The 60,948-nt window shown below is 41.0% G+C and overlaps 1 protein-coding gene across 2 annotated transcripts; it reads left to right on the forward strand.

Annotated features, from left to right (window-relative positions):
* Window positions 1-26,301: 26,301 nt before the first annotated feature.
* Window positions 26,302-59,073, forward strand: DPY19L4 (dpy-19 like 4). Of its 2 annotated transcripts, none has more exons than XM_054291026.1 (19): window positions 26,302-26,434; window positions 29,998-30,105; window positions 31,040-31,164; window positions 31,909-31,999; window positions 33,758-33,879; window positions 34,728-34,873; window positions 36,536-36,659; window positions 37,207-37,341; window positions 38,551-38,682; window positions 38,772-38,870; window positions 40,051-40,124; window positions 41,911-42,069; window positions 43,748-43,867; window positions 44,933-45,053; window positions 46,471-46,527; window positions 48,852-48,934; window positions 50,608-50,740; window positions 51,165-51,323; window positions 53,708-59,073. In XM_054291026.1, exons 1-19 carry the CDS (start codon window positions 26,302-26,304, stop codon window positions 53,870-53,872), a joined length of 2,286 nt encoding a protein of 761 aa, XP_054147001.1. In that variant the 3' UTR covers window positions 53,873-59,073. The 2 variants fall into 2 exon arrangements, with proteins under 2 accessions (XP_054147001.1, XP_054147774.1); XM_054291799.1 differs by lacking the exon at window positions 26,302-26,434 and adding an exon at window positions 27,014-27,075.
* The last annotated feature ends 1,875 nt before the right edge of the window (window positions 59,074-60,948 follow it).

Consider the following 60,948-nt stretch of genomic DNA (forward strand, 5'->3'; position numbering starts at 1 on the left):
GAGCAAAGGCAAGGGGCTTAATAAAGGACAAGGGAGATTCTGGTATACAGAGCTGAGTGCTCTTGGCATGCTGTGGAGAGTCCTGCAGTGTGTGTGACCAGCTTTCCTTTCCAGGAATCTTGGGAACATATTATATGGTGTGATGTGGCTCTGTAATCTGCTCACAGCATCAAAGGTGGATCCACGTCCATGAACAGTTTTTGCACTGGTTCTTTGAAAAGGGAGAGATCTGTCTTTCATTCCCTGGACTCTGCTGCTCCCAGAGCATCACACCCCTGTCCTGCACATTTCCACATTTCTCGGGGCTCAGATAAGGTCACCAAATGTTTCTTTCTTTGTTTTTCCCTTTCTTCACTCTCAGGTCCTCTCAGGATCCAGATCTTGAGATGTGTGATCTCAAGGAGTGTGAGCCTGTAAAGGAGCAAAGTCGAAACCCTGAATTTTGCAAGAGCGAATATCCAGATCTTTAAGGAGTTGGTGAATAAGATTCACTGGGAAACTGTCCCTAAGGACAGAGGTGATGACCAGTGCTGGCAGCTCTTCAAGGCCCCTTTTCTTAGAGTGCAGAAGCGCTCTTCCAGTGCGTAGGAAATCAAGCAAGGCAGGCCAGAAACTGACATGGATTTGCTCCTCAGACTGAGCAGCAAGAAAGAAATGCACTGCCAGTGGAAGCAGAGACAGGTGACCTGGGGAGAGTGCAGGGACACGGTTCATATGTCTAGGAATGGGGTCAGGACAGCCAAGGCAAAGCTGGAACAGCACTTGGCAAGAAATGTAAGGAATTACAAGAAGGGATTCCATAAGGACATAGGTCAGAAAAAAAAGGCCAAGGAGAGTGTAGCCCCTGTGATAAGCCAGAAGGGTGACACTGATATGGAGAAGGCTGAGGTAGTCTATGAGTTGTCTCAATCTTCACTGACGGTCAGGCTTCCCACTTCTCCCAAGTCCCTGACCCTCTGGGTGGGTGGGAGGGAGTGAAGCCCCTCCCTGTATAAGGGAAGAGCAGTTCAGGATCACTTGATGAAGCTGAATAGCCACAAGTCTATGGGACCTGAGAAGATGCATCCCAGGGTCCTGAAGGAACTGGTCAATGTTGTTGCTAAGCCACTCTCCATCATATTTGAAAAGTCATGGTGGTCAGGGGAAGTCCTTGGTGACCAGAAACTGGAGACATCACTCCCATTTTTAAAAATGGAAAAAAGAAGATCCAGGGGACTACAGAGCAGCTGATCCTGGGAACACCATGGTGCAGAATCTCCTAGACAATCTGCTAAAGCACATAAAAGAGAAGGAGGTGTCAGCCAGCACATCTCTACTGAGAGCAAATCATGCCTGATCAATCTGGTGGCCTGTGCTGGAGTGATGGCAAGAGAAGACCAAAAGACATCAGTTATGTAGTCTTCTGTTAGGCCTTTGGTGTGGTTCGACATGATTTCCTTATCTCCAAATTGAAGAGACATGGATTCCATGGGTGGAGCGTTCAGTGGATAAGGAATTGGCTGGATGAAAGCAGCCAGAGTTGTGATCAATGGCCTTGTGTCTAGGTGGAGGCCAGCAATCAGCTGTGCCCCTCAGGCCCTGTCTTGGGACCAATGCTCTTCAGCATCTTCATCAGTGACATGGACAGGGAGGTCAAAGGCACCTTCATCATGTTTGCAGATGACCTGAAGCTGAGTACTACAGATGACCCAAAAGAAGGACAGGGTCACTTCCGTGGGGACCTGACAGGCTCAAGAAGTGGCCCATGAGAACCTCCTGAAATTCAACGAGTCCAAATGCAAAGGGCTGCACCTGGTTCAGAGCAATCCCAGATATAAGCACAGATTGGAAGAAGTAATTGAGATCAGTCCTACAGCAAAGGACTTGGATATTCTCAGGGATGAGAATACCCCTCTACCTGCCCCACAAGGTCACCACCTGGAGTACAGCTGAGAAAAGATGTGGACCTGTCAGAGTGGGTCTAGAGAAGGGCCATGAATATGGTCAGAGGAATGGAGTACGTCTACAACAAAGACAGGCTGATGTTCTGCCTCAGAAAGTTGGAGATAGTAAAAAATTGGGGAACCTAGAGCAGGCAGAGTGCTTTGGGCACCTGAAATGCTGCCTGCCTCCCTTGCAGCCCTGCTCTGAGTCCAAATGGCCTTTAATGCTGCCTTTTGATGAACCTGAAGGCTCGTGGAAGTAACCTTATCAAAGCCTTACTAACAGGACCTTGCAGTGTATGTCCTACTTGGGCTCCCTACACTTCTTCTGAGAGAGAAATGTCACGTAAAAATTGTTAGCAGTAGGCAAATGGCATGACAGGACAATGAGATGGCTCAGGAGGGTGAATGCCAGAGTGCAGGATTCAGCTTTAACACACATGGAGGTATGGGAGGAGGCCCACAGGGAACCACCAGTTGCCACAGGGCGATTTATCCTGGAGGTTTATTCAGGGTTCTCTGAGTTGCAGTGCATTCTGTAGGTATAGATACCTTCCTGGCCCCAAAGTAAATGTGTATCTTTAAAAATACTGTGCATTTCATAGGTGACATTGCTGTAAGGAGCCATGCCTCTCAGTGTTGTGCAGTGTTTGGATAGCCCAGACATCTGAGAGATGCTGCACAGCCTGCTCTGTGAGGGCTTTGTGGCAAGATCTTTAAATGTCCTAGCCTCTCCATGCTGATATTTAAAGGGCAGTTGTATTCTGAAAAGTTACCTTGATAGGAACAGTGAAAATTTGTCTTTCTAATCATCAGATTTGCCTAGCTAACAACAGAATATGTTAATTTCCAGATGTGCCAGTTCAGGGTAAGTTCAGCAGAGAGAGCCAGAGCAGCTTTTTCTGCATCCTCAGTAGTAAGGTCTGTGTAAAAAAGGCTTCCAATTCTGCAAATGTGACTGGAGTAGAAATGTGCTATCTTGGGTGAAGAAGTTCTGCAGCCTTAGCTGGCATAAAATGTAGCAAATCCTTATTTTAGCGAGTGAATTCCCCAGATGTGCCTGGGAACAAGTCAACTGACTACAAAAGATCTATTTATCCACCATGACTATTTAGAGTAAAACTGCACTTTGAAGTTTGGTAGGCACTTCTGCAATAGAGGGGTTTGCCCTGATGTCCTTGGCCAAAAATAGTGGCTTATTTTTGTCCTGCTAACACATGCCAGCTGGCTGCCACCCTCCATTCCTGACGCAGCTGCATTTCAGTTCTGCTGTTTATGTAAAGTTTGTGCAGTGTGATTTAGGGTCCTTTGGGATGAAATGTACTGTGTAAATATAAACTCTTATTTCCAATGCCTTTCTGTAGCCATTGAGGGCCTAATTCATCCCACCATGCAGGGGTTTACACCAAGTCTTGGCCAAACAGCTGCAGATCCCAGCATTGTCTGGCACCCAGTGGGTTCAGTGTCTGGGGGAAGTTCCCCTGAGCAGCTTCTGGAGGCACCACAGGGCTGCTCAGTGTCCCAGCACCCAGCCCCAGCTTGGCCCAGGATTTGGAGCATCCCAGTGGAAAACTCTTTTGAAGACAAGGGTTTCGTTTGGCATTTTACTACATAAGCTTGTTGTTTGCTAACAGATTGGAATCTGGATTTGGAGTTTTGAATATTCCTTCACACTAGGCTGTAGGATAGTTTGGATCCATCTGGTTAATTTACCAATACAGCTGAGCAAGTGATAAGTAATAGGGTGTGCTGCAGCCATCTAAGTGCTTCTCTTGCAAGGTCAGATATCCCCATAATTGAGAATAGTGTGCAAATATATTGCTTTCACAAAAAAATAAGCCCTGCTGAGGAATTGGAAGAACTGTGAACTCGATCCACTTTGATTATATCTTGCCATCTCTTGACAAGTGTGGGCCTATCCCAGACTATATGCAACACATATCCATAATTCACACTACACAATACCAAATGCAACATTTGCAACATAGCAAAGCAGATGATCTGCAAGATATAGCTGCCTATTTAAATAGTGTCCTGAATATTTATGCATAAGAATTTCCATGTCACTTCAACTGTAGAGAGAGTGGAAAAATGTGGGGGAAAAAAAAAAGTAAAGGCAAAATTTGAAACTCCAGGATGGAAAACTCAGGGGTCTAGGATCACCTGCCTAACACAGCCTCCCAGCAGTTTATTTAGGGATGTTCAGCATCCCCTCACTGCAGCAGAAATTACTTTGAATAACAAGAGATTTCCCATAGATTTTAGAAGCTACAAAACATGGAGCAAACTTCATGTGCCTTAACAGCAGGTGAAGTTGAAATTTCACCTGTGCCCAGCCAGCACCAACTTCTGCCAGCCCAGACAGAGCCTGTGACATGAAATCACATCCCCATATTTGTGAGTTGATAAGCAGAATGGTTTTCAGACTTCCAGCTACACCTCCTGCAGATTATTCAATTCAGGTGAATGTCTCTGCCTCCAAGAGCAGCAGAGTGGGGCAAACCTGAAAGTGTGTCTCTTTCCCCATAACTCTCTCCTTTGCAATGAATTCAGTTTTCACATGTGCAATAGCAGCAGCACATACTCTCAGGCTGAGCCTTTCTTGTGCACTTTGAATTGGCACTGCAGCCACACAAGGGGCAGGAAAGGGGAGCTGCCTCCGACAGAAGCTGCTGAGGATCTCCTTGTCAAAACTCAGACATGAAAGGACACTTGTGGACTTCTGTCCCAGGCAAGAAAAATTACAGTCAGAAGGAGCTTGCTATGCCTGGTACAAAATGCTGATATTTGCTCATTAGAGCAGGGAGGTGAGGTCTCTTCCTTGCTTCTGGGAACACCTTGGTCATCCACAGAGCTCCTTGTAAGCAATAGGACACCATTTTGAAGATGACCAGACACCTTTTTCAGACAGGCTACTGGGACTTCACAAAGCAGGTGGGAATACTGCACCAAGAATTAAAACCTGGAGCTGCTGAATTTGCAACAACCAGCAAGACTACCCTTAACGTTGAAAATGCAAATTAAATATGATCCAGATCTCCAGGCCAGAGAAGCCATCCTGCTGCATTTATGGGATGATGCAAGCCCACTCCAGCAGAACCTGTCCCCCTCCTGGAGATGGACTCACTTGTCTGACAGCAGAGGAGACCATGCCCATCAAACCTGGATCAACCCCATCCCCAGCTCCACCTGCTATCAAGTCCCACCAAAGCCCATGTAATCACCTTTTGCAGTTTCCTTGGGCCTGACTGGATTCCCATTGGCTCCCACAGTATGTGCTGGAAGGTGAGATCTGCTCCCTGTGCTATTCTCCCCCAGCAGGACACACCATCTCTTGTTTTCCCCTTGCAAATTCAGAGAAAGAGGGAAGTTACTGGAATTCTTCAAAGGTGCCCATGACTGTTTGAGGTTACCTGATCCCAGGGAAGAAGATGGAAGTGTTCTGTACCCTTTCCCATTTTTCTCTGTATCTCCATGCCCATTATTGCTGCACCAATCTTAGAGCATATTAACTAAAAAGGAATTGCAGAGGAGCTTAGGAGACTATTTTGAGTCCAAATGAGCTCAGAACCAGAGAGGAGCAGAGACAGGCTGCAATGGTGGTGCTCACACAGACCTCCAGGACTGGGGTGACTATGACCCCCATGCTGGTCCTTTGGCTTTAATCTGGCACTGTGAAATGTCAACCTGACCTTCAGTATTGTCAGAACCCTGTCATATCCAGAGAGAGATGAAAGACTGTACTGCATATTACCTGTGTCTTGCTGCTACAGAGGTTCACAGTGAGCACATCACCATCACTGAAATATGAGACTGGTGCCAACACGACACATTTTTAGCAGAAGTGCACAAAAGGGAATTATCTCTTTTAAAAAAACCCTCTTCCTCTCCCAGGAGCAATCCTAGCTCATTTTTTGCCTCCAGGATTCCCTCTTCTCCTTACACTCACAATGGTTTTACCTTTTTTCCCCCTGTTTGGCAAAGAAGAGTTGTTAATCCTCATGGGAGTTACAGGGCAGCAGAGGGTGCAGCAGAGGCTGCCGAAGGGGCAGTGGTGTGTAGTTTGCCTGTCTCTGGTGTCAGCTGGGTTTGGGATGAGTCAGGAAGATAAGTTAGGTAACAAACAAGTGGGAGAGCTAATAGACCAGTTGGTAGCAGCAAGGGTGCGTCCGCTGCTGACTCAGAGACCTAATCAATGTCTTATCATTTCTCACGCCTTCCAGCTCCAGCATCAAGCCTCCAAGGGCTCTCATCAGGGGATTAATTCCTCCTTCTCATCTTCATCGGGAGCATGCACTCGAGCCCTCTGCGTGGGAAACAGACATATCTTTTCCACGTGGCAGAAACACCCAGCCATTGATTGCACCCATCAGCTAATGGATGGACAATATCCCAGCCAGTTGTACCTAGGTACAGAATGAAGATTTATTATCCCCAGTTGAAAGCACTATCAGGAGCCCAAGGAATTATTTGATATATTTTATAATGGAATAAAGAGATTGTAAGGGAAATGGAACCTCAAAGGAAGAAGTTCAGACATCCTGAAGACAACAAGCAGAGGTACCTAGGAGGATGAATATTATGCTTAAACACAAGTCCATCAGAGGCAGCTGAGTCCCATGTCACAGAATAAGATCACCTCTTGGTGTCATTCTATGACAGCTGTGAAGATTCACCTGAAGATCCATTGTGAAGGCTGGAAGTCATGTTGTCAAAGGACTTGTCCTGAGAAGAAAGACACAGGATGAATTCTAGGGCTGTGCACGTGAACCTTCTTGTCTGGAAGGGAGCGACGCTGCAAGACTGCCCAGCACCAGGCTCAAGTTGGGCCCTCTCTGGCTCCTTGGGGGCGCACATGGGCACCTCCTAAGGCTCTTGTCTTGCCCTTGTCTTCTTCCTCACCTGCTCTCTGTGGCCCTTCAGTCTGGGCAGGGTTATGGTGGTTGCTGATTGCTGCTGGTCATTTCAGACAAACTTTTAAGTTCCCTCAATGTTTCCAACCCTGCCCCATCCTGGACATGGCTATGAATTATGTTCCTTCTTCATATCTTGCCCCAGCTTTGGTTCTATTTTCTCTCCCTCAGTCTCCAAAGTGCTTGGCATATGTCTTTTGTCTACCTGGTGTGGGCTCCATAGGTATGCAATGGGGCACAGAAGCTAATTAGTGACTGAGGGGTTTTAAATTTAACCTCATGGTGCAGCCATGCCTTGAATGTAAATAAGGCACGTGCTTTTGGGTGAACATGTGGGGTCCTTTGAGAGCACTTCAGAGGAGACCAACCTGCTGCTTAGGACAGGTGAGACCTCTGCAAAAAACCTCAGATATACTCAGAAGACTTAACGTGTGCTACTCACACACTGCTCTGAAAACTTCCCTCTGTGCTCAGCTACCTGCAGCAGCAAAAGCACATGAAAATTTGTAAAGTGAAAAATTTACTATGAATTTTTAGAAAGGGATCTATGGGCAAATTTGGAGGAGTTGGTCAAGCTTTTAGATTATATCCATTTCTGACCCCCCTCTGGCCCTATTTACTCAAAGAAATTGAGTTTGAACAAAAGGAGTAAAATCAAGGAAAAGATGCTTCTAAAGTGACGCTATTAACAAGAAATAAAATGAGAAAACAAATGAGAATAAAGTAACTGCATCGAGATGATCTCAATAATCTCAACACAAAACCAGTTAATCCTTCTAAGCGTTAAGAGAGGCTCTTCAGGAAGCAGCTGTCCCTTTGCTTACAAACACACTAGAGTCAATTTAGCATGGAAACTGGAGCTGCTTAAATAGTTTACTTTTGAGACATTACTATCTAATGTTCACATCACAGAGCCAGTTATAAAGCTCCCGTCTTAGATTTCCGTTCTCACATGGAAGGTAACCCTTTCCTCCCCTCTGCCAGCAGATTCCAACAGATGACAGATTGCAACAGAACAACTCTGATAAACAGATTTTTGACAGGTCACATTAGCCAGAAACTATCTGGGGCAACAGCAAGGGCTCTTTTAGCACAAAATAATTTTTCTTTATGTGCCAACATTTAAATCTAAAATATTTTCTTCAGAGTACAGGTTTTAGGAACAGACACATGCATGCATGCACACAGCAATGCTTTCATGGCATAGAGTGAAGTCTAAGAAAGTCCAGAAATTTCGCAGACATCAAACACACAGCAAGCATCGATAAAGAAGCCACTTCCCAGAGGACTGGGCCTGGAGCTGCAGTCATGGACACAGCAGATGTCCTCTTGGCTCAGTGCTTCTCCTGCACAGACCTTGTTTGGGCACTGGCTGGGAAGCAGGAGGCAGGGACAACACAATCAGCAGAGTTTTGACAATGTCTCTTTAAAACAACTGTATTGGTGGGGACTGGAGAGCCAATCTTCTCTCAACAGGTTCATTGGCCTTAAAGGTGAGATATCCCAGACTGGTCCTTCGGGTTGGTGAACTTTGCTTACTCGGCCTGGTGACACCTCCCTCCCCCAGCTGCAAGCAGATCTGCTGCAAGGACTGATTTGGAGCTACCCCAGATGTGAACTTAGCAAGTGGAAGGTTTGGGATAAGTCCCATTTACATCCACAGAATAAAAGCATTTTGTGCCTTATAGAGCAGACACTGCACGTCTGCAAACATTTCCCTTCCCTAAGCCTTCGTTTCCCTCCCTCTCCCCTGTTTTGTAAGTAAAACAAATTGACATGCAAGATGTTTCCTGAAGATTTTGGCATAGTCTTATCTGGATAAAAGGTCTCATGATGACTCTGTTGCCAACTTATAGAAATTTCAACACAAAACTATTCTATAAAAATAGCTGCTTGCCAGGGTTTGTTTGTTTTCATCCCAACCACTGCCTGACATTCCCTCATCTGCAAAAATAAACGTGTACAATTTATTACTTCTGTCATCATTCTTCTCCTAAAGAAGGCAACTTACAGTCAGTGTTCTATTTTGGAAACAAGCTAGAAGTCAAGCACTTTGTCTCTTGTACACTTTGAGAGTAGCAAAACTTGCTAGTTATTTCTTTGCTGACTTAGCCTCTGAGCAGTCCTGGGCAGGCTGCCTGAAGCTTCCACAGCTGATTCCAAAACCTCTTGTACCCCACCAAGAACAGTACTTGCAGCAGCCCTTTGCAGAAGGAGTGGCCTGGGGGTTTCCAAGGGGCTGGGATCTCACCACCATCCCATCTCCATCACCTCCATGAGGAGACTGGCCTGGCTGAAGGGCAAGGGACAGGGAGCAGGGGCTGAGCCCTGAGAGCTTTGCCCGAGGCTGATGCTTCCTATTCCTGAGCACAGCCCTGCTGATGGGCACTGAGCAGCAGTGAGGCAGTGTCACCCTGTGCCACATTCTGAGGGAAAAGCTGAGAGAGAGAACAGAGCCATCATGTTTCCCCCTCCACAGCTGGCTGCCCTTCTTTCCCACATTTTGGAGAAGCAGTGATGATAGCACCACTCCAATACTGTCATTATACTACAAAGTAATAAAAATGTTTATTCTGTGCTCTGGAATCCTACATTCTTGGCCTTGCCCTGCAGGATAGAATCCTTGTCTCTCATCCAGACACTTTGGAATCTGAGGGTGAACAATTTAGTGGGTGTGGGAGGACCCACTTTTCTATCCTCCATCACAGACTCATTTTGTGACAAGGAAAAGATGTCCAGAGCTACAGAGAAGTGCCCAGTTGGCTCATCCTTTGAAAACCAGACCCTAAACTTTTTGGGCCTGAGCTCTCCATCTTTAGTTAGTGAAAGAAACACTTCTCTGTGTCCTGTTGAGAAATGTATTCAAGACTGAGGAGCAGTTGGTGGTGGGGACAGATGCTCCCTGTAACCTGGGGTTCACTGCCTTAGAGTGTCTGGGTGCTCTTGGTGGGTCAGGACCAGCCCCACTGGTGGACCCTGAGCCCTGCTGCCACTCTGGCTTTGTGGGGGCACAGGGAGCAGAGGGATTTGGTGGGTGAAGCAAGGGGCTGGGGGTGAGCTTCACGCAGGGCTCGTGGCAAGGGCAGCCCCAGCAAGAGGAGGCAGGCCCACGGCTTCCTAGCACCAAAGAGGAGGGAAAGAGAATATTCAGACCCAGTCGCCTGCTATAAACATTAAAGGGATTTTGCATGCTTATATTTTTTTCCTCAGAGAAAAATTATGCTGCTTTGGGTTGCCATGGTTTCTGGTTTCCCTGGTTACCTCTCAGTATTGAGTAGGGGATGAGAGATGCGGGGAGGGAAGGAGGAGCCAAAAAGACAGGGGGCAATTACAAAGATCCTGAGCAAGGCAGATGATGTCAGCAGGCCTTTTTTCCCCGGGAAAAAGAACAAAAAGAATGAATGTTTCTCGGCAAGGATGGTGGCTGTGTTTTGTACCCTTTGATGTTTTATAATTCAAAAGGGGGAGAAGATTACACAACAAAATTAATCACCAGTGAAAACCTACCAGCCTAGTGTTTAGTACCTCCTTAAACTAGAAGCAAGAGGATCATTGGTGAGAGAACCATGATGGAAAATAAGAAATCACAGCAATGGGAGTACCTGGGACCACATACAGACCGGCAGGCAAGGCCAGGCTGCTGGTAATGGGTTTTGCAATGAAACATTGCAGCCAGGCAGGAGAAAAGTGTTGATGCAACTCCAGCGCCAGAGAGCCCCAGCACAGCACTCCTGGCCAGCCCCACCTGCAGAGCCTCAAGCAGATAATCCCCTTCCAAAAATCAACAGGACAATGTATGCAAGAAAGGCTTCCTTACATGGCCAAGTCCCCAGTCCTTAGTGAAAGTCCCATGCTGTTTTCAAGTGGTCAAGCTTTGAGTAAGGACTAAACCAAGCCTGTGTAAACCCTCTTTATACAACCACATGTTTCAGTGGTTGGACAAGAAATCCAATCTGATCCCAGTGGCAGGATGCCAAGAATCCTCTCACCTTTCTCTTAATATCCTGTGACTCAGTGATATATGTCAGGCCATTTAAACCCCAGCCGCAGAGTTCAGGTGCTGTGCCAATTATATTGAGTGGATGGTGAGATATGCTAGTTGAACAAGAAATAGGTCAGAGGAACGATTTAGCTAATAAATTATATTAATGAAAAGTTCTTTTGGGAGCTGTTTGGTTTGTAGTTCTGCAGAGGAGAAGAGGGTCAGCAGGAGCAAAGGGGAAAATGGGAGGACCTGGCAGTAGACCTCAGTAGAGCAATGAAGGGGCAACAGAGAAGATGGGAAATAGGACGAACTGAGCGCATCTGGTCCTTGCGGCACAGACCCTGCTGTAATGGCACTGAACAGTCTCCACAGGGCACAGAGGTGCTTGGGCTAGCTTGTGTTGGGGGCAAAACTGCTGCCCTAACTGAGCTTCTCTGCCCAGGCCAAAATAGACAGTTTCTCATCAAGGCTACTTAGCTGGGATTCAGTGTCTAACCAGCACAATCAGTATTGGCCTCCAGCCCAGGCAGTGGCTCACTTAGCACTGGGCATCTTTGTACAGCGCTTCATTCACCCCATAGGAACAGCTACATCCCTCTCCAAATCTGCTCATGTCAAGTCTTTCCAGTGCTGGGCTTTGAATCAAATCCAAGTCTGATGTCTAGATATAGAGTTAGAAAAACTGAAATAGCTGCCAGGAGCACATAGGATCCTTAGGTGGCCCTCATCAGCAGCTCACTTTGAAATCATTCCTAAGGACTACTCTGTTGTGTTCTAATTGATGGGATTTGGAAGTGCAGGGGAGAGTTTCTCTGCAGACTCCTGTGGCTGTTTGTGTTCTACCTGTAGATAAATCAAGACAAAACACACCTTCCAAAGGTACTAATGGCAATCTATTGTATGTCCTACAGGGAGAGCAGGACATTACTGCATGTTGAGTAAAAATTACAAAGTGAGTAAACACAGTATCTTTGGAGTTTTGTTTCTGTTTGTAATAACAAAGATAGCTTCAGAGTTATGTTGTCATCACTGCAAATGAAGGCATAGAGATTAGTGACATCTAATTTTGGGTGTTTTGAAGTTGGATGACTGCTGCCAGCATTGAGAGGAGGGCAGCTGGGACTGCACACCTTCAAGCTGTCTCTCCTGGGCACCTCTTGTAGGATGGGATAAAGCCTCTCCTAGTGATGCCTGCCTGTTTCTTTCCACCATTTTCAGACAAAGCCCAGCAAACTGATTTTAGTTATCTGACTGTTGAGTGCACCATGTCAGATGTACAAGGTCCACCTGTACATTCTGTGATGGCTGTTGACAAAGTAGCGTCCCCTGTCCCCAGAGCTCCTGCTGATTATGCCCAGGCCTGAAACTCCTCCTGGCAGCCAAGGAGAAAACTGATGCTGGCAGGAGATGGCAGGGAAAGGAACACCTCCCTGCAGAGAAGATATTTTGGATTTCTAGTTTCTCATTTCTTTCTGCCATGGAGCATCCAGTCCACAAAGTTTATTGCATATTGTTGGTGAATTTAATTTAGGGCTGATGCTGAGTGAACCACAGAAACAGAGCCTTGATCAGAGCACTTATTTTTGTAGTGAGATTTGAAGAAGTAGTTTGAAAAATAATCTCCAGCATTCATGAGCTGTTATAAATTGGTTCTTTTATGTATTAGAGACAGGGCAATAAATGCCAAAGGGGATTTACTGGTTATTGCTGCTCTGATAAAAGGGTCATTAAGAGTTGTAAAAGCCTAAACGATAATGGGGAGATGTTGTAAATGCTGTAAGTGAATAGAATGAAAGAACATGATATACCCGTCAGCTGAGGTCACTTCCTAATAGTTTATAACCCTCTTCCAAACACTGAAGAGAAATCTGGGTTTGTCCAGCCAGGCAACTGAAAATTCCCATCAGTCACCCCAAGCTGAGCTCCTGGAGCTCCCTAAGCAGCAGCTGACTGACAAGCATCCTGAAAAAGCCCAAGGCTGCAGAGTAACTCTCTATACCTTGTGGGCACTGCTCTCTGAAAGGGCAAGCATGGGGCACGGGGGTGTGTCATACGTGGCACAGCACCAGGGGCTGTTCTGAGAAAGGCCCTAAAATGGTTGTGTGGAAGAACAGACCTACATGCCCCAAATCTTCACCTCTGATGCAGAAAAGCCTCATCCTCCTCTTAACCAGCAGGTCTGCCAGCTATTTGCTTTATCTGCCCTGCACACAGCATCTAACCAATAAATCCCATCAAAATTTAAATGTGAAAATCACTTTAAAATGAACACCATCAATTCCCACAGCTTGTTATTAGCAGCACTGCTGAAAGCATCTGCTATTAAGGCCTTCAGCATGTCCCTTAGGAGCCTTGTTTTCTGTTGTTTATGATTTTGTCAAACTTGAACTGAATTTTTTCATTCTGAATCTCTGTCTCCTGCTGAATTACTGTCGAACATTTCAGACAGAGCACTACAGCTGTGAGGCTAGAGGAAAAGACATCATTTTGTCTGTGTTAAAGTAAGACACTAGGTGACTTTTTCTTTGAGGAAGGCTAATTTCTCTGTACTCAGAAGTCTGTCATGATAGCATGATTTATTTTCAGTAATCTGCTTTTCTGCAATTTCACAGGGAAATCAGGGAAATCAGGGAAATTATGTTCTTTGGCAGTTAAAAAAATCAGCAGTACATGACATCTGATTTCCTGGGTGTGCTCCAGCCCATTGTGGCCATGACCTTACCTGCAGGTACAGGAGAGAATGTCAGTCCAGCAAGGGCTAGATGTCAGATCTAAGGGGAGATTGTAATTTTGGGTCCCTAATGCAAGCTGTGAATGTAGCCATAAAGAAGTCGTCACCCAGTATGAATGCAGAGCTGTGAGAGATGATTTACACCTCTCTGATTTACAGAATATAGGTGGGATAAGTTGTGAGGAGAGAGAGAGGAGGTTTACATCAGGACAAGAAATTGTGGTTGGAGATGGAGAGTCTGTGCAGGAGGCTTTGAATTTGCTGATGAGTTGGGTGGGCTTCTCTGCAGTAGCACCCGAGGGAACTGCCCTTGGTTTGCCCTCCCCACTCCCTTGTGTGGGTAAAATACCCCCTCTCCTACCCCTTGGGAGTGTTATTGCAATTGTCAGGTCAAACAGCTGCAGATGGGAAATCCTGAGGATTCTGCACATCTTGTATTTTGCTGAGGTACTCCAGCAATACAATTGTGTGAAAAATCCAGAGTAGGAATAAGTAGCTGTCTCCAAAGCAGGGTTTGAAGAGTGTACACTAACCAAGGGCTGGGCACACTCAGCACAGAGTAAACAAACAGCTCATCCTGAGCACCAGGGCAGGAGAAAACACCAGTGGGTGATCATGTGGCTAGAGATAAATATATCATAAATCATTTGCTACCAGGAAACAAATGTCAGTTGAAAAAGCATCCTAATTCTGGCATTTCTTAAATTTTCAGTGTTTGCCTTTGCAACCTAATCATGCTTTTGGCTTCTGTGATACATTTGATATCACTGCATGTTGAGACACTGCAGACAGTCTCTGACCTAGTAAGTGAGGCACGTCAGATTTATTCCCATAACAAGCCTTAAGCAGGCACACTGCAGACCTGTTCTCTGCAGCAGATGAGCTAAGGAGCTTGGCATTTCACCTGGCCTTAATTCCCCCAGAGCAGTCAAGGCTCCTTGTGACACCTGATGGAATGCAGAAACTCTCTGGAGCCCAGCTTGGTCAGTAACTTGTGTGCTCTGGGAGGTACTGTAAGTACCTTGAAATATCGATTTCACACACGTAAACTAATCTGAAGAGGATTAAAAGATTGGTTGGCATTTGAACAAACAAGAAGGATAGTTTTTTCCTAGGGGGAATCTATGAGTCATCTTTTATTTGACAAGACAGACAACTTTCAGATATTACAGTACATCTTGAAAATACTTCTAAACCCTTGATTTATTTTAATCTAAAGAGAACTGTTGTTGACTATACCTGGTCTTAAAATCTTTTCATGTTTTGGTCAGGAGCAAGTACAATGATGCCTTTTACAGCTTCACTATAGAATATAGGGAATAAATAATTGCTGAATGTCACATGAAATGAAAAGTTATTCTTTGAATTATTTACAGAATACTCACAAAAAAGGAATTTGTGTAGAGAAAATAGGGACAACTATGCATACACAATAGGGGAAAAGTTTGTCAATAAAATAATATGAACAGCTATAAATTGTAAACAACTGTAAACAACATTTTAAAAACAAGTAACAGAATGAAAGGTTTCTCAGACAAATATCTTCAAGTAATTGACTAATTATGACATTAGTCAGAAAAAAATCAGACCAGTCCCAGCCCAGCAAATTACCAGCATCCTCAGATAGGATAGCCTCATTTCCAGGGCACCACTGAGAACAGCCAAACAAGTTGGTTCTGTTTTACATTTAAATTTTGTTTTCTTGTTGTTATAAATTGTATGCTGTTGTTTTGGTTTTCAGTGCTTATGGTTACGTTACTTACAAGCAGCATGACTGTAACTTCATCCAAGAAAATGAATGTGGATTTATTTACAAGATATTCATTTACACTTGTGTAATTGAGTAGAGAATTCTCCTCCAACCTGTATGTTCTCACCTGGCATTCTTCCTGTTTGCTTTTAATTACTTCTAATATGCATACTAATGCTCTTAATAACTTGGCTCATGAAATCTACATCTGCAGTGGGCTTTTAATTTACAGCTTGAGTGGTATTGTTTTAATTTTCTTCTTTCCAATAACAAAGCATCTACTGATGCTTCAGATGTGATCAGAAGATTTAAACATTCCTTGGGTGTGCCATGGGGTGCTCGTTGCTACACCAGCACCTTTCCTGGAGTGAGGCTGGAGCACACACAGGGCAACCCTGCAGTTGTAGTGGTCAGTACTTCATCCACTGACAAGCCCTGAGTGTCCTTCTGCACAAAGGAACCTTGTTCCCACCCCTGTTCTCTTTATTGTGCATGCTTCTTGACTCCTGTGTACCTTTCCTTTTCCACATTTTAACCAATCCCACAACCTTCATGGAAAGCCATCTGCCACCTCTGCCCCAAGCCCTGCCTGTGGCTGCTGTTTGTTCCTTTGCTCAGGTGGCAGTGTGGCTTTCACAGCTCACAGCAGAGCAGGAGCCTCCCAGACACCAAGGAACTCTCATCCAGGCATTGGCTTGGAAGGCAGGAGTGTAACATCATGGGGATACATTTGCTTTCGTGGTTTCAAGTCTTTCCAAGTTTCTATCTAATCATGAAGGCTGGGAATTTGCTTGCTTTTTTTTTTTTTTTTTTTTTTTTTTTTTTTTTTTTTTTTTTTTAAATAGAAGGCAAATCAGAAGTATAACTGAGATTATTCACCAGGCATGTGACTTCTGGAATGTGAGTTTAATCCAAAAGCAAAACATAAAATGAATATAATGCTTCAGAAGTCAAGAGAAGAAGAACCACTGCAAAGAATAATTTGTGGATTACTTTTATTGTGTTACACAAAAAATAATCAATAAAAGTAAATAAATTCTGAGGTCACATAGCAAATAATGATTGTGACAGATAATCTACACTGTAAAAAGTTCTAGGCTTGGTTCAGATTTTTAAATATAAACTAGTTTTCTGAGAAACAGTGTTTTATATACATGCACTTTAAAAGCTCTTTAACTCTGCTGTACTATGTGGAGTAAATAAAAATCAGGCTCTGTATTTACATACACTGAATGTGCACAGTAATGTGTTTTGAGAGTTAATAATGCATGAAGGGTGCTCAGGGTAGAGGTGGAAGCTTGGCCTCTGGTTGCTGAAAACTTCTGAGATGCAAAGGGGGTCATGCAGATTTAACTGCTACCTGAGAGCTTCTTCTAGGGTTTGCTGGTTTGTTGCTTAAAAATAAAAAAAATTTAAAAAGTTTTATAGAAAGCAAAGTGAAAGAAAGGTTTCAAGGGAAACAAATACCAGCTTAAAGAAAAATTATACCACAATGTAAAAAATGTATATTTATTTTCCTTCTATATTAAATATATTGTAATGAAATAAAATAAATCTCTTAAAAATAAACTACAGAGAAGATGTTCATAGAAGCTTTGTGAACTACTCCATCAACAACACACTAGACAATGCATGCTGTATAATATCCTTAGCCCCCTATGTACCCTTGACCAGCAATCTGTGCTTGCTGCTGTTAAGTCTTTTTCTCTCTCTCTAAGCCCCGAAGTTGTGTTCCTCAGGCACAATTCTCGTGGTTCCTCACACTTTTCCCAGCCAGCTCCCTCAGAACAGGTGAATGGCCCCCGGGACACTCCTGTCCCTCTCCATTTGCTCAGGGGGAGCCGGGATGAGGAGCTGGAGCAGCACACAGGCACTCAGCTCGGGATAGGTGAGAGGAATCCTACCCCTCCTCCCCGTAACTCTCATTTCCTGGTTTTCCCAGGATTAAACAGTGCTGAACTGTTTGGCCCCAGAGGAAGAAGCAGGAAACAGAACAACAAAGGAGAAATCTGATTCCAGTGGGAGCTGTTGATGAAAAGCATTTAGGCAGAGCTTTAAAAGGGAGGCAGAAATACTCACTTGTGTCTCACTTCAAGTGACACACATCAATAAAGCAGTGCAAAAGCGAAGGGATGTGCTGACCTTCAGAGCAGAGCTTCCATGGGAAACACATTTTCTGATTTGGCTCAGGTATGTCAGGAGTCATTAAATCAGGAAATTATAAAACTGAAGGCTGGTGCTATTGGGAATCAGAAGGGAGCACAAAAATGGAGGAATTCTGTACTGATCAATTAAATAAAAAATAGTGGCAGTTTGAGAGCTGACAAGGAATCAAATAAGATCAAACCTCTCCCACAATGGCTGCCATCAGATGGGGCATGGTGTTTGCTAGGTGGGGAAGGCTGCCCTGCCCTTCTCCACCAGGAACATGTTTGTTGACAAATATATTAATTCAAGGTCCCAAATGACTTCAGTATTTCAGGCCACTAGCCTGATCCTATCGAAGCTTTGTTTATCAGCGCTAACAACCTGTTTTGCAAGGCCAGCCTTTATTTGGCTGATATACTGTATTCCCAAAGGCTGACGTAACATGGGTCACAAATGTCTGGTGACAAATCTCTTCCATCCTCTCTAATTTCCATGTGAAATCAACTTGCATGTATCCCAGATTATACACAGCCAAGCAAGGAGACGGTGTCTCGGCACAAGCACGTTTAAATCCCCCAGGTGCAAGGAAGGAGAAACAAAGATTCATTACAGTAATAATGCTTCAGCCTTCTAGGTCAAATGAGAGCAGCAGAGCCCTGGCTAACAGGAGAGCAGATCTTATGTACACAGGAGCTATCACTAAGCCTTCTGACACGTGTCTGTGGAGGGAAAATATCCACCTTATCACTGAACATTTCACAGGGCAAGAAATCTTCATTGGACAGTGTCGCATGAGTGGGATTTTTTTTTTTTTGTCTAAATTTGCTTTCTTAGCTTATTTACCTTTGAACCTGGTCAGCAAGTAGTGAGTTCTGTCAATCTGTATGTTTACTCCAATTGAAAAACACTGTATTATTTTGGCACTTAGCAATTTTGTATTTACTGAGAACCCTTCTTTGTAATGATGGAAATTCAGTGTTTAGGGTAGGAACTGTTCACTGGAATCAAGCCTGGAAACTGCAAGGGTGCATGCCAGAATGCTGCCCACTTCTTTAGAGTCAATGAAAATGTGCATTCTCCTTAATACACTACCACACATTGGTATGGTTTTTATAGACTAAAAGCTGCTGCTGAAAATGACAAAGCAAACTGAAAAGTGCCACTAATGTCTGGGTTGGAACATGTTGCCAGAACATTCCTGAGAAACTGGAGCCTCCTGGGAGCAGTGTAGGTGGCATTTACTCACTTTGGAGCCCCAATGTTTATACCAAATTGCATTTCCTTGCCACTGCGCATGCCAGAGCCTGCCTTAATTTAGACTCTGCCCTCATAAGACCCTGAACTCCCCCCACTGCTCCCCATTGCAGGCACAAGCAGCAGCCAGAGTCTCCCAGGACTGGTCTCAAAAGCCTCTTTCCCCTTCACTCAGTTCAGCAGAACTTCATGACATATACATTAACTTGGATTTAATTTGATACTTCTCCAAATGCCAACTGCAAAAACCGAGCTGAGGAGGAGGAGGAGGAGGAGGAGGAAAGAAAACTCCACAAGCAAGTGTGATACCTGCAGGCCAACAGTTCCATTAACCTTCTCAGGGACAGGCAGGCACTCTTGTTTTCTAGCAGTCTATCAGTTTTCTCCCTATTTATATGTACTCTTAGCCTAGGTCATAAAGTGTCTAAATGAAAATTTGTTGCAGGGACTGGCTATTGATCCTGCACATCTGGAAGACATGACCCTAAAAGAATGTCCATTCTTTGAACTAATGAAAATTTAAACTCTAGCATAAAATAAATTGTTTCAGGATAAAATTACCTGACATTTTGAATGAACACCGGGTTTGTTTTATAGGTAAATCCTCTTTACAAAAGCACACCAGAGAAGTTTCAGTGATATTTGTGGGGCTGATTGAATTCAGTGGAGCCACACTGGAGGTTTACAACAATTAATCACACCCTCCAAAGGATATTGCAGAGAATGGTGACATGACAGTTGCTTCTCAGCATCCCTGATGTCAATGGGATGGATACTACAGTAGTCTCTCTTAAGATCCAGAATTTTTTCTGTGAATGAAACAAGCTAGTCCGTGACTGAGCAATTCAAGTAAACTCTCCCTCTGGGAGGGAATCCAGGTTTCTCCCTCTGTCACTTTGTGTTTCATTCAGTCAAATCTCTGCCAAAACCACAGAGTTCAAGGACTAAGTGTAAATTTCCTGTCAATTCCTGTCCAAGTTGTTGCTGCTGACATCCTGACTCACTGAAGGGGAAGATATCATCTACCTTTGTCAACAAACATAATTTTTCTTGCAATTCCTAGGGCAGGACCAACTCTTCTCCTGTAAAGTCAGATTTATGTAAAGTTGGGAAGGATATTTAACAAATTACTCTAACATGATGTACACAGGAAAAAAAACAGTGCAGCCAGCTAAGGCCAACTACAAAGCGTGGTTTCATCAGATTCTCCCATCACAAGAACCATACAAACATTTGGCACTTTCACTAGCACTGTGCACCAACACATTGACTCTTTGCTCATCTGAACTGTACATAAATTAATTTCTCCATGAGTTTCTGTCCTAGGGTGACGTTGTGATGCTTGTATCCCCATTCATGTGTTCTGTTTATGCTGGATATCATGTTCTGTGCCTTCAAGACTGGCTCTGAAGAGAGAAAGTTTTGTTTTGGTTTCTTATCAGCTGCTCCCCCACAGCTGGCGAGACACAGAGACAGGGCAGGACATAGGGCTGCTTTTGCTTTTGTGCTTTTTTACTTTTGCTTTTCACTTTGCTCTTGCTCTTGCTTCTGCTTATTAGCTAGTTTAGCTAAACAGTCCAAATTTCTTCCTGGACTGTTTCTCCTTTCCTTTTTTGGGACCATCTCGAACCTGCTCCAGACTGGGACCTGGGAACACCGAGGGTTTGCACTTTGTGGCTGCAGCAGCTGCCCCAGCGCCGGAGGGACTGAGAACAGAGCGACCACCCCCGAGAGAGACTTTATGATTTTGTCATCTTTTTCAGAGTGCTGAAAGAGTGGTGTCATCCAGTACTGTTCATTTTGTGTGCTGGGGGGTGCTGTGCCTGTTAAATAAACAGGTTCTTTCCACTTCTCTCCAAGGAATTCTTCCAGAACCAGTTGGGGGAGAGGCTGTGTGGGTTTGTTTTCTGGAGGCCCCCCCCCCCCCTTTGGAGATTCTCACCCAAATTTGCCCTAAACCAGGACAGTTTCTTAATGATAGATCTTGTAGAAGCTCAAGAAGAAATATGCAACTGCAAAAATGAACCCGAGGTGAGTGGCATAAAGGGAAGGAGTGGGATACTTCACATGGAGGAGAAACAAAAGAGTCAAGTCATGGTTTGTATGCGTAGATTTGTTACCCCAACTGATAAAAATGCATCTTTCAAGAAGAGGATGAATCAGTCTGCAAACAAGCTAGTGATATTCTAGTAACACTGTGAGACTTGACAAGTGGAGTAAATCATTCCACTTCTTCAGACAACCCAGTTTTATCACTGGATCTATCTCTCATCTTCATTAATTACTATTGAAATTGCAGGCAGTAATCCATTTACCATAGAACAAGCAGGAAACTGAGTGTTCAAAGTGTGATGAATCAGTGCTTTAACTAGCCAAAACATGACAGGCAAAGCTTGCTGCCGTCACCGGTGATTCCCAAGAAAAGCATTTATGTAGCTGTACAGTTATACATAATTACAGAATGACAGGCATCCTGCTCACACACTAGGTCTGTTTATTCTCTGCATTTCTCATAGTGCCCTGTGTCTTATAAAAGCAGTTATACAGGCTGATACAGGTAAAATTAATAATTTAAAATGAGGCCATTCAACTCAGACAACTCCTAGCTTGGAAAGCATCAGCTCTGGAAATGAAGTCAAAGCTTGGCAATGCTGGCTGGGATTGAAAAAAAGCTGAGGAAACTGAACTGCCCTTCTAGAGGAATCACACTTCTCTGTAACAAATGGCCTGGCTTATGTTTCCTCCTTGGAAAATTACAGCTGGGATTATCAGAGCTGCTTCAGAGTCAAGAATCTGCATCCCAGATGGAAGTTGCACCCTCCCATCCCTTGCCAAGTACAGTCCCATTCACTTCTTTTTCTGCTATCTAGGAAATCTTAGCAGACAAGCAGTAGCTTGGTAATAGCTAACCTGCCTGGTAAGAGTGCATTTTGCCTGTGCTGGAGTGGTTTCTACTCACTCCAGTGAAAAGCAGCACCAGCTGCAAAGGGCTGCTTCAGCCCAAGCTGTTTTAATAACACTAGATGCAGCTTTTGAGAAGGGATCTCGTGTCTGCTTAGTGTTTGGACTATGACTTGTATTACTGATTTATAATCTTCAAGTATCAGGCCAAATTGCTTCCTGCTTAAAGTTGGAAGCCCATCAAAAGCAGTGACATCGCCCTTTCTTCTGCCAGCTGTAACATGGTCAGACAAGAATGTGGGGCTAAGACTGCTGGTTGCTATGTTGGGATAGGAGATGTGCCTGACTAGTGTATTTAGTAAGACATTAAGATATATTAAAGATCATATTGCTCCACTTCTCTGAAAAAGACTTATATAAAAAAGGCCAGCACAATATTCCAAGAGCAATTTCCTAGATGCAATCAGTCATTCCTGCTGATGTCAGTACCAGAGATGGGGTTTCAGTGACTCCAGTCATGCTAGGCCTGCCCTTCAGGGACAAGAGAGTGCCTGAAAAGAGGTCTGAATTCTGGTGCTAGCTTTGTACCAGCTGAAGTGTTTGCTGTGCCCTCATCATCAGCACCTGTGTGATGACACCAACTCTCTGCCATCACTCAAGGTGTGTTACCACTGGAAGCTGGGGAATGTGCTGCTTCTGGTCAAGCAGCTGATGAGTTGTGAGGATGCTGCACAGGGAGGAAAGGGATGAGGCTGCCTTTCCATGTTGGCAGGGCAGGCTGTGTGGGCACCAACACCTTCACCCTCAGAAATGCAGCTCAAACAGCTTGGCACCAGAGACAAAAGAGCCTCCAGACTCTGAAATCTGCAGGGGATGTTTAATAAACCAAAGAGTATCAAACTCAGGAAGAGTGAGAAAGGAGAAATACAGCTCTGACCAATCATAGAGAAAATAAGCATAGCTCTGACCCAGCAGAAATGACAGTGAAATCAAAGATGTGGGCAGCAAGGGTTGTCGTCATTAGCAATAAAAAAACCCCTAAGTGCAGTTTAGTAAGAGCTGACCAATATACTAGGTGGCAAAGTATGAGTCAAAGCAAGTGCAGAGCTGTGAGTCATCCACCTCAAAGGGCTTTATCCTTGGATAAAAGTCAAAGAGACAGCTCAGGGAGAAAAAAGGAGTGTAGGAAAGAACAGAGAAAATAGCAGAGCAGTGGCCCTCCTCACAGAGCAGAGGCCACGTGGAGGGCAAGGCAGCTATCAGCCAGTTATGCTTCCTTACTGTTATTTCTGTATATGTTTCACAAATACAGGGGTCAGCCTCTTGCTCTGGGGAACTTCACCTGCAGCACAAACAAGAAGTAGAGCAAGATCAGAAAGAGGGAAGTGGTACAGAAAGCAAGTCACATCACTAAGGGTGTGTGTTTGTGTCTGTGTGTTTAAAGGAACAAACATTTATCAGGACTTTTCCCCTGCAGTCCATTTACCATGACTCTATTACTGACACAGTGCTCTGCAGGAGCAATACAGCAATTAGTCAGCTGACATGGCTTTGTCTTATAAAGTAAGATGAAAAGCAAGAAACTAAATTACAGGTCAGATAAAGGCAACTGTGATAAGGATCAATGCCATTTAAGAGGGTGAAAACACAGAGAAGGAACTCTTTCAGGTGGGATGGAGAGAGGGAAAAAAGGGATGGAAAAGATGATGAGATGGTTAGAAGGACGTAGAAGAGAAAGTGTACAGGATGAGAGGCTGTCGAGCATCACACACATCTAAACACAGGGTGACATGAGTTAGTTCCAGATTACAGGGAAGCACAATGAGTGACAGGAAGAAGCAAAGAAAATGAATATGCAGGATCTCATGCTGCTTCAAGGACAGTAAATACAAGAGGCAGGGTAGAAAGAACAGGAAGATGGTCATGGCAATCACATCTGTAGTGTCTTCCATTTGCAGAGGAACTGTTTAAAGAAATTCCAAAGTCTTTAGGAGAAAACAAAATACAGATTTACCACCAGAGGATTGAAGCTAAGAGAGAATTGAGACAAAGCATGTTTCCCTGTCCACAGCTCAGTTTCAGAGTCCAAATCTAAATCAGCTCCCTTGATTTAATGGGTATTTTCCATGTTTTACAATACAGCAGATGACCATAGAACCTGGCTCACTTACGTCCTAGGCAAGGCAGGCATGAACTGAAGCAATCAAAACCACTGGAAGCTGTGCTGAAATAAGATAGGAAAAAAATTAAATAGGTGGGAAAAAATCCCAAAGGTTCTGTATATTTTGTGTAACTTAATTTTCTTAAGACTTCCTAGGTCCAGTTATCAGTAATGCTTCCACATTATCACTATCCCTCAATATCCCCTCACTTATTCCCTTGCAGTCCCCATATCAGGTGGGAGCACACACTCTTCCAACTTTAAGCAACATTCTGGTCCCATAAACACTTTTGTAGGCACTACTTTTTTACACTTTGATAGAAGATATACAGCTTTGGGGAGAGAAGAATGTGAAATAATTAAAATAAGCAAAACCTCTGGATATTGACAATCCAGAACCATAATTTTCAGGCAGCCTGAAAATTAACCCTACAAAAGGCTGAAATTAGTAGAATGAGTGAAATATCCACAGTTGTTACCTGATTATTGAAACTTTACAGACATTTTTAGGCACGGGATCTTTAACATACAAAAATACAACCTGGTTTGTTTACAAAACAAATAACTACATATTTTTTAAAATTCTGTGTAATGACAAATATGCTCAGTATAAATGCATTACACTAAGGTCTGTGTCTGTCTCCTGTCAACAATCTCTAAAGGAAAGAATGATTGTTAAACTGGAAAGCATCAGTACCATGATATTGTAAATAAAAAGGAAAATTATGTCTGCAGGGTTTAGAAATAATATGTAAACAGAGAACAAATGCCATCATGCAGATACATGATGCATGTTTGTACAGAGAAAGCTTAGAACACAACATCCCTGTATTTATTCATTGTAATGTATTACAGCACAATGTTTAGGCCACATAATAAGTTGTCAAATTGAATAACTTTCATATATCAGTTGAAGAAAGCATTTTGGAAGATTGAAGTGCAACAGTAATAACATTTTCAACACTACCTTAACAATCATTTCAGCATGTGCATTCTGTGAAAAAGAAACTCGCATGAAAAATGATTTTTGGTTCTCCCACCTTCAAATGTGCAATTTTTTTCCTTAGGAAAAAAGAAAAATTGAGTGAGCAGGCTGGATTTTTCACTTCTCTGCTAACTATGCATGTAAATAACTTGATATGCATTTATAATTTTACTGAAATCAAAGTGTGGGATGATCCATATTGGATCATCAGAAGAAAACTGAGTTGCACAATAAATGCAACAAGGTACACTATAGAACAACAGGTACAAAGAAGGCGTAAGAAAAAACATCTAGAGCACAATGGAGCAATTGTTTATTTTATGTCTGTCCATGTACTGATGGTCTGAGCACAAATATTTGAAACAATTACTGCTCTTTTCATTGCAATGATTATGGTTGCTTATTGCAGTAACTTTAAAAAACCCTACACTAACAAACAAACAAAAAAATCTAGCTTGAACATGATGCATTAGAAATGCAATGGCTAATTTGTGGATCATTAAAAACATAACTCCTTTCACTAATCAATAAATCAACAACTGCAGAAGTATTTTAGATTTTATTAAAAAATCCAGGAAACTTATAAATCTCACTTTACACTCCAACAGGACACACATATTGGTTTAGTTTTTCCTTGCAGCTGCCAGACAAGCAATCAGTTTTCCAGCAGCTGCTCAGCCATTGGCCTGACTGCAGGTCAGGAGACACGCAGCATCCAAGGGACAATTCCCTCAAACCTCCAAGGGACAATTCCCACAAACCTCTTCCATAGAAGAGTGACCAGTTCTGTAATCACAGAACCAATTAGGTTTGAAAAGGCCTCTGAGATCATCGAGACCCCCCTCTGACCAAACACCACCATGTCAACTAGACCCTGGCAGCAAGTGCCCCGTCCAGTCCTTCCTTACACACCTCCAGGGACAGTGACCCCACCACGTCCTGGGCAGCCCGTTCTAATGTCCAATCAGCCTTTCTGTGAAAAACTTCCTCCAGATGTCCAACCTAGACCTTCTCTGGCACTGCTTGAGGCCATGTCCTCTCCTCCTACCCCTGGCTGCCCGGGAAAAGACGCTTCCATGGCTACAACCTCCTTTCAGGCATCTGTAGAGAGCCTTGGGGTCACCCCGAGCCTCCTCTTGCCCACGCTCTCTGGAGGCCCGGTCCCTCTGGAGCGGCACCAACCGCGGCCGCGCTGCCGGGAGGTGCCGCCTTGGGGCTGCGCGGCCGCGGAGCTCCCGCACGGGAGCCCTGAGGCCGCCCGGCAGCGCCCCGGTGCGCCCCTGCGCGTCCGCTGTGCCCCGGAATATTCGCTGTGCCCCGGAATATTCACTGTAGCCCCGTACATTCGCTGTGCCCCGGAATATTCGCTGTGCCCCGTACATTCGCTGTGCCCCGGTACAGAGGCGCCCGACGCGCCCGCCGTGGCCCTGCACGTTCGCTGTGTCCCGGTGCGCCGCCGCTCGGCTCCGGCCGCCCCTCGCGCTCCGCAGCCGCAGTTCCGGCGGTGGGAGGAAGCGCGGGGCCGCTCCGCTCCGCTCCGCTCGCCGGGGGATGCGGGAGCGCTCCCGCCCCCGCGGCCGGCGGGAGGCGGGCGGCGGCGCGGGCGGGGCGGACGCGTCGCCCCGCAGAGAGCGGCGGGGGGAGCCAGCGGCGGGCTGCGGGCACGGGCCGGCCATGGAGGAAGGTGAGGGGCGGCTCCTCAGGCCGCGGAGCCGGAGCCGGGCGGAGGCGGTCGGGGCCAGGCCGCGGGCTCAGGCCGGCGGTGTGGCCGCCCCTCGCGGTTTGTGCCAGGGCACGGACGGAGCTGAAGCACTGGGCTGCAGGACACAGGCGGCCTCCCGGGCCCAGCCCGCCCCGGCGGCCCCTCGGGCCCCAGCTCAGCCCAGCCCGTCCTTTGCAGCCCCAAGAGGGAGGCTGGGCCGCTCTCTGGGGGACTTGGGGTCTTTTTCTCTTCCCTCGCCTTCCCTGGCATTTTCTCTTCCCTGGCATTGTCTGTGGGCAAAGCGCCCGGGGCAGCATCTGCGGGCTCTGTGGATGCTTCCGTGAGCGTACTTTCTCTTTGGGCATCCTTCCGCATGTTTTAGTCACTCTTCTTTCTCGTTTGGTTAAGTATTAGAGAGCATCCAAAAGAGGGCTGCTAAGGTGGTGAAGGGCCTTGAGGGGAAGCTGTATGAGGAGCAGCTGAAGTCACTTGGTTTGTTCAGCCTGGAGAAGACTGACGGAGACCTCCAGCTTGCTCAGGAGGGGCAGATACTGATCTCTTTTCTGTGGTGAGGAGTGACAGGACCCGAGGGAATGGCCTGAAGCTGCGGATGGAGGGTTTAGGTTGGTAATTAGGAAGAGGTTCTTTACCCTGGGGCGGTTGGGTGCTGGAACAGGCTCCCCAGGGAAGTGGCCGCAGCACCAAGCCTGACAGAGTTAAGAAGCGCTTTGACAGTGCTCTCAGGCACATGATGTGGTTATTGAGATGTCCTGTGCAGGGTTAAGAAGTGGACTTGGATCATCTTTGCAGGTATCATCCAATTCAGTGCATTCTGAGATTCTGTTTCATATTTAGCCCCTACACAAACATTTTTCTCCATGTCTTTTCAGTGCAAACCCCCTATGTCGGGGTTATGAGATGGCATTTAGTTTTCTTGGAGAAATCAGCAGAAACAAAACCATTAATAGGTACCCAGAAAAATGCAGGAGCAAACAAGCATATGCAAATCTGTCCCATGGCATATTCCAGCCTCCCAGCTGTTCTCAGCAGGGGTACTTTCTGAGTTGCACATGGTTTCTGTATGTTTAGGAGTCTCCAGCTGCTTGTCCTCCACAACTGTGTCTGTATTCTTATGAATCTGTGCAAACTCTTGGCTTACAGAACATTCTTTGGGTAGGAGTGTTCTGCGTGAAGGTGATGTGCAACGAGCTGGTTCTTTTTAGCATGACTCATTAGGTTTGTTTGAGAACTTTTTGTATTAGAAAAGGTGAATCACTGCTCTCTATTCAGTGTGTTTGTGCACTTCACTAACTGGTAGACGTCTGGCATGTTTCTGTTGGTCATCCTCTTTTCTAGACTGAGGCATCTTCAATTTGCTTCCTTGTTCCTTGTATGGAAGCCATTGCACAATTTGAATCACCCTCATGGCCTTTTCTCTGAGTGTTTCCCAGCTCATCTTACCTTTCTTTAGATGAGGAGACAAAAATTACAGACAGTGCTCAATTAGTAGGTGAAGAGTAGATGAGTATGGTGGCACAAAGTAGGAATGAGTTATGTTTTTCTGCAGTAGAAACACAAAAATGAGTGGAATGCATGTTTTCTGAACAAGAACTTGTTTGAACTGGGGACTTGCAGGGAACTGAAAAGCAGATGAAAAAAGTATGTGCTGGATAGTTACTAGAGGCTGTGTCATCAGTTCAGAATTCTAGATAATTCTTAGTTGTTACCTTGTTTGACTTTCATATCACTCTGTTTGAAGGATTCGTTGAAGTGAAAACAGCATTTTTCTTGTTTGTGGCAGCAGCAAGAAACAGAAGTAACTCGCATCTTTTTGTGTTATTGCTTTGGGCAGAATATGTTGAGCAGGCTTCAAAACTGAGGTGAAGATCTTTTGCTGATTGAGGTGTTGTTTCAGAAGTAGAATTTTAAACTGTTACTTCTTTGGGAGCTTTCTCTTACTGCTTGAAATGCTATACTTTATAAGTTTGTTACACTTCTGCTATGGTTCACTTCTCTGCCAGAGAAGCAAAGGCCTTTTCCTCCAGTGTTCTCAGTGCTGTTGCCTTGGTCATAACCAGAATGACAGGGGCTCTCACTTGTCCTTCCAAGCACATATCTGCCCACTTTTGTGATCTAGGATTTTCTTCCAGTGTGCTTTATTTTGCATGCTACAAATGATTTTTAACTGCAGAGCACTTGGTGTTTGCAGTGCTGATAAACTTCTCATATACATGTCATGAAGAGATGCTGGTGTACATTGCATTTTTGGATTGGCATGAAGATAAATGTGACACTGAACACCCTAAACCTTGTGTTGTTTAGACTCTTTCCAGTTCTTGTCTTGTTTAAGAAGGTAGACATTTTCTGTTCATTCATGAAAATGTTACCATTGAGATCTTGGTTTGCTCAGAATGATTTATAATTTGCTCTGTTAACACACTGGTGTCTTATACAGGCAGACATCACTTTAACCATTTCTATTTCTCTCTCTAGTTTCTAACTTCTAGATTTAATAGCTGGGAATTAAAAGTAGACTGAATTAGAATTGAAGTAATTAATATACAACCAGAGTACTTAAAAGCTTTGTTGTGGGATGTGAAGATTGACACTTCAAGTTTGAAGTTGGATGGGTTTATGAAGGAGCTGTTTTAAGTCCAGAGGAAAATTGATGGCTGGAAAATTTCAAGCAATGTTGGACACTAGGTCAGGCAGGAGAGCTAAAAATTCTGGAGCGTCAATTACAGTTAAATCTTTTAATTACTCTTCCAGAATGATGTAAATGTTGTGGAATATCTTTAATATAGGAATTATAAAATACTTTTTGCAGTGAGTCTTTTTGTATTCACAGACCTGCAGTGTGTGAATTAGCCTCATTGCCTTTCAGACTGTAAAATAAATGGACCAGGACTTCAAATTGCTGCTGCTACTCACAAAAAAGTGAGCAGAAGCCCTTGGTCTTGTGATGTGATCTGTGTGGCTTAGCAAACTGGGCTTTTAAATTATGTGTTAAACTAAATATTCATAAATCTGCTTAGTTCCAGTAGATCCAAAAGCAGGAAAAAAGTGATATTACATTTACTTTATAAAAGCCTTTGCCATATAAATAATAGGCATCTCAATTTAAAAGTAACGGACTAGCCAGCTTTTGTATTATACTGCTATAGCAGCATAAAACCAGGATGGGGAATTGGCACCAGTTTCTCCCAGTGTCTGCATAAGCTTATCTAAACTATTGATTTTCTTCATTTGTGTTCACCAAATGGAATAAACCAGTTATCTTCCAGTTTGGGTTCTGGGTAATCCCAGAGTATGTCCTCAAGAGAATACTGTTGTTTTTTTCTAAGGAATAACATAAGAATTGATTTCTGTAGTGTTATATTATTATTTTAGTTGGGCATATGACATCCTTTAATTGAGTCTCTGTCAAATATATCTTCCATGGGATTGAATCAGTAGCAGTAACTGGCTGCTACCTGCTGCTGTGTGGATTTCCCAGTGTGATTTTATGTATTGTGTTGCAATAACTTCAAAAAAAATGTCTTCAGGGGAAGCAGACCTGCGACAGAGAAAGAAACAAAACTGCACAGAATCTGACAAAATGGCTCCAGAGGAGAGAAACAAAGAAAATTCAAAGCTGGGAAGGTCGCCAAAATGTAAGCTACAGAATTTTTAGCTGACTTTTGATTGTTTTTTTCATTATTCTCTTACATTTTATGGGAAGATATTTGTAGCATGGTAATTTATAACAGACTTACTTTGAATTAGGTTTTTGAATATTTTGAGGGAAAACAGGCATGCACATTGGAGTTCTTTAATAATGACATTTTATGCGTTGGAGGGTGAAATGGTAGTCTTGGACTGTTTCAGGCTTGAGGAGGTAGAGGCAGGGGAGTTAAGAAACTATTTGCATCCAAATAAATATTTTTATTGTTCCTGGAATGATCTTCTGGTTGGAAGCTGATACCATGAAGTAATGGTACTGAAACAAGAACAGACAAAAAGTCCTTAGAGCTTTTCAAGAAACAGAACTAAAACTAGATATAATTTTAGGCAAGTGCTCACCAAGCTACCAAAAGCTTTTATGTTAAAAGTACATACTAACTCAAAGGAGATACAGGTGTAGTAGACACCCTTTGAATGAGTTTGGTAAATTCAGATCCATTTGTTCTTATATTCAAAAACAGAATGGAAAATAAAATGTCTCAGAAATTATGTTAGATGCAGTATGCCACCTCTGTCTGTTAATGTCTTTAGGAAGTTTGTGGTGTTTTGGGTAGAATCTAGAGTTTGCTCTATTTATCTGGAAGAGGCTTTTCCTTCTTGGAATTCATTTGACAACAAAGCTTGCTGGAGAAAATTTGCAGTGTAGTGTGTTGAATATTTTGTCTGTGAAACAATGATACCAACCGGGAAAGAAAACTACCGGGAGTAACAAACCAGTTTTCAATGTATCTGTGCTGCTGATGGTATGATAATTCTCATGCCAGTAAGTTCCCTTGTTGTTCAGAAGTAGGAGTCCTGTGTAGGCTGTGCAGTTTGTTTCTCAGTCCTCGGTGCTGTTTTAGCTTTCCCACTGTTCATTTTCAGATCTGTTAATCCAGCGCTTTGCAAAGCTTTTCTTTGGCTGTCTGGCGGCGGTCACCAGTGGGATGATGTATGCTGTGTACCTCTCCACGTATCATGAGCGGAAATTCTGGTTTTCCAGCAGGCAGGTAAAGATAAACTACTGAAACAAAAGCCAGATTGTGTCCTTGAAATCAAATCTGATCCGTGTCATGTTGAAACTACTTGCAGTCCTGTGTCCTTCTACTGAGGCCTCTGTCTTTGAAACAGCTTCTTTTTTTTTGTCTTCTTTATTTTCTTTTTTATTTTTTTCCTCCTGCTGACAGTTGTTGTGGCTTGTCATGCTTTTGTATGTTTTTCCATGTCACCTTTTATCCTTAAAACACCTTTCTAAAATATAAAAAAGTAACTGAAGCATACTGGGATTGCAGAAGCTACTCAACAGGAATATGTGTTGCGCTTTTTGGGGTGGTTTTTTGGGGGTTTTTTTTGGGTTTTTTGGTTTTTTTTTTTTTTTTGGATTTTGGGGGATTTTTTGTGTTTTATGGTTGATTGGTTTGGTTTGGTTTGGTTTGGTTTTCTTAAGAACTCCATTATTAAGTGAAGTATAGAAAGTTGAATGAAATTTGGGTTTGTGAACATGCAAAGATCCTGTGGATTTTGTGCTTTTACAATGTGGATTTGAGTTGCTCTGATTCCAAGCATGTTTGCTAAGTTACAGAGAGCATTATGTACCTGATAGAAATGCTGTGGAGGATTAATGTTTTGTGGAATATTTTGAAGATGTACAGTGAAGTCATAACCATGTACCATGTTACAAAACCAGTCTATCTGAAAATATATTGTCTTTGGAAAGAGATTGCAGGAGATTAATTTCTTTTTTTTTTTTCTAGGAACTTGAACGAGAAATTACATTTCAGGGTGACAGTGCCATTTATTACTCATTCTATAAAGAACTGCTAAAGGCTCCTTCATTTGAAAGAGGTACAAAACTTATTTGTTTTATTAGCTTTGAAAAGTCCTGTTCACTTTGAAGACAGTAAAAAACTCCTGCAGACTGGGGAGACTAATTTTATTCTCTTATGTAGATATATTGGTCAGATAAATGAAAAACCACACACTGTCCTAACTTTTCAGTGCCTTTTCAAAAGCAGTATTTAACTATCCTGTATTCCAGCAGATTGCCTTTAATTGATACTCTAGGTTAGAGTTAATAATAACTCTTACTATGTCCTGTGTCAGAGTTATCATTGGGTTTGCCTGTGTCACAATAGTGGATTTTTCTGCCATGTAAATATAATTTATGTTGAATTTGGGAATGAGGGATGAAAATAAGTGTTTTCCATCCTCTGTCAGAAGACAGAACAGTTTCTGTCGCAAGCTGATCTGCTCCATCCTGTCCCTGCCAGAGGTTTTTAATCTTGTCAGCTGTGATGGATAGATGCTGATGAGCACCGAGTGGTGGGGGCAGAAAGGAACAGGAAGGAGAACAGACTGGGTGACAATGATCTCTCCTTCCTTCGTGCTCCTGCTCTTTACCCTGCACTGGCTCTGGGGCTCTCTGACCCTGGGTCCCTATACCAAAAGGAAACTAAAGCAGTGAAAACAAGAAGGAGCACTTCCATTCTTGTTCAGGGAGTTCAGAATGCACTGCACTAGCATGGGGCTGGAGCTCAGGAGAGAAGAGGATGAGCTGCCCTATCTTGCAGTGGTCAGCCACTGAATTAGTTCAGTCCTTTTGTGAAACCTCACTGAAGCCAGTAAAACTTAACTTTGTGGTTAGTGTTTTATTGGTTGAACAGTTTCCCAGCTGAAATGTAGCACATCAGCAATATCTGAGGTCTTTGGTACACTCAGTGCCTCCTGTCCTCTGGGGATATTGCCCATGCTGTGAGTGGGTGGACTGCAGGCCTCATTCAGGGATGCTGTGTCTGCAGACAGGTAGACTCGTGTCTACAAGGTATTACAAGGCGTCTAGTCTTCAAGAGTGTATTACAGCTGAACCCAGTTGTAAATCCTGGAAGATCTGGTTTGACCTACAGAGAACCAGCTGCAGACCATACACCAGGATATGCTCAGAGCTGGAAACAGTTGTCTGTTTGACTACTGTATTGTTTTTGAGGCTTTTGTTCTCCCCCATATCTTGATTTGGGTTGGTTTTGCTCTTCTCTCTATTGTTCTAAGTATTGACAAGTCTTTTCTTTATTTATAACATTTTGAAATGATCTTGGAATGATCCTTCAAGTATGGCAGCTTCAATTTCATCTTCACCCCATAGAAAGGCACATTGTGTTTGGTGCAGGATTCTTAGAAGTCTCAGAAATGCAGAGCTGAAAGGGGTGATGAGGCCATCATACCTGACACCCTTCTGGAGACAGGTTTAACACATCCTGCTCGTCCCTGTTAGATCTCACTCCTTAAGGTCTTCCTGTGAAGGTGATCTATAGGAATGTAGTTCCAGGACTGCATCAGTGTGTTACTGAAAAGGCTGTGCTTCAGATGATGAGTTTTGGGCCTTCTATTTAAAGAGTAGATGAGGGTAATAACTTTCTAGCTAGATCAGTAGGTGGAATGACATCTAACACAGAAATTTCTCTTTCCTTTTAAACTAGGTGTGGTGAATCAGTCAGTCAGTAGCTTTAATGATCAAATCTTATTCTCCCTGCCTTTGAATACACTTTAGCCTCTTTTAGGAACAGCAGTAGTAAGTGATTCCAGCAATAATTTTTTTTTTGTCTGTAGGTGTTTATGAATTGACACACAACAATAAGACAATATCACTGAAGACCATAAATGCTGTCCAGCAAATGACTTTGTACCCAGAGTTGATTGCCAGTGTTTTATATCAAGCATCTGGTAGTGAAGTATGTGCATTTCTCCTGCTTTCTGTACTTGCATTATGGTTGTGTCTCTGTGTGTGTGTATGGGACTTTCTGTGCTGTATCCAACTAATTCATATATTTTTTGTTGAATGAGTTGAGCTGTCACCAGGTCCAGATTCTCCTCAGTCTCAATTCTGATCAGTCTCTGTCATAGGATTTTGGGGGTTTAACACTAAGCAGTAACTTTTTCTGTTATTCTTTACTTCTACAGACTGCTTAGAAATGTCAGGAGTATCTGTGCTATCCATTAAAAACAGGAAAGTTAGTTAACTCCTTTGGATACAGAAGTCTGTTAATAGTGGTACCTGTCTGCCCATTCTCATAGGGAAAAACCCTTCTGTAGATGAACCTTTTGTCAGTTTCTACTCTACTCTGGCTTTGTTCTGCTTATGCTGCGTACTTGTGTCCACTCTCATTATCTTTCCTTTTTTATTATTTACTTATTTTGGAACTATTTTTGCCACATCTTTACTTCTTCAAGTTCTTCCCTTTTATAACTTCTACTAGTCCTCTGAACTTCATATCCCACTGTAGCATAGATTTATTAAATCTGACACATAGAGTGTTCAAGCTAAAGCAAATTCTAAAATCATGGCACTGGCAAGCTGAGTCCTGAAGTGTGCACTTAATTCACACTGCTTAGTTCTTCCCCATGTTTTATTTGAACCCCAAATAAAGGCATGCCCAGTACTTTTCTAAAATAGGAGGCATCTCTTACCTGTTTGTAAAGCACCTAGCACATTGTTAGCAGTAACAAATTGTAAATAGTAATAATTTCCAGCTTCAGCTCAGTTGCCACTATGTCTCTTCGTTTTTATTTGTAATTTCAGGAAGTTATTGAACCAGTGTATTTCTACATTGGTATAGTTTTTGGACTGCAGGGAATTTATGTGACTGCATTGTTTGTAACCAGTTGGGTTATGAGTGGGACTTGGCTGGCAGGAATGCTGACTGTAGCATGGTTCATTATTAACAGGTAAGAAAAACATCTTTATACAATCTAGTTTGTCAATAAGGAACTTTAAAATATTAGTGGATTGAAGTGACTTTAATGAGTGGATTGAATTGCTTTGATTAAGCTTTGTGTTCTCACTGTGAGAGCAAAATCTTATGGTGAATAAAAAACATTTCCAAGAGATTAATTGATTCTCATGATTTTTTTAATGGAAAGGCCTCCTGTTGTCCAAATCATCCACATTACCAATTGAACTGATTTTATGTATGTGTATGAATAAAGGAGTATTCACACACAATTTCATTTTTCAAAAATATTCCTCAGAAGGTTTAGTTTTGTGCTGATGAAGAATGAAGACAAATATCCAAAACAGCTGTAAAACAGAGCTGCACTCTCTGGCCAGCTCTAAATGTTGTGGCACTTGTCCGGTAGCATAGAAAGAAATGATCAAGTTGCATTTTTTTGGTAAAGAATATTTGATTTTTTTAAAATCTTCTTTTTGTAGTGGGTTTTTCTGCAAAATGAAATTTTCTTAGATAATCCAGTTTTTTTATTTTAAAACAGTTCACTTGGAATTCCCCTTCCCCTTATGAAGCCCCACAATTATAAGGAGTCTCATTTGGGCAATGAAAACCTGTGTTCATGCTCTTAATTTGTCACCATGGAGCTCTGGGGCTTTCTGTGAACTTGAGAGCACTTGAAATAAAAGAACTATGGAGCAAAATGTTAGACATATACCTTTAAAGCTGAACTGTTAGGAATCATCTTCTAGGGGTGTGAAGTCATCATGACAGAATCTGTGATTAGTAGCTGAAAATACTGTTCATCAAGCTGGTGTGAACAGTGGAAAGTAGGAAAAATAGTGAATAAATCTGTAATTTTTTTCAGCAGTGAATAAGATTAAACAGTGTCAACAAAATGAAAGGTTTAGTAGTTAAAAAAGCTTCGAATATGCCTCTGTAAGAGGCTTCAGAGGAAAAAATGAAAGGTAATGCTTTTAAATACCTAAATGATAAAGGAGCTTGAGGCTCCTCTTTAAAGGCATAGTAGACACAAAGCAGGCTATGTACCTCTGAGACTGATGCCTTTGGTTACATTTGAAGCGTGGCTTGTGCTTCTGAGTCACTTTAGCACTTTTTGAAGCTTTCACCTACACCTCTAATTGTGTGGATACTGTCAAGTCATTCCATGAGAAAACCCTGCATGCTCCCCATCCGTCTATCTCTTGTTTTGCTGGGCAGAGTTTTTCCCTGTAGACAAAATATTTCCTGCTGCTGCTGTGGGGGAGCACCAGTTTGTATCTTATGTTGTGCTCAACTACCTAAATCACTTGTTTAAAACATATTGTATGAGAAATGAAAGGAAACTATTCTCTCAGCTATGAGCTGGTTTTCATTGCAGGTCAGAAAAGGCTTGAGGCAGATTCTTTTTGCCTTCAGTGCTAAAAATGCCAGCCAACATTGAAACCTGCTAAATGGATGAGTAAAGATTGGGCCTTTCATGCTGTTAATAAATTGGTGAACTGGATCAGCAGCAAAATTGTGTCAGTGTTACTTTGCACCAAAATCAGGAAAAGTTTGCTTGCAAGGCCACATTTACAGCTAGAAGTGGCATTTAGGCTTTCCTTGATATTCTTGTACAACAAATATTTTAATATTTTTGTTTCTTTGTACTTTATTCTAGAACAGACACAACAAGAATTGATTATTCCATACCATCAAGAGAAAATTGGGCTTTGCCATATTTTGCATGTCAAGTAGCAGCTCTCACAGGCTATTTAAAAAAGAACCTAAACTGTTCTGCTGAGGTAAAGCAAAATTAGTTTCTTAATAAAGAGCTGTGGGTAAAACTGTACTCTAGGTTAGTTACTTCTGCTATTGTTGCTCTTCTGGGCAGAAAAGAGTAGAAGTTTTGTTTCTTCTTTACAAAGGGGCCAGTTGGATTTCACCTAGGCATGTGCAGTTTTTGCTAAACAACTTGTGCCCTACCTTGTTATGCCCCCAGGAGGGTTCAGAGAGAACAATGTGGTAATGGGCCATGTGCTGCTTGTTTTTGAATAAACAGAGGCAGAATTTTTCTCATGTAAACTGTTTTTCTTAAAGAAGGTGGTTGTTACTTTCTTACCCCGACCCTGTCTTTAAAATATTTCTTCTGATTGGCTTGAAATGTTTTTGAATATTTCAGTAATTACTTTCTTCCATGCTGAAAGTTAAGCACGTCCGAAGTCAGTATTTTAATTATTTCCCCAAACAATAATTAATTTCTGTAGTTTATGTTTTAATGACCTCTCAGTTACTTGACAGACATGCAGGGGTACAAAATTAATGCTTTTTCTTTTCTTTTTTTCCTTCTAGAAGTTTTGTTATCTTCTGGTGAATGCTTCAACATACACCTTCATGATGATGTGGGAATACAGTCATTATCTCCTGTTTGTCCAGGCTGTTTCTCTTTTCCTGCTGGATAGCTTTGCCCTAGCACAGACAGAGAAGGTATTGGAACTTTTCAGCCTCCTGACAGCTGGGGACTTGGAGGCAGCCTCTGAGGTGCCTGCCATTCCTACTGCTCAGGAGCTCGAGGGCACAAGGCTGAGTGATGAGTGTCTTGCAGCCTGGGCCCAGCTGAAGTGTGATGTGATATCCATCAGAAGAATAAAATAACTTCAAACTAAGTCTCTTTTGGACTGCTGTGTTTGGGATAGAAGCTAAACAAAGCTTTTGAGACCTGAAACATCCTTGGAGACCTAAAAGAGTGGTGAATGATATTCCTCCGTGTTGGGCTAGCTGCCTCTTCTTTCTCCTATTCACAGCAGGGTGGGCAGACCAAAGATGTGCTTTGTTGGCTCTGTGCAGTTAAAGGGCTCATTTTCACCCTCAGTGGCCTGTTCTGCACTGCTTTGACAATAAATAGACTTGACAGATGTTGAGGGAAAATTGATTTTTTTGATTACAAGAAAGTATTTAAATTTATTCTGCAAAATGGCTCTTAGAAATGTTGCAACAATAAGGTGTTCTTATGCTGCCTGTTGCAGTTGTAAATATGCTTTTTTGTACATGCATGCCTTTTGGTTTTGTTAGATATCAAACTGCATGCAATTCTAATTCTTCACCTCTTCTTTCAGTTTCTTTTCATTCTGTTCCTCGGCAGTGGGAAATGTTTGATCTATTGTAGTTCAAAGCAGTGTGTAAGGGAGAAAATGGGTATTTTGGTAAAAGTCTGAAGAAAAATCAAGCATCAAGGTTTATAACATCTGCTTATCAAGTAGTAAATAACAGCAATTATAGATAACAGTCTGAGTATTCATTCCTGAGACAGGTTAATGAACAAGTTATTTTGAGGGCAAAAAAATCACCTGTTTACAGATGAGCTCTGTCACAAACCATGTGTTCTTACTGGTGCCTTGTAGTAACTGCTTTGTGTGCTTCATTACTGGGTGGGGAGACCTGGTAAAATACTCCTACTTATGGTATTTTTACAGAATTATTGTGAAGTAATTGTCCTTTAGTTACTGAGGCTGACCAGGATCATTTTCATGTGCAGTGCTTTCCAGAGCCAAATAGTACCCTGCTAGATTCATGAGCTGAAGGATTGAGATCCATTAATCTCCTGATTAACAGTGGAAGGGAGCTATCTACTGGTCTAAAAAACAGGATTTATATCCACTGTAGTTTTATCTTATTGTTTATTTTTTTCTTCTGCAGGTGCATGAGGTATACAGAATCTACCTGTTTTCTGTCATTGTGGGGTACCTTCTGCAGTTTGAAAATTCAGCCTTACTAGTGTCACCATTACTGAGTCTTGTGGTAGCTTTAATGCTCTCCAAATCCCTTCAGGTAAGTAGACTTTCTTCTAACCCTGAGTCTAGTTTAAAAATTTAAACTGAACTCCAAAATTATGCAGCATTCTTTAAATATTTTTGCAGATGAATATGAAAAAAAGCACATTTGTGTCAAGATTGCTGAAAATAATGTATATTTATTTGGTACTTACAGTAGCAGTGACACTAAACTTCTTATTAAAGGTAAGATTCCTCTGAAAAAGTGATTTTAATTTCAGAATCTAAATTAAAAGTTGCAGATACATCTTGAAAAAATCTTTTGAAATGTTGCTTACCTTATTGATATGACAGTTCATAACTTAATTCATAGTTAGTAAGAGTACTAAAAATTGAGTCATTTTGTAGCAACTCAAACAGCTTCATCTTGTTGGGGTTTTGGTCTTCTGGGTTGAAACAGTTTAGAAATATTCTTTAAAGGACATTTTACTTGGTTCATAAATATGTGGTTTGCTATAATCTGAATGACCTCTACAGACTAGTCTGGGTATTAAAACAATATTCTTGGGCATGGTGGCACAATAGCCAGGAGCAAGTATGAGTGGTCCTAGGGTAGATATTAGTTTTCAAGTAGAACATGGGAACAGAGGCTTTCCCTTTGTGTAGGGGTCAGTTAGGAGTTGAGATTACACAGTGGGATTTTGGCCTGGTCTTGTATTTTGATTAGCAATTCCCTCTTGCTGGCCTTTTACACATATTAATGTGTTTTTCTTCTATGCCTCAAACTCACCATGTGAGTGTTCATTGTGTTAATTAACAGTATGAACTTAAAAGTAAAGAAACTACTGAACCCTAGAAGGCTTGAAAGAATACTCACATGTAATTATTTTCCTCTGCTATTCAGAATGCCTAGCCTTGCTGTATCTCCAGGAAAATAAAATCCAACCTTGAAAAATATGAGTTAAATTACAGTTATGAGTAAGTTACAGAACTTTAGGCAGCTCAGACAGTGTGTGTGAAGATTACAAATGCTCATGACTTCTGCTCAGCTGCAGTCCTGTTTTCTAGTGGAGCCAAGCACAGCACTCTTAGGCTTGCTTGGGAGTGAATCTGGGCCTGTTTTTCATGATCCTTTTTACACTGCTCAGTAGTCTTTTGACAACTTATTGGCAGCTTTTCACTTGTCCTCCTAGTGTGGTATGGGAGTGGAATGAAGGGAATAATATTCTCAAGGAAACACTAAATGTAGATTTACTGAAGATTACAATATTATACCAGTACCTTAATTAGCACACTTAATCCATTTTGTTAGTTTAAACTAAATCTTGAATAGTTGATTGTTACCTGACATTTTGTAATTTGAATGACTATGTGAAAACTGCTTCCAGCATTTTGTGTGATTTTTCTCTGCTAAATTAATTTTCAGATGTTCATTCCTCATAAAGAAAATGGGCATTTGCTGAAGTTCATTGAAGTAAAACTTGGCTTAAACACAACTAAGTAAGTTTATTTAAACTCTTTACACCTCCCAAGATACCAAAACTTTTGAAACTGCTCTGAGAAGTGTAACATTTCAGTGGCTTGTGAGAGTTTTATAGAGGAGCTAGGGAAATAGTTTAGTTATTTGTTGTCTGGTTTTAAGATTGAAGTAAAAAAATATGCACATACAGAATTTACTTAGGGTATTGAGGTTTCTGAGGTACTTCAGTATTTTTCATGCCTTAGGGTGAAAGCATTTCAAGGATTTTGTTCTCTTGTGATGTTGAAGAATGAAAACTTTCTGTATCCTGTCTAGTGTTTCTAATAAGACTTGAAAGCAAAGATAATAGGGTAAAGGTGGCAGTATGAGCTTTTTATAGCCTGGAAAAAAGGCTCTGGAAATAGTCATGAACTATTGATACTATCTCAAAAGAGGCTTGGGTTGTGGGTACCCCCAATATTCCCTTTATGTTTTGGAAGAAATTAGGACAAGGGACATCTTAATAGTCAGAGGGAATTGTGATTCTGAGAAAAAACATTAGTATCTGTAAAGAGTTGGATGTTGGACTGCAAGATGTCATGGCAACAGATTTTCTGGAAAGCTTCCAGTGGAGTGTTAGTAAGGACTGACACACTCCTGGACCCAAGCCAAGATTTGCAATTCCATGCAGGAATTGGAACTCTCTCTGAAGAACTGCATCTCTCTTACAAAAAGCTGCTTCACAGCCTTTCGGGGGAACAAGTGGAAAATGACATCACACCCAACTGAAACTGTTGGGGGACTTTTGGAAGACAAGATGTAGGGATGTTGGCTACGATGCATTGTTTATCACACACACATACTCATTCTTAAGTGTTTTGCAAGAAAACAAAGACTCCTGGTCAGGATTTCAGTTTATTCAGCTCCCAGGTATTAATGGATTTCCCTCTTTTTCCCCCTGGGTCCTTGCTAAATACCACTTTTCAGACTGTCAGACTCTGCAATGAAGCCAGAGACTGAGACAAACTGGGTGCCTTTACGCCTGGAACACTATGTATTGGAATTGTGATTTGCAGCACAAGAGCTTCAAGATCTCTCTTTTAAGGCCAGTTGGGACATGCCCAGCTGTTCATCTTTAAACTGATTCTGTCTAATTGAAAGTGGTTCTGTCCTCTAGTCTTCCCTTGGGAGAAAATGAAAGAGGGAGTGAAGCAAAACAAAGTAAGACAAGAATGCATTCCCAGCACCGCATGCTGCACCAGTTCCAGTTGAGAATACACACTGACAGTGCTTCTGAGCAGAGTGCATTATCTTCCTGCTTGCTATATGAGGAAGAAGAATGATGAAGTGGCTTCAGCTACAGAACTAGAATTTCAACATTAAAGATTTTATTCCTGGCAGTGTCTCAGGCTTCTTTGGGATCTCAGATGACCACTTTCCTTTCTTTGTCTCCTTGTTTGGAATGAGGACAAGCATACCTTCTTGCATCATTATCTCTAAAATCTTAATCCACCATGACAACAAGATTCTTTTGGTCCCCATAATGGAGTTATGTGGGAGGTTGGGCTTTTGTGATATAGAGGATTTGTAGTCTGGTCTCTTCAGATCACAGATACTTTTTGGGAAGATGGACTTTTGACATTTACTGTAAAGAGTATTTGCAAGGCAGTTTCAAATGATAAAAAGATAACGTCAAAGATGAATCTCAAGTAGTTTTCTATGACATGAATAGGTTAAATTGCAATTTTTTGTGCTGGGTTGTTGGGGTTTTTTCCTAATCTATGGGATATTATTATTGTTTTTAATGGAATGTTTTTGCCTTACTAGGAATTTTACAATGAATTGGCTCCTTTGTCAAGAATCTCTTCAGGCACCCTCCCAAGACTTTTTTTTGCGACTAACACAGTCATCACTGTTGCCTTTTTATATTTTAGTATTAATTATCTGCCTTTTTTCTGTAACTCAGGTCATTTTTAGGAGAATTTGGTAAGTAACTTGTTTATGTGAAAAATAAGTTAAAAATAAGAGGCTCCTGGATGCCTCAGGGAATGGTCATCATGTTTTTTGCTCCAAAGTTTGTTTTACCATTGGGCTTGTCAGGGTGTGAGCACCAGTGGGAAGGCCCACAAGAGCCTCCTGAAGAAGAGTCTTTTTGTGAGGAGGTTTCTGAGCAGCCCTCCTGTCAGGACAGGGAGTTGTCATTGGTTTGTTTCCCTGCAGATGTAATTCCTGCTGAGCTCTGGATAGTATTTGCTGATGTGTTTGTCTCTTCCCACTGACAGTGAATGATTTTATATCTGTAATTCTCCTTCCAAAGCAAAGTTATCTAATTGTTGCTAGAATTTGTTTTTCTGTTTTGCATTTGGGGTTTTTGGTTTTTTTTTCAAGTTTACATGTTGAGAAAGATGACATGGGTGGAGCTGAGAGGGCTTTGGATTTCTAATGCTTCACTGTTGGTTTTTAAAAACACTTGTTTACTGTGATAAGGTCCACTAGCCGTTGCTGCTTGGAACAGAACTGAAGTAAAACTGACTCAATTAGTTTTAGTTTCACATTGATTCACAGTTCCCTTGAGAGGAGGGGTAGTGGAACTGTCTTTGTAAAAAAACTAAGAATACCAACACTGTAGATCCTAGCATAATTTGTCTTGGAAACACAGTGGTTAGGAAATTATCTCTTCCTGGTAGAAGATGAATGGTGTAACTTCTCAGATACTGGAACGAATTTCTCACTTGTCTGCAGCAAAAATCAATAGGTTCGTTTCAAAGATGAAGGCTTCTAACAGATAAAGATTATGCTGCTGTAAATGAAAATGTTTGTCAGGTTGGATGTGTGATAGGATATTCAGAACAACGGAGCAAACTTCTTATTGTTTGCTAGTGGTTGAAATAACTATTTATTACTTTGTAATGAGCAGTGACTACATTATGTCCAACACCTTTTTAAGGAAAATCTTAAAATAAACCTTTTCCTCTCTCTTTTTTTTTTTTAAATTTTTGAATCAGTTAATAATCTCAAAATATCATTTCTAATTTTCATAAGGAAACTTATTATAAAAATGTAAACAGAAATCACATCATGGTAGGAGGAAGTGTTATTTATTCTATGCCTTTCTATCTTGTTAGTAGAAAACCTTTCACTGCAAGATTTTGGCTATAGATTGGCTAAGATTTTTATTTATTAGATATAATTAGAATTTATAATAATGTGACTATCAGCTACTTTTGTTGTCTTTGTTGTACACACATTCCATACACAATTATCATCCTACTGATTCCATAATTCTTTACTGTGCTGTTGGTAAGAAGGAATGTGAAATGCATGTTCAGCATGATTTGTGTAAGTGTTTGTAGAGTGTACATGCTCTTAAATTAGACTGTCTCTTGGTGCTGGATTACCTTAAAGTAAGGTTTGTGGTCATAAGCAGTGATCCCATTGTATTAATTGACAGCCATTGCTCCAGAGAGGTTGCAATCTAAATCAAGGGACAGTGGGTACTGATAGGTCAGTGATCAAGAACAAAAAGCAAGTGAACAGTGCAACAATATTATATGCTATGATATGGAATGATCTCAGTGCACTGCTGACTTAAAAGTATTTTTATTGGCACCTTTTCCTGGGATAATATCTGAATTAAGTGATGTCTCATTTTCTCCAACTGCAGTGGTGAACCACTGAAAGAGACAGTTAAACTTGAGGATGGTCGAATTGGAGAGAGGCCAGAAATAGTTTATCATGTAATTCACACAATTTTGCTTGGTTGTCTAGCGATGTGTTTGGAAGGGTAAGTCTGATTTTGATGTATCTCTTTTGAAATCAACAGAGTTCCTTGCTGGACATGATGCACTGTTTACCCCTTTGAAATCACCCTTTTTCAGAAATAATTTTGGCCTATAGTTATACTACTTAGGAGTAGTCAAAATAATTTTGATTATAAATTTGATATGGCTATATGAACACTTGTGCTTGATCTCCTGAACATGTTTTCCAAGCTTTAATGCAGCCAAGGTCCAAGACATTAATTGAATCACATTTAAATCACTTTCCTTATGGTATTTAGTATAGAACTGTGCTGTAATTATTTTTAGCAAGAGCTTTTGTAGTGTTTTGATGAACAGAATAGTGCTGGAATATTGGGACTTGGAAGATTTCTTATCCATCTTCTTGTGTGTAGGCTACCATGATGTGTACCTCTGCTTGACACGTTAAATCAGTAGCAGAACTAGTTTCAAAAGTATTGTGTTAGTCCTTAAAGCTAGAGTAGCTGATGTTTGGAAGACATTGTTGTTCTAATCTTTTTATCAGCTTAATCAACTTGAAGATGTCAGACTTGTGTTTTTATTAGGCTCCTCATCTTAAAATCTAAATATTCACAAATGTTGCCTAAAGTGAGCAGACTGTTGTGTTATCCTGTAGTTTTTCTAAGTTGACTAGTCTACACTTAAGAGTTAATTAAATATTTTCCTTTCCTTTCTTCAGGAAGTCCCTTATAGTACATTGTCTGTACAGCTTTGTCAAATAGCTGCTTTTTATCCCTTCTTGGCTGGAAAACCAGCCAAGTGACTCTGCTATTCTCTTTGTTTTTCTTTCATCCTCCCCTGAACTCTATGAAGGATTTTGTCATCTTTTACCTTGGATCTTGCTCCTCCATCTCACAGCAGATAATCAGGTGCCAGCTCTTCTGCTAGAGATTTCCTTGGTTTACCCTCCAGTACCATCAAAGTTGACCTCAGATTGTCTGAACATCCAGACTGTGTCTGGCATAAGAAAAAAATCTGAATGTTTTTATAATAGCTTGAGTACAGAGGCATACACAGGGTCCCAACTAAGTTATTGCAGTGTTTTTCAGAATGAAATATCTATGGACACCTTATGTTTGTATGCTTGCTGCATTTGGTGTGTGTTCTCCTGAACTTTGGATGACGCTTTTCAAGTGGCTTCGACTGAAAGCTGTGCACCCAATACTGCTGGTGAGTTGCTGTTGCCAAAGTCGTGGAAAATACAGCTAGCAAGTATATAGCTTTGCAAGCAAGAAGTACCTAAGACCCATGAAAGAACCCATGAAAGCAACAGGTTGTTCTGTGAGCAGTGGATTGCATATGGTCTGCTTTTTCTGTCTTTTCTTCTTAGTGTCACTTGTTCTCTGGTACCTGGTGATGAAGTTGCATTCACACTACAACCTTTCCTCATAAAAAGCAGAGCTGTCTTCATCTCCCTTTCACTCTTCTCAATTTCTTTTAGCAAATATTTGAGAACTCAATCTCTCTTTCAAATCTATTTGGGATTGGTTAAGAAGGTCATGCACTTTTTAGGAGGAATGCAGGAGAAAAAGTACTGGTGCACAGGGAAGGCGTAAGCTTTGTTTCCCTGAGAAATGGGTCTTTAAATGGTGTAGTAAGGTGAATATAACTGCTGAGAGTAAAACTGCTGCACAAGAAATGGTAAGTTGAATTACTTTGTATAAGATTTGTTCATGTTTGGCCATCATAGAGAAGTGTTGTGACTGAAGATAAGCTTGTGTTACAGAGCAAACAACTCCCCTGCTTCCAAACCCTAGCTTTATTCTCAATATGACAAAAGTTGCTTTGTGTGATTTTTAGCAGCTTTGTGCATTGGTTTTAATAATAAAATAGGGATAGGATATTGTTTGCCCTAAATTCAAGAGGCTTATAGGAATAAATATATTACGCTTAGATGTTCATTATGTCTTCTGTGAAAATACCATACACTGCTATATCAGAAACATTGGCTGTGTTCTTTCAGTCAAGGAGTATCAATATGTTCAGCTACATGGTAAGCACATTCTTTTATATGCTTCATGTTTTCTGTGATGTAGACCTGCTTTTTCACTATTAACACAGTAGATGTGTTAGCTGCTTAATATCAAAGGAATGCCTCGTGTGCATTCCTTACCAAATGTTTTCTGTACCATAGAAGCTATTTTCTCCTTCTTGCACAGCAAAAATTGCATCAGCTAGAATGATGGTATGCTGAGAGATGGGTTTCTGGGTCTTGCATATCAATAATGCTAATCTGAACAAGATCAGAGGTTTGAAATGCTTGGTCTCCTAGCATTTGAATGTGAGGTGTTTACCTTCTTCTGTTCCCTACGTCATGTGCACATGGAATCATTGTTACTTTAGTAGTAATTAACTGTCCCTAAAATTGATGGTAAAGTTTTTGTGAGGCAAGTGAAGCCTTCCATGGTAAATTAGGCAAAATCTTGTTAGAGGAAATTTTTTTGCCTGGTAGAAAACCACAAAGATTCACCTACTGTCACTATGAGGTTTCAGGCATAAATATTGCTCACTGTATGAGCGGAATCAACAGACACCTCAGAGTTGGAGAGTGGTGCATAATCCTTTTTCTCTAACATGTACTTTCTAGGCTCTTATCCTGAGTATGGCAGTTCCCACTATAATTGGATTCAGCTTGTGGAAAGAGGTAAGAAAAATTCCTTTGTAGAGTTTTCTTTGTATGTTGGCACAATATGAGTCAAAATGATGAGCAAATGTAATGAAATGTACTCCGTGAAATTAAATATATGTGATGAAATTGAAGGTGTCATCCATTGAAAATGTTTCTTTTTTAAAAAAAAAACTTCACTTTTTTCAGTATAAGGTATTTGAAAATTTAATTTTTTAATGATTGCTTATTGTAATTAAATTTAAATGAAGACTTTATTATAGTCAGCTGTTAAGCTTTGGATGTATAAACTGACTCAGCAAAGAAAATGCTGCCAAATGAAAACTCAGGATATTGAAAGCTATGTTGCCTCAATCTTAGTTTTAGTGAAAAGGCATAAAGTTAGATGAAGTAAAATTACAGGAGGCTATATGCAAATAAATTGTTTGAAAAGCTCCCATCAAATTATAACGGAGTTAAATTCTTTGTGCAGACCATTCTGTCGAGGTGTGTACCTACTACAATACAGGGGAAGAAAAGACACAGATGTTTCCATGTTTAAAATGAATACTTTATTGCAAGTCACAGACAGACTGAGAGTGGAGTATTTGGAAATTATTTTTTAAGCTCCTGTGAGTGCAAAAAATATGTGAAACGTCTCATGAAGTGTAATCCTCTGCTATACTGGCACAGCTTTAAAATAGTTTGGCTAGTCTGAGAATTCATATATAGAAGCCAGTCTTGCCCAACAGTATTTTAACAGATTTTGTAACATCTATCTTACATTGCAACTAAATTTTCTATTGTCGCCTGACTTTTTACATGCTTTTCGTGAAGCAATAGATACTGTCTGTAAAAAAAGCTAGAGTTGCTCAAAAGAGTTATGAAATCTATTACAATAGAGGAAACTAGTGTAGTTACCCAAGTAATTCCTTTCCAGACTCTTTTAATGAAAGCAGTAGCAGTGTGGGGTTTTGGACTCTAGAGGGCTTCATCCATTGTTGATCCAGCTTGTGCTTTTAAGCAGTGGTGAACAGTTTGCTCTCCAGGCTCTCAACTCGTCCCTGAGGTTGGGACTGTTGATTACAAGTAACAGAGCAGCAAAAATGCCTGGAGCATAATCTGTTACTGTGGCTATAAAGGCTGACTGTATAGCTCAGCATCCTTTTGCTTGGCTGCCTTCTGTCTGTGTCTGGCATAGTCCCTCCTCTAACTAGGTTTTTCCAAGTGCTGTGATGAGTGAAACAGGTTCTCCTTGGGGTGGCAGTAGCAGTTCCTCTTTCCATCCCTCTGCTCTGGGAGTAGTTCCAGTGTATGTGTAACAGCAGTGCTGTTTGTCCCTGACACAAACCTGTGGCAGCTCTTCTTGTGCTGATTGTAGACTGCTGCCACTTGACAGCTGAATTGTCCAGGTAATGGGGGTGGAAAGTGCTCAGTTAAAAGCAGGCTCCCACTCCTGTCTGTCCACTGTGGCTGTCCCAATGTAAGTTGTCTCTTTAATATGGCAGAGCCTGTAAACTTCATTCTTTTCCAAAAGAGCTGACATCCAGAACTTAGCATCTACAACAGCATGTACATGTACCTGTTCTGGCCCCTCAAGGCTGGCCAGATTCCAGCCATGGCTTTTTCAGATAAATGCACTAAATGGCTCAAGGACTTACAAAATTTCCCATCTCGGTAAAGAGGGACCTCAAACCTAACAGGGTAGGGAAGCCATGATGCAGGTTTGCAAGCTGGCCTGGTTTGAAAGAGGTGGCATTCTATCTCACAGAATCCCTCCTTTTCCCAAAATGTTTTTCAAGAGCATAAATTGAGATATCCCACTTCACACAATGTAATGTGCTCGTCTTCACTGCAGTGATTGAAGTCAGAAGCGAGTCTGGGCACATTACCAGGGCTCTTCTAGGAAGTTTCTTCTCTCTTGCTTGCATAACACCTTTCCATCAAGTCACAATGGTCCAATCCTTCCTGCTCAAGCAGGTTTACCATGAGAGATTTATCATCTTCTTGGTTTAGTGCCCTTATTTGTAGACATTTGCATATGACCACCTGAACTATGGTTTTGATGCATTTAACGCCACTTGATGTTCATGAATGTTGTTGCTGCTACTTATTTATTTGTTTTTAATTATAAGTATTCTAATGAAAAAGAGAGAGAGATGAGAACTTATGTTTAACATGCTTATTTTGGAGAGGGACTTCTGCTGTCAGGTAAGTAAATGTAAGCTGAGTTTTGCAAAAGTACCAGTCAGGGGGGAAACTGTTGAAACCCGTTTCTGTTGTGTCAATTAAGGCCTTAGTGTAATGTGATGCTCTATAGATAATTTTTTAAACTGTAAGTAACCAAAAACATTTTACATCAGTTTTTCCCTAGAATAATGACAGAGCTTACGGAACTGCAAGAATTCTATGATCCTGATACAGTAGAACTTATGACATGGATAAAGTAAGCATACAGTCCAACATTTCTATTTTACTGCTTTTTGTAAGGGTATTTTTATCTCAGCAGTTTGTGGAGCTACCTCTGTCAAGCTGGGTTTTCCCTTGGCATTCAATGATGCATGGGGGAACAAGTTTTCTATTTTAAGTGTGGTATTGTTCCCATAAAAGAAACTGGAGTTTATCATGGATTACGAGAGAAGATCCTGGAACACACAAGTAAGTCATGTTTAATGTTGTTGCAGACCTAGTTTCTAAATAGCAGGATCTTAGATCTTGCTAACATTTAATTAGACTGCAGGATTATGTTGGTTGTAATGCCAAAAACCCTGAGATGTTATGTGCCTGAGCCAATAAAATGAAATGGCTGAATATGAGGATTTAGAGACTTTTGTCAGGATACATGTGTTATTCAGACTTCCCCTTTGACCACAGCTAATATGGAGCTATGTTATACAGCTATACTGAGCATATACACAGCTAATAGCAAGTCAAGTTATTTTCACGATTTATTTTTTTTACCACCAAAGGTTTCAGAATTGCATTCTGCCTCATTCAATTTAACTTCAAACTATGTCATTAGGAACTGTGCTTTTCTGAAAATTAGATCCCTTGTGTTCAGATAACTTAGCTTTAACTGTATTTTTTTAGAATATTGCTGTCTCTGTTTATGTAGTCTTTAATGTCAACCTGTTCATCTTCACAAAAGGCAGGGCTGGTAATTAGTGTTCCAGCCAATTTCTTCTTCTTGTTGTAGTAGTGTATGTTGTTTGTCACTGCTGTAGCTCTTCAAGGCAGCAAGTGGAATAATGCCAAGTACCTAATGGCTTTTATGTTAGCCTGCATATACTTCAAGTACGTAATTAATCATGGTGAATTTCATTGAGATTGACTCAGCTACGAACAATGTGACTACCTTATCTGTAGCAGCTGTTCTTATTTTTAAAGAAAATAAGGATTTTTTTTTCTTATGGATATACTTAGCTATCCACATTGAAATTTTAATTCAATGTCATTATTACAGTATATATTCTCCAAGTCTTCTCTCTGATAATACAGATTTAATTTGAATTTTCTCTACAGAAGTTGCCAAAGTCTGTAATAAAGTGTGACAATGACTGTTTTCTTTCACTAATACAGAAATACAAACAGTCAAAAAATTATACCAAACCCAGAAACCTGATTACTGTAGACATTATTCTGCATGCTGACATTATTTTCTCATAGATGATAAAATACATAATCAGAGCTTACATATTAAATACATACTAGAGATCAAGTTACAACAATCACAAATCATTCCCTTACAAGATAACATCATGTTGTTTCTCCTTGTACCTACTCCCTCTCTCCCAAGCTTGTTTTGTCACGAGTTGGCAGCCATTCAGAAAAGCAGAACTTGGATCCATTCCAGGACCACTCTGAATGGTGCTCATGGATTGCATGAGGGGAGAACAACCACAAGCCCTTGCCCCAGCAGGAACCCCTCCTTTCAAACTCCTATTGCTGCAGGTCTGCCCTTTCCCTCGCAGGAAAAGCACTGCCACAGCAACACCATCACCAGCTGTAATGAGAGCCCCTTTCACCTGCTCCAGTTCATTCTGCAGATCCCACACACAGCTGATAGAGTTGTTTGATGAGTGCATGCAGTGCTCAGGTGTGTTGGTGTTGCTTTTGCAGACGCCAGGCTCCCGTGGCTGCCGTGTTTGCAGGCAGCCCACAGCTCATGGGTGTGATCAAGCTCTGTACAGGATGGATGGTGTCGAGCCTGCCTTTGTATAATGATGATGATCTCCTGAAAAGAAATGAGAATGTGAGTATCCAATTCCATAAATGTGGCATCTCACAGGAACTGTCTTCCTCTTCACCCAAATGTAATGCAAAAAAATCAAATGTATTAGAAGGGAAGAGGACATAGGAGTCCAGTGGACATGGAAGGGATTATCAAGTATATTACCAGTGCTTCACTCTGCACAGAAACAACTCATTATCAAAATATTATTTCTGAAGACTTTTCAGGCCACTTGGAGTATGTAAGATGAGAACTTGCCATCATCAGAGATAAATACTTCCCATTCAGCTGGCCATTGTCTCACTGATTTCAAAACCAAACTTTTTATAGCTTGTGTACGTATAGTTTGTCATTGCAGATAGGTCATTGTTGGGGGTGTGTGTGTCCCAGTGTTTAAGGTATCACTGATTTTTGCATTGCATGAACATGTTTTCTTAATTTATAGATTTATCAAATCTATTCAAAGAGGTCAGCAGAGGATATTTATAAGATACTCACATCTTACAAAGCAAACTTTCTGGTTATTGAAGATTCAATTTGCAATGAAGTGGGACCTGTAAGAGGATGTAGAGTTAAAGATCTGTTGGATATTGCTAATGGTCATGTAAGTATTGGTGAGAAGAAGTGAATGTTTGAATGCATAAATAATTAAATTGAAAATAAATCTTATAATGCTGGTCTTATTTTTCTTATTGTAATTGACATGTAGACAAAACTCAAGTTTTAAAGGTGATCAGTTAAGTTTTGGATTGTCTATAACTTGTAATCTTACCTGATTCTATTAACTGCCCTAATCCCTCCTAACACGAGTATCTAGCTCTGCTGCTTTTCTGACAATCAGTAAATACCATTGAACTATATAGAAATGTTCAAGACTGACACCTGAATACTTTGTTACCAAAGCATTGAAGTCCTGCCTCAGAAGGCATTCTTTAGCACCTTTGAAGATGAAATTCTAAAATGGATAAACTCAGTTCTTCTAAAACTGGCTGGGATTAGGACCAGCCTACCATTTAGTTCAGTGAAGACTGTTTGGTTCTGATGAGGGTGCAAGTCTATTCAGTTCAGCCTTGCAGATGGGTTAGCACACCAACAGATAGTTTAAACCACATCTGCTAGAAAGACTGGTTGGATAAACTGCACCATGAATGCTGCTTCAGTCATTGACATGTTCTGTCTCTCTGGATGCTGGTAGTGCTGCCCTTGCTGCTTAAACAGAGAGTAAGATGGGGTTTATAAGGTGATCTTACTGCCACTTGTTCATTGGCTTCTTGGAAATCCAGCAAAAATTTTGGTTTTATAAAGGCAAGGGGTGACCTTAAACTCACTTAGAGTTTCATTGCTTATTCTCAGATCAACAAGAAAGAGGGAGTTGCCAGTTACCTCTAAGCAATATAGGAGTGGTATGTTATTAGGGGATTGCTCTGTATTTCCCCAGGAATCTACAGCTGGTGTCAGTTTCACTTCTAGGTTTCCCAACTACTTTATCCATGAAGGATATTGTCCCCATTTTTCTATTAACTTCCTTACCATTGCTAAAATCTATTATTTCTTTCCTAGTCTTGCTGCTAAAAGCATGTATGCTGTGATTTTTCCAGGATATATCCAATATACTGTACCATAACTGTGTGTGTCTGAATAACCTCCATGTTTGTTAATCTGCATGTTACCTCGTAGTTTCTTCTCAGATCTGTGTTTGCATGAGTAAGTTCCTGTTTCCTCTTCACACTTAGGATCTCCACTGGAGCAATTAACCACAATTTCAGGATTCCATGCCCACATATCCCTGCATCTCTCATCTCCATGCTTCCTGCATGCTTCTCTCTCACACATAAGCTTGATAATCCTTCTTGTATTTTTTTGTTGTGGTTTTTGTTATTGTTCTTTTGTGGGGAGTGGTTGGTTTGGGTATATTTGGGTATTTTTCAGAAAACTGACATCATTTGTTCTCTAAAGTTAATAAAGTTTATTGTCTCAGGAAGCTTTAAACAAATCTCTCAGTTTGCTTGCTAACAGAATTTGTTTGAGTCGTATTGGAAGATTATCAAGGTACTCCAAGTAGTGGAAGCTAGTGAATACATATTTGGAAACTGCAGTGCAGCATTTACTTACTCCCAAAGTAGGTGAGACAGTGGGCAGACAGTGTGTTGACAGGTCTGTGGATGTGTTTTGAATTGCTGTGTTTAAGAAGACAAGTACTGCTTTATAGCTTGTGCTACATCCTGTAGTCCTAGTCCAAAATCTTGTTGCTGACACTGGCTGAGAGCACAGGTTTACTGATAGGGAAAGACAAATGTTTTCCAGCAGTCTGTTGCTGAAGGACTGTAGCTCAGGGCAATTATCTTTGTGTTTGGAAGCCACTGGTGGATTTTTCTTCATGAGTTTGTCCTACCACGTTTTTTTTAAACTGTGTAAATTTGTGGCATCAGAAGGAATAATGAAGGGATTTCTTCAGGGATATCAGACAGCAGATCCTAGAATGCAGTTTGCTTCCAAGTCACTTGGTTGGAAATTGTAGGGAGATGTGTGTGTGTGTGTGTGTCTTTGGTCTTTATTAGGTATGTCAAAACTTACTTGGCCTGGGAAAGGTAATTGAGATTTTAGTTTCCTTCATACTGGTATGCTCTGTGCAGGTCAGGTTTGTACTGGGAACCAGGGCATGTGCATAATTTCCACTGCTGTTGTTCTTTATAATATGTAGCAACTACACTGGTTTTAATGTCTGCCACCTTGACAAAGGAATTAATCCCTTTGTCAAGGTAGCAGAAATTAAAACCAGTGTATTTGTTTCATATTATAAAGGCTTTTTTAGGTGGTTAAACAAATTACAGGGGAATATGTTTTCAGTTTATTGGAACTGTAAATGTGGAAATTAATTGTCTATCATAAATGAAATTTACAGAATACAAAAGTTAATTAAATGTACAGAATTACATTCTGTAACCACTTATCTTCAGTACTGTAATTAGGTCTTTTTCTTTCTGACAGGTGGTTTGTGAGGAAGGTGACAACTATGCCTACTCAAAATATGGACGATTTTGTCATGAAATCAAAATGAACTATTCTCCATATGTGAATTATTTCACTCGAGTATACTGGAATAGATCCTACTTTGTATATAGAATCAACACTGTGATATCCTTCCAGTCCTGAAAAAGCACGCAAGCTTCTTTCTGAGGATTGATTGTGAATGAATTTCAGTTGGAAAAGTTCCTTTTGAGCAAGGAAGTCTATTTTTGCAGATAGATGTGCATACATGCAGTGTACTGACAACTTTACTCTACCAAACTGAAATTCTTTGATCTACAGATCAGCTGACACATATACCATCCTTGAAGGAAACGGGAACATTTATCAGTTTTACAGTCTCTACAATGTGCTACAGTCTTCCGTGTTTTTACGTTTTTCTTCCCATTAGAAACCATCTTAATCTTCATGTAAATGCGATTTCTAACTTTAGTGTTAGAGAGTTGATATGCATAGACTTCAGTAAATACAGAAAAATTATTTAAAGAGCTTGTTTAAGTCATATAGCTTTTAATTTTTAGCAAGAAAGCAATCACTATCCCAAGTCTTTTCAAGTAAGTGTTTGGATTTTTAGTTTGGGGTTTCTTTTTGTTTTGTTTTAATTCTTCCTGTCTTCCATGGTAAACATTTCTGTGTTTCTCAAACACACATTTATACATCTTATGTGTAGCTATATAGTTTTTATAAATCATATGAGGAAGATTTTACTTAAACAACACTTCATTGATTAAGGCACTGATCTCTACATTGTTGTCTCTGTTGTCTACAGAGACATGTTGGTGGAAATGCTAGGAATTAGACCTAGCAATAGGAGCTGACAAGCTCAGATCTTCAGTTTGGAAAGAACTTGTCTTCAGCATTTCTCCACACTTAAGTGTTTGTGTGTATTTGCATAAGTGTGTCTTTCTTAGCAGCCACCAGAATGGGCCAGTATACCACAGTATGCCACACTTGTTTTCAGGCAAGTGTAGCAGGACAACCAGGTTTGCTACTGAGACTTCTGCACTTCACTTTCACCCCCTGTGTGTGTGCTGGTACCTGTGTGGGTGGGTGTGTGTGTGCACAGACGGGTGATACTCATTTCATTCAACTTATTATGCAATAGCTGTATTAAGATAGTGCCATAACTGTCATTTAATCTACTATAATCACCACCATTAATAAATAATGGTACAGGTGTTCATAGCTATTTTTATATCAATTATGCAAATACACAGATCTTTGAAAATTTGGCAAAGTACTCTGCAGTTTTGCTTTCCTCTAAAATTTGTTCCATGCCCCTCTTTGCCTCTACAACTCCTTTTCTTAACAAATGATCTGTTTGTTGCTGGCTGATAGACTTTCAAGAAAATGAATGATGTTATAATTACAGCTCTGGGCCTAAACCTAGTGTTGAGAATGGAAACACCAGTAAAAGGTAACAGTAGCTTTGCTTAATGTAGATGTAACTGGACAAAATACAGGACTAAGTTTTGGAAGAAGCTGCTCACCCCTTAGGAGTTACCTGCAGTTACAAATTAATGTAACACCTGGCCCAGAGACCAGTCTATCAGGCATGTGGGAATGATTCTTTGGAGCCCAGATGTCTTTAATGAAGGATCTGGGAAAATAGGATGAACTCTCAGCTGAAAAATCTGCAAGCCATTCTGCAAGTGGAAGCTGCAAAACAATCTTTAGTGCAAATCGGAGATTTTAACTCTGAAATTATTAGGAACTGCAGCATGTTGTTGTATGCGCATGATTCTTCTCTGCTCTATGCAGATACACTTGCTTATTTTACACTGACACATAGTGCTGAGATTTTTTTAAAACTTGTTATCACTTTTGGAGTGATTTTAAAGAAAAAAGCTTTATTGTTGTAAAAGCCAACATGTCTTTAATCTGTTTTTTACTTTCAGTTATATTTTTAGGCCTATGAGTCTTGACAAAATGTTAAATTATGCATTTTATTTCAAAGAATAGATAAATCCATCGAATATATGGGATGTTGTCACTGAGAGAAACACTTATCCATGTAACTGAGTTACAAGTTATAAGTAAATATCCTTTCTGGGCATACAGACATCATGTTGGGGATAGTGTGTACCTGTGTGTCTGCTGGAGTGCAGGCTGCATGTATTTGCTTGTGCACAAGTGCATGTTTTACTGCACTGGGCTGTTTCAGACTGCTCAGTTATCATATACCAACAGAAGCTTGTGTATTAACTTGAGCTATGGCAGGCCTGCAGGAACCCCCTCTGTATGTGTGGATATAAATGTAATATTTGGAAGTAAGTTTACAGTTCCTTTTTCTATTTAGGTTTATTTGAATCACTGTCAATGAATTACATGTCTGTGTGTTGGTCATTTAATCTCTTGAAGTTAGAAATTCATGAATATCACTTCATATCAGCAATAAGGCATTCCAGGTGCAAACTTCAGGATTACAACTGTACTTGGGTAGATAAAGTTGCAGAACTTCTGGCTTCATGCCTTAGACTGCCATGCTGAGATGTGACATTCAGCTGTCCTTGGCTGCCTGTTGTGTTTCATTGCAATGTTGTGTGTGTTACCATGTAGAACATAGTTTGAACACATACATGTAGAGCACACATATTAAGAAAACCACAAAGGAGGCCACCCACACATCTAAACAAAACTGTCTTGTATCATGTTGGCCTTTATACATGTTTAAATGAACGAGTTGAACTTTATTTGAACTGTGACATAGTTACTGTTATTAATTTTGTCATAGTTTTTAAGATGTATTCTTGATACTTCAATTGATTCTGCTTTAGGAGAATCATTTAAGATTTTTACCTTGCTTTTTATATTAGAGAAAATTATATTGCAGCACCATTGGCACAGCAGCCTTAAGTAACAGAAGGAGCCTTTTATTTGGGAGAACATTGTGGTTGTTCCTGTAAAAAGGCATAATTAAAACAAGTGACTGAAAGAATCATATCTTACAAAGAAAGTGAATTCATTTCTTATCCAGCCATGGACTAGCAAAAATACTGTCTAATCTCTGGATTCTGTGAAAAATAATAAGTTCCAGTGATATCCCTCAGTGGGACAACAATAGGGCATAATTGCACCAGACTTGTGCAGACAGCCCTGGCTTGGTTTTCAACCAGATCACAGGTTTAACTCCCTGAAAGAGTTGTGGGAAAGTTTTACAAATTTTGATCTGCTTTGCTGTAGATGTTGCAATTCAGTTGAAACATGTGCCTTGCAAGCTTTTATTAAACAAACAGAAACCTCAATTCATGTTTCTTTTTGTGAAGATTTTTTTTTAAAATTCCTGTCCCTCTGATTTCTAGAGTTTCTGTTGTGTCTTAATATGGCAGCCTCCGAGGATGCCCAGGTGGTGCAGCTGGGATGTGTTCCAGCCATCCAACAGCTGTTCACTGGGAAGAATGAGAATTGGAATAGCAGTTTGTGTGACTATTCTTCTGGCTTATTTCCTCCTTCACATTTCCACTTTCTGATATACTTGATCTTAGTAAATGCAAAAAAAATTACCTTGAAAAATAAATTAGTATAGTATTTTCAGGCACTCACCTGTTATCCTTAGACTTGTGAATCAAAGTTTCACCAACCCACAGCTAAGCTAACAGACATAGTTTTGTCTTAATCTTAAAAAAATGCTCTTTCACTTCCTAAATTGCCACATACTTGAACTCAGATTTGACAGGAGATGCTTGAGACTAAGGAAAGGTATTTCTGAGCATAAACTTCTGTTCATATTATTTTAAAAAAACATTGATTTAATTTCTTCCAAAGTAAATGGAAATACAACATTAAAAACAAAATTTAAAACAAGCCAATCTTAAATACATTTTCCATAGGGGTTTGGGAATAAGGAGAAGATACACAAATGTGGAAGAAAGAGGGCCAAAAGGTTTCACAGGCATTGAAAATTCTTCCAGCTGTTTGCTCTGGTGGCATTACTATATACTGAAAGGTAGAGGTTAGGGACCAAATCTTGTTCTTACCACCTTAATTTCACTTAGTCATCTTCAAGTGTCCAGACCTTGTGACATTCCATCAGCTTTTCCATGCAATTGACACAAAAAGGAGCTGCAAGATGAGGTTGTAGGGATTGTTAGGTATCCTTGAAATACTTATTAAAACTTCATATAAGCTGTCCTTCAACCAAAACTCCAACAGGAGAAGGTGTAGGCTGTGCTTGTGAGTACCTGGGCATGTGCACACATGATGTGTTTGCATTTATAGGTGTCTCTTTTACTGTTGTGTTTTGGAGATGGAATGAGGAACTTCTCTTATCCCTAATGGGGATTGAATCTGTGAGTCTGGTAAATATTGATGGGCAGGTGGACTCTGGAGTAGTGTGCTGTTGGAGATGAAAGAGAAGCAGAACTTCATTCCAACACAAGCAATATTTCATGTGACGTAATACCTCAACATAAATCTGCAGAATCATGCTTTAATACTCTTTTTAAAACCTTACTTCAGAGGGGAAAAGAGTGGGAATTCTAAGACATGTCTTGTGTGTTATCTTAATCTTTTCTACTTCATCAGTACAGCTGAAAAACACCATTATATTGCTGCACTCTATGCCAAATGCAGAGCTAGTGATGCCTAAAGGTCTTCTGAATTGTTTTGTACCTCAACAGTGTGTTTAAATGTAATTAATCTGGCAGTGGTTTTGGTTTCAGCACAGTTAAATGTATGTATTTCTGCCTTTCAAGTGATGTTTAAGGTTACCTATTTATTTGATGGAACAGAAGGTTTAATGCCTTTCAAAGATTCAAACTCGTTTACTTCAGTAATGCAGAGGAATTATTGGTGGTGCTTTACTTGTTCACAGTGATGTTCAGCAGTAACCTGTGTGGCATATGGACTTATCTATGTGCAGCTATTTAATAACAAGTCTAAGGAATACAATTGCTTTTATCCTGTTTGTTGTCTTGGACAGTTTTTTATCAAAATCATGTATACATAGTAAATATTTTTCTCTTGTAACAATTTTTTTTTTCTGTAGAAAAAAAAAATTAATAAAAGCCAAGTCCAGAAAGTATGGATTGTTTGGGACACAAACCATTTTATCCTTTGAGAAATCAAGGGAAGACTGTGCAACATGGCTCAAAAATCTGTCTTGACAGGCAGCATAAACAGTCTTGCAGCTCTTGAGGACAAGCAGCCTGCTCAGACTGGATCCATATGTCGTGCTGACTGTGGCTGCCTGTTGAGACATACTTGTGTGAGGATGAACAACAAAATGTGAGCTGCTTCATATGGAATTATTGAACTCTGTGACTTTCTCTCTAAAGATCTTCCTAAAGCAAGCACGTCACCTGGAAATAAAGTGCTATGCAATGTCACATGCTTACTGATTTAATTTTTTAAAATCTACTAATGTATTATCTGCCTTGAATTTTTACAGATCATGATTACATATTTTGGAGCCCTCTACTGTTTTATACAATAATATTAGTAGGAATCTTTGAATGAATATTACTTTGTAATAATTTAGCATGTAATGATACAAAATCTTGATTTTTTTTTAGTTAAATTCTAAAGACCATACTAATACCCTACAGAGCACATCTCCAAAACCAGATCATTTAGCATATGAAAAAAATTACATATTTACATCTTTAATCTTTAATGATTCTGAGTTTGAGCATTTATCAGACTGCTTTGTTTTAGGCAAGTCAGGAAATGAGCTGATGTTGAAGTATCCAAGTTTAGCCATTCAAGTAACCAGGCTCTATGGTTGCTTAGCTCAAAGGGGAATGGAGCTTCCTGGCAGCAGGGAATTCATGTTGGTATCTGTGTACTTTTCTGTGCCTTTATGCAAAACTGACTGTGGTTACTAGCTGTGAAACACAGAACATTCTGTTACATGTAATACAATTTGTATTGGTATATGTCTGTAAATAGATGTTTTATGTGAATCTGTATCTCTGTACAAAATACATATTCTGTTTATAATCACTGATTCAGAGGTGTTAGGTAAAAGTACTGTTGGTTTGGATGATTTTCCACCTAAATAGTGGTTCTGGAATCTGTTTGTTGGACCTAGTTTCCAGATTTTCCAATTTTTGCAGTGACCCAGCCTATCATACTTCAACCCCTGTATGCTTTCAGGTTCCTTAGGTAATAAATGTCATGGACATTCTTTAATGGTGATGAGATGTATCTTGTTATGGATTAAACTGCATATATAGAATATACTAACATTAGCAATCCTGAGAATTACAGAGCTACTCAGTAGGTTGTCACACACCATCAGTACATTTGCTTTCAGAACCTTGAACAGCTTTACAATGCCTTGGAATTCTTCTGTTTCACAGTTACACTGTACTGTCTGCTGTCAAGCCATGACTCCTGCTGCTGCTGTGCTGACTGGGAATGGGAAGACCCAAAACATGTTAAGACTGACTTTATTTTTAAACTGCAGTAAATACCAGAGTATTCTGTAAGGTGAGGGTGAATGTGAAGTGATGCCTTAAGCTATTCTCCCCTCTGAAGCAAGCTGAAAAAGGACAGGTAAGAATGCAGCTCCATTCTTCACTGCCTCATGTTACACTCTCCATGAGACTCTGAGCACAGGGGCTGTGGTCTCCCCAGAGTAGCTGCTGGTGCACCTCTGGTTTCCCTGGCTGATCTGACTTCAATTCTGGGCAGTAAGACAAAATCACTGCAGCAGAAGTGACTAAACCATTTATGCAATTTTGGAAAGGGACATTGAAATCAAGCCTGTTTTTAATTTCACCATGAAAACCTCTTCCTGAAACACACACAGTCCTGAAACACTAACAGTCATTTTCATCTATTTCAGCATTATTAACACATGGATAAATGCTGCTCCTTTCTTTTTTCCTTTCCTTTTATTTCTTTTTCTCTCCTCCCAGAAGTTGGCCCATTTTATGACAATCTGAGCTGCAGTCGGAACTGCTGGCTGTATTCCAGGGGCTTGTCCCAGCTGTGAGGCAGGGACAGAGAAAGGCTGTTGGGCTTGCTGATGTTTGGGCCTCAGAATGGCAGTACTTGGATTTAGTGATTGCAGTTCACAGTCCTCAGTTCACTAGATCAGCTTTGCTTAAGAAGAACCCTAAAACTAAATTTCACTATGATTGTTTGGCAATAGAAGCTGACACTGTCCTGAAGATGTCTGTGTTGGTTTAGACGATATCTAAGGTGTGGGGGCCTGAATATATGTATTGTTATACATAAGCCCCCACACTAAGGAG

The sequence above is a fragment of the Melozone crissalis genome, unplaced genomic scaffold, assembly GCF_028551555.1.
Source record: "Melozone crissalis strain CALT ecotype California unplaced genomic scaffold, PUWL_Pcris_2 ptg000002l_1, whole genome shotgun sequence".
Lineage (NCBI taxonomy): Eukaryota > Metazoa > Chordata > Aves > Passeriformes > Passerellidae > Melozone > Melozone crissalis.

Excerpts from the sequence above, each read along its gene's own strand:
- DPY19L4 (XM_054291026.1), top strand. The coding sequence starts at position 26,302 with ATGCGGGAGCGCTCCCGCCCCCGCGGCCGGCGGGAGGCGGGCGGCGGC. Across the intron at positions 37,342-38,550 it reads CCCTAGCACAGACAGAGAAG|GTGCATGAGGTATACAGAAT; the intron begins GTATTGGAACTT and ends TTTCTTCTGCAG. Across the intron at positions 38,871-40,050 it reads CACTAAACTTCTTATTAAAG|ATGTTCATTCCTCATAAAGA; the intron begins GTAAGATTCCTC and ends ATTAATTTTCAG.